At 41.3% G+C, this 72089-nt stretch overlaps 2 protein-coding genes across 3 annotated transcripts in view; one reads left to right on the top strand and one right to left on the bottom strand.

Moving 5' to 3' along the window:
• M1AP (meiosis 1 associated protein) overlaps positions 1-41495 on the bottom strand; it is a 71291-nt gene extending 29796 nt beyond the window's left edge. The window contains exons 1-4 of the mRNA XM_077766224.1: positions 41470-41495; positions 34777-35068; positions 14917-15102; positions 13276-13444 (exon numbers count right to left, since the gene is read on the bottom strand). Coding sequence (XP_077622350.1) covers positions 13276-13444; positions 14917-15102; positions 34777-35016 — 595 coding nt within the window. The 5' untranslated portion in view covers positions 35017-35068; positions 41470-41495. The remainder of the gene's footprint in view (positions 1-13275; positions 13445-14916; positions 15103-34776; positions 35069-41469) is intronic.
• Positions 41496-43891: 2396 nt separating this feature from the next.
• SEMA4F (ssemaphorin 4F) lies at positions 43892-71658 on the top strand. Of its 2 annotated transcripts, XM_077766222.1 has the most exons (14): positions 43892-44135; positions 46419-46570; positions 47209-47268; positions 47502-47600; positions 53074-53167; positions 62092-62211; positions 62309-62460; positions 63075-63253; positions 63495-63642; positions 64769-64991; positions 65134-65243; positions 65365-65525; positions 69027-69085; positions 69314-71658. In XM_077766222.1, exons 1-14 carry the CDS (start codon positions 43991-43993, stop codon positions 69922-69924), a joined length of 2313 nt encoding a protein of 770 aa, XP_077622348.1. In that variant the 5' UTR covers positions 43892-43990; the 3' UTR covers positions 69925-71658. The 2 variants fall into 2 exon arrangements, with proteins under 2 accessions (XP_077622348.1, XP_077622349.1); XM_077766223.1 differs by lacking the exon at positions 47502-47600.
• The last annotated feature ends 431 nt before the right edge of the window (positions 71659-72089 follow it).

The following is a 72089-nucleotide window of genomic DNA, read 5'->3' as shown; positions in this document are numbered from 1 at the left end:
GACCCAAAAAATCATAAAACATATCTAGACAGTGTGGCATTTTTGTGATCCTGCATATATGTATAGATTTTTGTACTGTTGAAGGTGTATCTTCAGGGTATTGTATTTCTAGAAGTGGGGGTGGTGAGTAAATGCACATGCCTCAAAACTAAATAGTCCAATTATAAAGTGGGAAGAAGACATGAATAGACATTATTCCAAAGAAACCATATACATGGCCAACAGACACATGAAAAAATGTTTAATATCACTCATCATCAGGGAAATGCAAATCAAAACTACAATAAGACATCACCTCACCCCTGTCAGAACGGCTAAAATCAACAACACAGGAAACAATAGGTGTTGTTGAGGATGTGGGGAAAGAGGAACCTTCATGCACCATTGGTAGAAATGCAAACTGGTGCAGCCACTCTGGAAAGTAGAATGGAGGTTCCTCAAAAAGTTAAAAATAGAACTAAACCCTATGATCCAGCAATTGTACTATACAAAGAATTCAAAATACTAATTCAAAGGGATACATGTACCCCAATGTTTATAGCAGCATTATCTACAATAGCCAGATTATGGATACAGTCCAAATATCCATTAACTGATGAATGGATAATGAAGATGTGCTATATATATAAAATGGAATATTACTCAGACATCAAAGAGAATGAAATCTTGCCATTTGCAATGATGTGAATGGAGCTAGAGAGTATTATGCTAAGTGGAATAACTCAGTCAGAGAAAGACAAATACCATATGATTTCACTCATATGTGTAATTTAAGAAACAAAACAAGCATAGGGTAAAAAAAGAGAGAGGTAAACCAAGAAACAGACTCTCAACTATAGAGAACAAACTGATGGTTACTGGAGTGGAGATGAATGGGGGGATGGGTTAAATAGGTGATGAGGTTTAAGAGTGCACTTGTGATGAGCAGCAGATGATGTATGAAGTGTTGAATCATTAAATTGTACACCTGAAACTAATATTACACTGTATGTTAACTGGAAATAAAAACTTAAAAAAAGACTAAAATTTAAAATAAACAGTAAACAAATCAACAACAAAAAATGCAAACAAACAAAAGGTAAATGCACATATCATTTGTTAGATATTGCTAAATACCTCTCCAAAAGGGCTGTACCAGTGTGCATTCTACCAGCAATGTATGGGTGGGTAGCCTCCCCAACACAATGTGTTCTCATACTTGTTTTAAATAGATGGGAAGTAGTATGTCAGTGTGATCTTTACTTCCATTTCTCTAACTATGAGTGATGTTGAAAATATTTTCATATGTTTAAGGGCCATTTTAAAATATCTTTTGAATTATCTTCCCCTGTCTTTTGTCCATTTTTCTCTAGGGTTTTTGTCTTGTTTTCCTCTAAGTTTTTAAGTGTTCTTTTTATATCAGAGATATTAATTCTTCCTCTCTATGTCCCCACACCCCCGGATTCAAACTGCAAATACTTTGTCCTAGCTTTTAAGTTGTCTTTTGACTTTACTTATTTGCCATGTCATATTTTTATTTTGCTATATTTTTTAATGTAGTAATTTTTATTAGTTAAACAAAATACTATACCTGGATTTTGAGTCTTAGGTAGAGAAACTTTCCTATTCTAAGATTATAAAAGAATTTACTAATGCTTTCTTTTACTATTCTTTAAATCCGTTCTTTACATTTAGGTCCCTGGTCCACTTGGAATACTTTCTAGGTGGTTAACCAGTTGCTCCGCACCACTTCTGGTATAAGTACATCTTTGCACTCGTAATTTGAGAGGCGACCTTTATCCTATACCAAATTTACATCTGCACTTGGGTCTATTTCTGTCCCCAATCAATCTTTGTATTATGCTAACTAATGCTCCAGTGCTAGGTATATGATGGGGCCCATATCAGGTGGGGAAGTGGCCAGATTGTCCAAGATTGCATGGAAATAAGAAAGACCATTTGCCAAGTAAAGCAGGGATATGTGCATCTGTAAGTGCTAGGGGATGAGAAGGAGAAAGGAGGTGGAGAGATCAGTTGGGATTTAATCAGAATAACTTCTTTTAAGTTATAGTCTCATAAAGACAGAGAGAAATGATGGAGCACTTGAGCTTATTGAAGTGAATGGAAGATAGACGAGGAGGTAAAAAGAAAGAACCAAACTGATCAACAGTGAATAGGGACTTCTAGGCTGGTTGGGTTCTAATACCTTACAAACTGATTTTCTTACAAACAACAGCTATAAACTCTAGATATGGATTTAAATAAAACTAACAGCCAAGGGCTGTGGAGATTGAACAAAAGTAGATTTCAAAGAGGAATTGAAACTTGGGAGTAAGTGACCAGCAAAGAATGAGTTCCCCTGGGGGTGGCCTCAGTTATAACAGTGTTAACTTAGCACAGCAGCTAAAACTTCAATAGAAAGGCTTCTGTCTTTCACTGGCCTTACCAGGGGAAGGAGCCTAGGGCAAACAGAGCCTCCATATAGTGAGGAAAAATCCAACAAGGGAGAGAGCCAGAGAACCCAAAATTGTGTGTATAAAACTCAGTCCAGGCACCTTGCGGACACTTGCACCACACATGTACAGGGCAAACTAAAAGCAGCTCACAGTTGAGTGTTAAAGAATGCAAATGAGACCTGAGTTCCTGACTACTGCAGGCCATAACAGATTGTAGTTAGAATCTAACAAAGTTAATTATCTACCCAAACAAACACTTTCCAGAGTTATATAGTAGAATCCAGAGTCCCTATAACAACATTCACAACATACAACCCAAATGTTTTTGGGATACAAAGAGTTAGAAAATGTGACCCAATCTCAAAGGAAAATACAATCAACAGATGTAAACACTGAGATGAGAAAGCTATCAGATTTATCAAAAACTTTAAAGCAGAATAATTATATAATTACATATATAAATTATAATTATGCAAAATGAGGAGTGGAAAATATGTTCATAATGAATGAAAAGATAGGAAATATCAACAGGGAAATAGAAAATATGAACAAGAATAATGTGAAAATTTTAGAACCAAAAAATACAATATTGAACAAAAAAATTCACTGCCTGGGCTTAATAGCAGAGTGGAGATGAGAGATGAGAGGCTGTGAACTTAAAGATAGGTCAATGGAGATAATCTGAAAAAGAGAAAGAAAAAAGTTCGAACGAAACAAAACCAACCACAGACGCTTGGAAAACTGTAAAACAATTTAAAAATGTTTAACATGCAGGTAACTGGAGTCCCAGAGAAAGAGACAAAGGGGAATGAGATGGAAAACACACCTAAAGAGACGGTGGCAGAACGTTTCCCACATCGAGTCAAGGATATAAATTTATAGGTTGTGATACTGTGACTTATAATAAGAAATATATATTTGGTCTTTGTCCTATTTCTGGCACAGAGCCCCTAAACTCTTTGGAATTTCCTAAGTGACTAGAGTAATGAAGGTATCTTTTGTTATATTGAATGAGGCAACTTTTGGAAAGCACCTAAGGATGGGGTCTAGTTGCCAGAGGAGTCATCATGTGATTAAGGGGTTGGAACTTTCAGTTCCACTCAGCGGCCTCTGGGGAGGGGAAAGGGACCTGGAAGTTGAATCAATTACCAACGGCCAATAATTTAATCAACTGTGCCTATGCAATGAATTCCCCATAAAACCCCCTAAAAGGACGTTGTTCAGATAGCTTCTGGGTTAATGAACAAGAGGAGATTTAGGGAGAGTGGTATACTTACTGGGAGAGGACATGGGAGCTCTAATTCTCTTTTCACACACTTTGTTCTATGCATTTCTTTTATTGGGGGTTCCTGAGTTCTACCCTTTTATAATAAAATGGTAATCTAGGAACTAAAATGTTTCTCTGAGTTCTATGAGCCACTTTAGCAAATTAATCAAATCCAAGGAAGTGGTTGTTGGAACCTCTGATTTATAGCTGATCAGGCAGAGGCATGGGTGACAACCTGGACTTGTGATTGGTATCTGGTGTGTGCATGTGCATGTGTGCACATGTGTGCAAGTGCGAAATTCTTGTGGGATAGAGAAAGCCTTTAATTTGTGGACCCGATGCTATCTCTGGCTAGTGCTAGAATTGAGTTAAGTTGTAGGACATATAGCTGGTGTCGGAGAATTGCTTGTTGTGGGAAATTGCCCCCACAAATTGGAATTGGGCACAGAATGGTTATAGATTCAAGCAGCTCAGTGAACCCTAAATAAGAAATCTGTGCCTGGTCACATCATTTTAAAGCTGCTGGAAAACAAACATAAAGAGAAAGTTCTTGAAAGCTTCCAGATAAATGATCCTTTTTTTTTTTAATATTTTTATTTATTTCTAGGAGAGAGAGAGACAGCATGAGCAGGGGAGGGTCAGAGAGAGAGGGAGATACAGACTCAGAAACAGGCTCCAGGCTCCGAGCTGGCAGTCAGCACAGAGCCCGACGCGGGGCTCGAACCCACGAACCGCGAGATCATGACCTAAGCGAAAGTCGGACGCTTAACCGACTAAGCCACCCAGGCGCCCCAAATGATCCTTTATATACTGGAGAAAGTGATTTAATGACTGAGAGTTTTAATCAGAAACCAGGAAGGCTAAAAGATAGTAGAACAACATTTTTAACGTGCTGAAAGAAAAAATATCCTGTCAACTCATTATTCTATATACAAGAAAATACTCTTCAAGAATAAAGGTGAAATATGCATTTTCAGGTAAATAACAAACAAAGAGAATATGCTACCATCAGAACTAGCTACAAGAAATATTAAGCTTCTTTCACCTGAAGGACATGATATACAAAGGAGACTTGGATCTTCAGGAATGAATGAAGAGCACTGGAAATGGTAAATATAAAAGACTTTTTTCCTCTTAGTTTCTTTAGAATACACATGATTGTTTAAAACATAATTTTTGATACTGTGTTGTGTAATTTATAATGTAGATGTAATATACATGACACCTATAAGATGAAAGACCGTGAGTGTCTCTGTGTTGTGAAGGGGATAAATGGACCTATATGGTTGCAAGGTTTCTGTATTTTACATGAAATGGTACTATATTAATTCTAAGTATGCTGCAGAAAAGTTTAAAAATATCTTTTAATCCCTGTAAGATTTCTACATTTACATTTAATAAAATAAAATGTTTTATTTTATTATTAAATTTTAAAAAATATTTTATTTATTTATTTTAAAAATATTTTATTTATTTTTGAGAGAGAGACAGAGCATGAGCACAGGAGGGACAGAGAGAGAGGGAGACACAGAATCTGAAGGCAGGCTCCAGGCTCTGAGCATAGAGCCCAACACAAGGCTTGAACTCACAAACTGTGAGATCATGACTTGAGACAAAGTCATTCAGTTCATCAATCGAGCCACCCAGCCACCCCTCTTTTATTACTTTTTTAAGTGACCTCTACACCCAACGTGGGGCTAAACTCACAACCTTGAGATCAAGAGTTGCGTGGTCCACTGCCAGAGCCAGTCAGGCACCCCTAAAGTACTGTAATCTTGAGGCTTCTTTATTTTATGTGAAGTCATACTATATTCACTCTATGTAGACTGTGAAAAGTTAAGGATTACAACATAATCCCTAGAGAAGCCACTAATACGTAATGCAAGGAAGTATAGCTAAATGACAATAGATAAAACAGAAGTCTAAATGTATTTAATAATCTAAAAAAAGTGGGAAAGCAGGGGAAAGGTGAATAAAACCCAGAGAAGACAAACAAAAAAATAAAACAGTATACCTAAATGCTACCATATCAATACTTAGGGTAAATGTTAAGGACTATGTAGTCCAAATAAAAGGTGGAGATTAGCAGAATGTATAAAAGCAAGACCCAATTACATGCTGTCTATAAGAGATACACATTAAGTATAAAGACACAAATGGGTTGAAACAAATGGATGAAAAGGGATGAACCATAAACACAGTAAGACCTAAGAAAAATAAAAACATATCCATACAAAGATTTGTTTATGGATATCTGGAACAGCTTTAGTCACAACAGTCAAAAATTGGAAATAGCTGAAACATCCTTTACCAGGTGAATGGTTAAACAAAATGTGGCATATTCGTACAATATACTACTAGTCAGCAATAAAAAGAAACTAACTACTGGTATAAACAACAACATGGATTAGTCTCAAAATATGAAAGAAAAAAGTCAGACACAAAAGAAGTATGTACTGTATGATTCTATTAGTATAGAATGCAAACTAACCTTTAGACAAAAAGCCCATCAGTGGAATATTCTAGGGAATGAGGGAGGAAAGGATAAAGGGGCAAAAGGAATCTTTCAGAGATGATAGAAATGTTCTGTATTTTGATTGGGGTGATGATTTGTGGGCATATAGAACTGTCATAACTCACTGAATTGTGCACTTTGAATGGATACAGTGTACAGTATGTAAATTATTCTTTTATAAGCTTGTTGAGGAAATTTTTTAAATTTCAATTTTCAAATAACTTTAGATTTTCTGCTGAACTCTAAAAAAATTCTTTAATTCAATTTAAAAAAAGGGAGGAACTGACATTTTTCTGAGACCACGGCTTCTGTTAATGAAATAAGCTGATGTCTCTCTGTATTAAAAATCTTTAGGTAATAAATACAACAATGGTTCTAATTTAGCCTTAACACCACAGGGAAATGACTTTAATGTGGTTATCAAAGGCAAACTCGATGAACAGCTGCATTTTCTGGTTCATTTTCCAAGACCCTGAAAGGGGAAAACAATCAATATGTGGAGTTTGACAAGTGCACTGAAGCATGAAGCTTAAGACAGGCTTTTTGTTTTTGTTTTTACTTTTTTCTGGAATCCTTTAGAAAGCAATGAATCTTTATCTTCTGTGTTTGGGTTGTTAACATTTGGTGTTTCCTGAGAACACATATGGATAAAATACCTTTCCCAAAGAGCAGACATTGATCCCCTAGCAAAGTCTAGAGGAAATACTAACCAGATGGTTTGTGAGCACTTAGAAAGGGAACCTGATATCCTTGTGTACAAGGCTGAGAAATGTAGGCTGGCTGACAGCATCATTAGGTTGATTTGTAACTGGCTGAAAGACTAACATACCCAGTAAGTGCACTGCTGTCAATCTTGACAAACGCCCCCCTGGATGCCAAAGTGCATTGATCATACTGGCCATTTTAATTTTGGCATATTTATTACTTAGCCATTCTTTAGAAGGCTGTTATAAAATTTTTATTATATGCAAATGAACACATGCAACACATATTTAAGCTACAAGCATAACAGCAAAAGGAACACTCATGATTCCTTTATTCTACTTAAGATGTAGAACATCAACAATACTACTAAGGTATCTGTATGCTTTTTTCTGATCTCTTCCAAGGGACACCTTGCCACACTGATTTTTGTTTATCATTTCTTTTGTTTTAAAAGTAGTTTTATTTTAGACAAATACTTTATTATTTAATTTTGATTGAGCTTTATAAAGAGGTATCATATTTTATATCCTTGTTATCTGCTTTTTCCCTCAATATTGAGAAGATTCATTCATGTTGTATGTAGCTATGGTTCATTCATTTTCATAACTCTATGATATTCCACTTTGTGAATACCCCTTATAATATTTATTCATTCCTCATTCAATGGACATTTGAGTGGCTTCTAATTTTGGGGCTTTTTGAATAATGTCAATATTCACATTCCTGTATGTGTTTCTGGGTACACATTTGTAGAAACTTTTGGAGATATTATTCTAGGAACAGAATTGCTGGGTTACAGGATATTGTGAATGTTACTTTACAACAGAATGACAAACTGTACCAATTTACACTCTATCAGTGTATGAGAGTTTCTATTTTTTTTTTTAAACTGTTTTATTTATTTCTAGGAGGGAGAGAGAGAGAGACAGCGTGAGCAGGGGAGGCTCAGAGCGAGAGGGAGTCACAGACTCCGAAACAGGCTCCAGGCTCTGGGCTGGCAGTCAGCACAGGGCCCGACGGGGGGCTCGAACCCACGAACCGCGAGATCATGACCTAAGCGAAAGTCGGACGCTTAACCGACTAAGCCACCCAGGCACCCCTATGAGAGTTTCTATTGCTCTGCTATTGTCAACACTATAGTGAGACTTGTTAATTGTTTACAAACCAGTGAGCATAAAATGGTATATCATTATTTCAATTTGTACTTCCCTGCTTACTAATTAGGATAAGAAATTTTCTTATATTAATTTGCTACCAACATTTCTTTTTCTGTGAAATGCCTGTTCAGATCTTTTGCTCACTTCAAATTTGGATTTTTAAAAAAGTTCTTTATTCTGGGGTGCCTGCATGGCTCAGCTGGTTAAGTGTCTGACTTCGGCTCAGGTCATGATCTCACAGTTTGTGGGTTTGAGGTGGGCATCTTGCTCTGTGCTGACAGGCCAGAGCCTGGAGCCTGCTTATGATTCTGTGTCTCTGTCTCTCTCTGTCCCTCCCTGTGCTAGCGCTCTTTCTTTCTCTCTCAAAAATAAATAAACATTAAAAAGAAAGTTTTAAAAAAGTTCTTTATTCTGGATACCAACTCTTTATTGGTCATAAGAGTTAGAAATATAGTTATGATTTATCTTATCACTTTCAACATGGTGTCTTTTGAGATTGGGGGGTTATTTTCTTGTTTCTTTTTCCCTCTCTCCCTCCCTTCTCCTTCCCCTTTCCTTCCTTCCTTCCCTCCCTCCCTTCCTTCTTCCCTCCCTCCCTCCTTTTCTCTCTCCCTCCCTCCCTTCTTCCTTCCTTCCTCCTTTCACTTCTTGAAGAATTTGTATAAGATTGGACTGATCTGTTCCTTGAAAGCTTGATATAACTTAACTGTAAAGCTATCTAAGATTGGTACCATTCCAATGTTTAAAAGNCAAACCGTGAGATCATGACCTGAGCTGAAGTCGGACGCTCAACTGACTGAGCCACCCAGGTGCCCCACCATTCCAATGTTTTATTTGTGAGTCAAATTTGGTATATTTTTAGGAATGTGTCAATTTCTGTGTAAATGTTCGAATTCATAGTTCTATCTCCAGTTATATGCCCTTTTCCGAATCCTAACATAGTTTCTTGTGCCTCCTTCTTTCTCTTTTCCCTTAATTAGAATCACCAGAGGATTCTCTGTTTATCAGTTTTTTCAAAGAGCCAACTTTTGAATTGTTGATTATTTCCATTGCTCTTTTCAACTAAGGCAATAAAGAGAATGCTTTAAGTATGTGAGATTTGGAGTCAGACTGCTTAAACTTGAATCCCTGCTCTATCTCTTAACTAAGAAACCTTGGGAAAGTTAATCTGGACAAGAAACTATGCTTTAGTTTCTTCATCTAAATACATGAGAATTAATAAGATAACATGTGGAAACTATTTAGAACAGAAAGTATTTGGACAGTGTTTAATAAAATGTTGCTACTATTATGATCCATAAACAGAAGTTAGAGTAGGTTAAGAGAATGTGGCTTTTAGTTCATGTATCTTTTCCTTGAGGCTCAGAACTTACTTAAAAATGAGACAAGCTAGCAGCATTATTTCCTCCATTGACAGTTGTTTTATGGGGTTAACTTTGGCTGCTAGAATTGCTAGGCTTTCTTAGATCCTAAATTTATGATCAAGATCCAGTATGAGGGATCTGCTCTAACAAGCAGGGTTGGTTTACATGCAAAGAGGGTATGTAAAGATAAAAAAGTCTGCCACTTCCCCTGTCAGAGGTATACCTCCTCATATCTCTATTTCATAGGTCAACACTTCCTAGTCCTCTTTTGAGAGCAAAAGAGGAACAAAATGGATAAATAACAGAAAAGAAAGGCCACAAAAACTGTTGGAAATGTTTTATGATTTTTTTATATGAAAACAAAATACCAAATACATGAATTATAACAATGTAACCTAGGGACACCTGGCTGGCTTAGTCAGCAAAACATGTGACTCTTGATCTCAGGGTCCTGAGTTTAAGTCCCACACTGGGCCATGGAGCCTACTTAAAAAAAAACAAACACAAAAAAACAATTATGTAATCTAAACATGATTGTGGAAACTGAGAAACAATGTGCAAATATAAAATCAGTGTAATGGGGTAGTGGGATTATGAATGGTTTTAAATTCAAAAATTATTTTATGATCATATATTCTTTTTCAATAAAAAATTATTAGATCTTGAAATGTTCTCAGTTAAAAGGCATATATAAAAAGGTTCTACTATTACTACTATTAATATCAACAGATAACATGTATTTACTGCTAACGTGACAGGCACTGTTCTATGTGCTTTACACACATTGCAAGGTATATTTAATCCTCATATAAGCCCTATGAGGCAGCTACTCTTATTAACCCTATTTTGTAAATGAAAAATTGTGGAATAGAATGTTTAAATAACTTGTTGAAGTCACACAGTTCTTCAGCAAAATGTAAAAATCCAATTGGATGGTTAAATAAATAGTGATTAATTTATGTAGTAAAATGCCTCACAGCTACTAAAAAGGAATATGTACCAATATGGAAAAAATTATTAGATAATTAGTGAAATGAAAAAATAAAAATGCAGACAGAATATAGTTACATTTTTGTGAAAGTATTAATAATGTTACATATATGCCTATGTTCACATATGTGTAAGGAGAATGATTCAGCAGAATGTACCCACACTGCTGATGGTGGTTATCTCTGGAAAGCAGAATTTTGGGTCCTTCTGAACCATCTATATTATACTCCTGCAATGTTTAAATTTGTACAACTTATAACTTAAAAAACATTAAAATGACCAGATAAAAGCTACTACAAAGAGAGCTAGGCTGGATCTTTCAGCTAAATTTTAAAACAAAGAAAAAAGAAACAAGTTAGACCATTCAAGCACAGCTGAAAGGAAGTACCACTCATGTGGTTGCAAGAAAATATATAATTGGCTATACAGTCTGAACATTAAAAAAAAAGTTAACTGATATGAATGTGATTTAAAGTTAATCTCTTCCTTTTAGATTTTGTTAAAACCGTTCTAAAATGTGGCACCTGGGTGGCTCAGTCGGTTAAGCCACCGATTTCAGCTCAAGTCAAGATCTCATGGGTCATGAGTTCGAGCCCCATGTCCAGCTCTGTGCTGACTGACAGCTCAGAGCCCGCAGCCTGCTTCAGAGTCTGTGTCTCCCTCTCTCTGCCTCTTCCCCATTCCCATGCTGTCTCTCTCACTCTCAAAAATGAATAAACAGAGACAGAGCATGAGCGCTGGAGGGCCAGATAGAGGGAAACACAGAATCTAAAACAAACTCTAGGCTCTGAGCTGTCAACACAGAGCCCAAGGTGGAGCTTGAACTCATGAACCCCGAGATCATGACCTGAGCCAAGTCAGATGCTTAACTGACTGAGCCACCCAGGAGCCTCTAAACAATTTTTTTAATAAAATAAAAAAGTTTTATAATGTATAATATATACATTATATAATTATATATTTATTATATTTATATATTTATATATAATTATATAATGTATAATATTTCATTTCTTTTTTTTAATGTTTATTCAGTTTTGAGAGAGAGAGAGAGCACAATCTGGGAGGGGCAGAGAGAGAGGAGGACAGAGGATCTGAAGCAAGTTCCATGCTGACAGCAGAGCTAAATGGGGGTTTGAACTCATGAATCATGATATTATGACCTGAACCAAAGTTGGACACTCGACCAACTGAGCCACCCAGACACCCCTACTTTCTTAATCTCTAAGTTCATTGTTATCTTGACGATTCTGGACCTTGCAGTCTGTGAGTCATCTTTACAATTAGTTTTCAGTGTGCAGGACTGCACTCTTGGAGGCAGAATTTAGACTAATTGAAGGACTTATTCTCATAGTTACTTTTTTAAACAAATCTGCAATATCAACATTTCCCTGTAACCTGTCTCCTTCTCCAAAAGTGGAGTATAGCCACTTTTTATTTAATTGATGATCATGGTTACCAGAGTTAAAAAATGTAAATAGACTTAAGAAATGTTTAATTAATTTATGATATTCATGGGCTACAAAGGGAAGCTCTGAGTGTTTAAGATATGAACCTGACTATTTGAGTTGATGTCAGAGACAGTGACCATCACCTGTTCGAAATCATTTTTCCCCCCATTATTCACTTATTTTTTCAAGAAACATTTATTGAGGATCTTCTATGTGCCAGGCAGAATGATATATGCTGGTGATGGTTAGACATTAGACACAGTCTTATCCTCAAGTACCTTACAGTCTACTTGGGACCCGGCCATTAAAAACAAATCTCAGAAATATTAAACCGCCTACATGCAAACATTTTCAAAACTATTAACAAGATTAGCTAATTTTTACTCAACATTTATTATATACTAAGTAATTAATACACATGATCTCATTTAATCCCCACAGCTACTGCATAGGGAAGGGATTAATAACTAGGGCTTAGACACTAAGTACCTTGCCCAAAGTTACATAGCTAGTAAGTGAGAGAACTGTAATTAAGACTCAGGCAACCTGATTTCAGAGCACTCATCCTTTTGAGAATGAGAGAAGTTGCTTTTCCTAATCTCTCCATAAGGACACCAAGATGAGGCAAACATCAATGGAATAAAAAGAATTAATTATGAGGAAAGTACAGGCAAACTGGGAAGATTTCAAGCTACGAACCATACATACACTTAGCCCACGAAGAGGAATTACAAGCAATTTATGGAATGATGTATTATTTATAAGCAAATAGGAAGTTACTGGAAGAATCAACAGCAGTGACACAAGGCAGAAAAATTCTTGCCTGAATGTCAAATCTCTTCTATACAGCTCTACTCACTAACTATTCTAAATAAAGGCACTATGTAGAGAGTACTCTGAGCTCTGTGCCACTAGAGATATAGTAAATTCTTTCTGGATACAGTCACTTAAGAGAGAAAAGGACATAGTCCATGCCTGCATCCATGGCCAAAGAGACGGAAAAATAGCTTCTTTCTCAGATTCAGTTTGAGAACCTACTAGTGGGACTCTGGTGGCCTAAGGAACTATGATGGCCTGACTATACTCCATCCACACACACAAAATCATGCAGCCAGTAAAAAATAAGACAAATCTATATATACTAACATATATAGCTGTCCAACACACAAAGAAGGTTATAGAGTATTACATATGTCATGATCCCATTAAAATAGTAAATGTGCACTTAATATATATTTTATATATATAGGTCTATATATACACCTAGAAACACCTGTCTGAACTATAGTGAAATCTGTTAGCTTCTTTTCATTGAAGAACAAAAAGACCATGGAAAATAATCTTCTTGACTACTCATTAAAATTCTTTTTACCTTTTCCTTTAATTCTTACCATCGCTGCTAGACTCTTCAACAGGGGATACTGAGTCCGGACACTCTAGGACTCCCTTTGTGATCTCAACCACCTGAAGTCTCCTGACCCGTACAAGGTCTGTATCTTTCAATCCTTCCTCCAGTTGTTTGACCACTTCTTTTCCAGGCTGGGAAGTCAGAACAGTAATCTGGAAATAAATCCAAGAATCAACGTGTCTATTTTCCCTGCTGTACAGAATGAAGAACATAACAGATTACATCTGAAGGATAAACACAGCAGAAGACTTTGGTGGTGGCTTTTGTCTTTAAGGCAAAGAAGAGGGTTTCATGGTAACTTAAGAATCAAATTTCATTTGACAGATTGTGGTGGGAGAGGTCTGGTGGGACAAATCCTCACAGGGCCCTTCCAAACAGGCGGGGCCTACCCCAGAAAGTGACAAGTGAGAAGTCGTCCCTGCTTTAGTTTTTTAAGATTGCTTGAAGCACTGGCAGTGTCTCTCATGCTCAAAATGAATTAATGTTCAAAGGCGACAAAGGAAAGAAAATCTTTGAATTCCACTCACTAAGCGTGTATTAAATATCAGAGAGTCTCAATGCTTCTTTCTCATGGTGGTGCTTCCACATGGACTTCTCTTCTTGTTCAACCTGGATTCAGGTGAACTGTTTTTCTTGCTCTCAACTCTAAAATGTACTCACTTTTGATCAGTATATCTAACCTAAAAGAATATTGAGGTGTTTGTATATAATGTGAATATTTTATTCCACCTGAATGAACATACTATATATTTTCATTAGCAGTTTTGTCTTGAATTTGAAAATCTGGAAAGCAAATATTAAATATATGCAATTCTCTTTTGTACTTGGACTTTTTTTGGTGTGTAGACATTTTTGATTAATGAAGAAGGAGGCAGATAAAAGAAGTTATTTTTTAAACTCATCTGTTTGATGCTTGAGGTTTCTGGAGACTGAATGTGTTTTTAACTCACAGTCACTCACACACCCACTGGAGTATCGAGGCATGGCTTACTTACATATTTTTAAGATTGTCTTAGTTTGTACCATAATTTTAGCAGTCTTTAAATTTGCACATTTGTTAACTCTAAGAAAATTTACTCAATTAGATGCCAAGATTTGATTAAGAACAATTGTAAATCCCCCCCCCTCCCCTTTTTAAAGTAGGCTTCCCACCCAGCAGAGCCCAATGCAGGGCTTGAACTCATGACCTCAGATCAAGACCTGAGCTGAGAGGAAGAGATGGATGCTTAACCCACTGAGCCGCCCAAGTATCCTATCAATTGTAAATTTTTAAGGATGCCCAGTAAATATAGATACTGATATAGCCAGTTTAGCAATTGCTTCATAAGTTCCAACAATCCAGAGGCAGATGGCATATTCAGATTTTATTTTGATTTCAGTTTTCATTATAATTCATGTCAGCCCATATTTTTAGCATCCCTCTCTATGCCTAATTCTGTATTAAGAATTGTACAGGCTATATAGGAAAAATGGAATCATTTCTCTGCCTGCAGGGAGATGAAAATCTAGCCTTGAAAATTACCTTCAAAGTGTACGAAACAGGGAAAAATAATGAGGATGATAAATAATGAAGCATCTAGATGGACTGAAATGGGCATAAAGTCTTAAGGCCAGTATCTCTTACCTCCAGGGAAGTGTAGCTCAGAGCTGCACCTGTGGTCACATGTCTGGTGTACTGTTTGAACTGCTGGAGCCCATCCTCTACTGCCAGCTGCAGAGAAGTGCTGTGTGCTTTGAAACAGCCTTCTTGCTGCAACGTGCGGAGTTCTGAGATGCAAGTCTGCAGCCTAGCAAAGTTCCCTTTCACTTGCTGCAGAGAAAAATGAACCAAAGATGAACATCTTTAGTGACCTAGGTTCCAGATTAATTGGCAGTCTAACTTAATTATCAATTACTCCTCAGGGGTCCCTTCCCTTCCTGAAAACCTGCTTATTTGACCAATATCTACTCCATGCCTACTATGCTCTAGGCACTGCACTAAAGTCTTCCATACACCAGAGGAAAGAAAATTTGTAGCCAAAGGGCTTTGATTATGTGGAGTTATCAGAAATAGGAAAGGAAGTGTTGGAACTCATTCACTCGCCCAAAGGAAAGTTTAGTTGTGACTGGTGAGTTTTACTTTGGGGTGGTCTACAAACTGGAGGCCTAGCAGGGTCACTCTTAAACATTATTTTCATTTCTTAGTCAGTTTAGGCACTGGGAGCCTCTCTACTTCCCAGAAATGAGGATTCTGATGTGGTTGATCATTTCAGAACTGATAAGGTCCTATCCAGTCTGCTCCTCAGGATCACTTTGGTAAAGAAGAGATGCTTGGCTCAGCCTGCAATCAGCTCAAGGAGCCAACAGGTAAACCTCTTGGTTCTCCTCACCCTCCTTTTATAAAAAGTTGCTATCGGGAAGAAACTTAATATAATGTGATTCTAGATCAATGTTACCTCTCCTAAGGATGTATATACATTGTGAATAAATGTGGGATGAAAATTTGTGACACTATTTAAATTCCAAGCATCAATAGCAGGTGGGTGCTGGGTGGAGAAAAATTATTATTATTATATTATTATTTTTAATCCTTACATTNCCTGACTTATTTTGCTCAGCATAACACCCTCAAGTTCCATCCATGTTATTACACATGGCCAGATTTAATTCTTAGGTGGAGAAAAATTATATTTGGCATGACGAAACCTTCCTGAAAAAGAGCAGAACTGGGCAATATTTGCAAAATGCACATAAAATTTATAAGCATGAGCTGCAATACTGCAATACTTAAGCAAAGACTGCTTAAGTCAACCCCTCCTTCACTCAATTCCACAGCTGCTTACTTTGCTATATGTTCCTCTCCCTGAGTTTCTGGGAAAAACACAAGAAATAGGATGTAATGCTTATACAAAAAGAGCTTGCAATTTAAATAGGAAGATAAAAAACCTAGTCAAGAAAGCAAAGAGAACAAATGAGACCATAGGTATAGACTAGGGGCCTTCAAGAATTTCTTTTCATGTACCCCCTAAAAGAATCTGATGAATGATACCCTCATTCATTCATTCATTCATTCATTTCAAGTTTTTACTTAAATTTTAGTTAACATGTAGTGTAATATTAGTTTCAGAGTCGAATTTAGTGATTCATCACTTAATATAACACCCATGCTCATCACAAGTGCCCTCCTTTATCCCCATCACCTGTTTAACTCTCCCAACCCCCCTCCCACCATCCCTCCAGCAACCCTCAGTTTGTTCTTTATGGTTAAAAGTCTCTTTTATGGTTTGCCTCTCTCTTTTTCCCCCACTATGTTTACCTGTTTTGTTTCTTATTTTCCACATATAAGTGAAATCATGGTATTTATCTTTTTCTGACTTAATTTCACTTAGCATAATAATCTCTAGCTCCATCCACACTGTTGCAAATAGCAAGATGTCATTCTTTTTGATGGCTGAGTAATATTCCATTATATATAATATATATACCACATCTTCTCTATCCATTCATCAGTCAATGGACATTTGGGTTCTTTCCATAGTTTGGCTATTGTTGATACTGCTGCTATAAACATAGGGGTGCATGCATCCCTTTAAATCTGCATTTTTGAGTAAATACTTGGTAGAGCTATTGATGGATTGTAGTTCTATTTTTAACTTTTTGAGGAACCTCCATACTGTTTTCCAGATTGGATGCACCAGTTTGCATTACCACCAACAGTGTAAGTGGGTTTCCCTTTCTGGGCATCCTCGCCAACACCTATTGTTTCCTGCGTTATTCATTTTAGCTATTCTGACTGGTGCAAGGTGATATATCATTGTAGTTTTGATTTGTATTTCCATGATGAGTGATGTTGAAAATTTTTTCATGTTATGTAAGCCACCTGTATGTCTTCTTTGGAAAAGTGCTTATTCATGTCTTTTGCCCAATGCTTAACTTCTGCCCATTGTTTTTTGGGTGTTGAGTTTGTTAATAAGTTCATTATAGATTTTGGATACTAACCCTTTACCAGATATGCAATTTGCAAATATCTTCTCCCACTCCAGAGGCTACCTTTTAGTTTTGCTGATTGTTTCCTTTACTGTGCAGAAGGTTTTTATTTTGATGAAGTCCCAGTAGTTTATTTTTCCTTTTGCTTCCCTTGTTTCAGGAGACATATCGAGTAAGAAATTGTTACAGCCAATGTCAAAAAGGTTACTGCCTGTGTTCTCCTCCAGGATTTTGATGGTTCCTTGACTCACATTTAGGTGTTTCATCCATTTTGAATTTATTTTTGTGTATGGTATAAGAGAGTGGTCCAGTTTCATTCTTTTGCATGTTGCTATCCAGTTTTCCCAACACTATTTGTTGAAGAGACTATCTTTTTTCCATTGCATAGTCTTTCCAACTTTGTTGAAGATTAATTGTCCATATAGTTGTGGGTTCATTTATGAGTTTTCTATTCTATTTCATTGATCCATGTGTTTGTTTTTGAGCCAGTACCATACTGTCTTGATCACTACAAGTTTATAATATAACTTGAAGTCTGAAATTGTGATACCTCCAGCTTTTCCTTTCTTTTTAAGATTGCTTTGGCTATTTGGGGTGTTTTGTGGTTCCATAGAATTTTAACACTGCTTGTTTTAGCTCTGTGAAAAATACTAGTGGTATTTTGTTAGGGACTGCATTAAATATGTAGATTGCTTTGGGTAATATAGGCATTTTAACAATATTTGTTCTTCCAATCCATGAGTATATAATGTCTTTCCATTGCTTTCTGTCATCTTTAATTTATTTCATCAGCGGGTTATAGTTTTCAGAGCACAGATCGTTTTATCTCTTTGGTTAGATTTGTTCCTAGGTATCTTATGATTTTTGGTGTAATTAGGATTGATTGCACTTGATTTCAATCAAATGGGATTGATTCCTTGATTTCTCTTTCTGCTGCTTCATTATGTGTATTGAAATGCAACAGATTTTGGTATGTTGAAATTGATATGTGCGATTTTGATACGTTGTATCCTGCAACTTTATTAAATTTGTGTATCAGTTCTGGCAGTATTTTGGTAAGTATTTTGGGTTTTCTATATAGAGTATCATGTCATCTGTAAATAGTGCAAGTTTGATTTCTTCCTTGCCAATTTTTAAGCTTTTTATTTAGTTGTCAAAATGCTGAAGTCAGGACTTCCAGAACTATGTTAAAGAACAGTGGTGAGAGTGGACATCCCTGTCTTGCTTCTGACCATAAAAGAAAAGATCTCAGCTTTTCCCCACTGAGATTATTAGCTGTGGATTTTTCATATATGGCCTTTATTTTTTGAGATGTGTTCCCTCTAGCCCTACTTTGTTGAGGGTTTTTATCATGAATGGATGTTGTACTTTGTCAAATGATTTTTCTGAATCTATTGAAAGGATCATATGATTTTTATTCCTTCTTTTATTAATGTGGTGTATCTTGTTGATTGATTTGCCAATATTGAACCATGCTTCCAGCCCAAGAATAAATCCCACGTGGTCATGGTGAATGATTCTTTTAATGTACTGTTGGATTGAATTTGCTAGTTTTTTATTGTGAATTTTTGCATCCATGTTCATCAGATATTGGCCTGAAGTTCTCTTAAAAAATTTTTTTTTTGGAGGGGGCACCTAGGTGGCTCAGTTGGTTAAGCATCTGACTTCAGCTCAGGTCATAATCTTGTGGTTCCTGAGAGTTCAAGCCCTGTGTTGGGCTCTGTGCTGACATCTTGGAGCTTGGAGTCTGCTTCAGATTCTATATCTCTCTCTCTCTGCCCCTCCCCTCCTCATGCTGTCTCTCAAAAATAAATAAACACTTAAGAATCAAAAAATTTTTTAAATGTTTATTTATTTTTGAGAGACAGAGAGAGTGCATGCAAGCAGATGAGGGGCAGAGAGAGAGGAAGAGAGATAACCCCTAAGCAGGCTCCTTGCTGTCAGCATAGAGCCCAGTGTGCAGCTCAAACTCAGGAACCATGGGATCATGACCTGAGACAAAATCAAGAGTCAGATGCTTAACTGACCGAGCCACCCAGGCACCCCAAATTTTTTAACGTTTATTTATTTATTTTTGAGAGATAGAGAGCAGGGGAGGGGAAGAGAGAGAGGGAGAGAAAGAATCCCAAGCAGGCTCTGTGGCCATGAGCACAGAGCCTGAGGCAGGGCTCAAACCCACAAACCACAAGATTATGTACGACCTAAACTGAAACCAAGAGTCAGGTGCTTAACTGACTGAGTCACCCAGGCACTCTTGCATTTTTATTTTGAAAACTGAAACAAAAAGCTTGTTTCCTATAATTTTTTTTTTTTTTTTTTTTTTTTATGTAGTAGGATGACCTTCTGATACTTCTGCAAGGAGGATACAATAACCTTTAGGGAAAGGATTACAAATTGGAGATGATCTTCCAACAAGATTTGAAAATATTGCCTATTTTGTATTGGAAAATTCTGCCAAATGCAATGGTTTTGGAAATATTGGAAATTAAGCTGTTCTTTTTTACATTCACCAAATAATAGGGGCACTTACTGCTTGAGAACTCTCCTGGTTGATAACTTGGTATAGCAGGAGGCCATGCACCCAATTCATCTAAAAGACAACATCATTTAGACAAGCTAAACAGAAAGTAGGCTAAAACATAACTACGCATTATATCCATATCCCTTGGCCCTACAGGGAGCTGTTAGATAAAGAAGGAGAAAATAGGTGGTAGGAAGATGAGGTCTGGTGCCTTTGAACTAGAGTTGTGCAAATTACCTGCAATTTGTAATCTGAGCAGTCAAATGTTACACCTCCAACTCCCCCTTCCCTGGATGGAAAGTTTGGGATTACCATTGTGGAAGATTCACATTTCCATTGTGGAAGATTTAGGAAGTTGCTGAGCTGAAGTGTGGTCCAGTGAATCAGGTACTGACGTTGCCTACAACATTGTTTGGAGCTATTATCACAAACTCAAGTTCTCTGTCTTAGATGTCTAGGTGGTTTCAAGGTACTGGAGTGGAGACCCTGATTCAGTTGGATGGGCTTTGCACAGAGAGGCGGAAATTGGGATGAATGGGTAAGGACTGATGGATCTTCACTGCATTTCTTTCAGCTTTTTGTGTAGACTAATGGTACAAATGTGCCTAGAGGATGTTCTTTTCCTAGATCTAGTACCAGTGTGTTCTCCTTGCTCTAGGCAGTTTAGGATAACAGACTGATGTCTCATTGGAAATCAGATGAAAAAATTAGAATATGCTTTAGCGTCAGTGATTTTCAAAAATCTTTTTTTTGAAAAAAAATTGTAAAAAATTTTTCATAGAATCTCCATATGCACATTGCATTTTATCAGCACAAACGTAATTTTAATATTTTATTTTTTATTTTCTATATATAATACATGGACCTGGTTCAAAATTTAAGGGTTGTAAAATGATATGTGGAAAAAAATCACTTTTCCACTCTTACCCTTCAGTTAACCAGTGGTTTCCTGGAGGCAATCAATATTGCTACCTTGTTGGGTATCTTCCCAGAGACTTTTTTTTTACATGAAAGAAAATATAAAAGATAAATTTTTTCCTCTTACCAAAATAAAAGAAACTCTGATAGTCTTTTGTATCTTGATTGTGTTCCATAGTGTACTTGGACAATCATTTCATTCAATAGATAAAAATTATCTTAATTTTTAAGCTACAGAGTATTCCCTTAATGGATGGAACATAATTTTATTTAACCAATTCCCTATTGATTGACATTAGACTGCTTTCAATCTTTTGCTACTGCAAACAGTGCTGAAATAATAATACTTAAATCATTTTTTATGTTTAAAAATTTTTTTTTTATTTCTGAGAGAGAGAGAGAGAGACAGTGTGAGCAGGGGGTGGTCAGAGAGAGAGGGAGACACAGAATCCGAAACAGGCTCCAGGCTCTGAGCTAGCTGTCAGCACAGAGCTTGACGTGGGCCTTGAACCCACGAACCGTGAGATCATGACCTGAGCCGAAGCCAGACGTTTAACCGACTGAGCCACCCAGGCACACCAAATCATTTTTTAACATATGAAAATATATCTGTAGGATAAGTTCCTAAAAGCAGGCTTGCTAGGTTAAAGGGTATGATACTGTCATCAAATTGCCCATCAGAGAAATTGTATTAATTTATACATCCATAAATGGCATGTAAGTGTGCCTGTTTCTTTAAAACCTCATGAACAGCAGGTTATTAAACTTAAAAAAATATCTCTGGCAATCATACAGGTGAAAAATAATAGCATCTCAATGTACTTTTAACTTTTTATTTTATAAGTGAGATTGGGCATACTTTGATATGTTGAAGGGTCATTTATATTTCCCTTTCTGAAAACTATCATGTATATCATTTCTCATTTCCTATTGATTACTGGTCTTTACGTTATTGATTATGTAGGGTTTTTTTTCCAAGCATATATTTTCTATTTTTATATAGCTGAATTTATTAATCTTTTATTTTTAGAATTTGGGGTTTTGTGTTATTGTTAGGAAAGCCTTTCTTACTCTGATATTTCCTCCCTTTCCTCTGTAAGCTAATTATCAACATATTGCCTCTCAGATCCAATTCATCCTTCAATATACCTCTGCAATAATGGACAGAATCTCTTTAAACATTTCTCCTTTACAAGGGCCATGATGTTAAACAATTGAGTAGACAGCGCTGGAGGAATGCTGCAGGAGGAAGATGCTTTCCTGCTGAAAGCAATGGGTGTGAGAACATCTGATAGTGCTCCACACATGAGCCCAGAACTTGCAGAATCCTGAAGTTACACACTGAATGTTTATGTTCCCTTAAAATTCATATATTCAAGCCATAACCTGCAATGTGGTGGCCTTTAAAAGTGAGGCCTTTATGGGGGGAGGGGGGGTGGGCATGGAGGAGGACACGTGGGGATGAGCACTGAGTGTTATGTGGAAACTAATTTGACAATAAACTATTAAAAAAAAAAAATAAAAGTGAGGCCTTTAGGAAGTAATTAGGTTTAGATGAGGTCATGAGGATGCAGTCTCCATGATGCGATTACTGCCCTCATAAGAGAGGAAGGACACCAGAGTTCTCTCTTCATGTGCATGCACCCAGGAAAGGCCGTCTGAGCACACAGCAAGAACCTAACTGTCTGCAAGCCAGAAGAGGGCTCTCACCAGAACCTAGCATGCTGGCACCCTGATTTCAGACTTCTAGCCTCCCAGATTTTGAGAAAATCAATGTGTACTGGTTAAGCCATCTAGTCTACATTATTTTGTTATGACAGCCTGAGCTAAGACACTGGTAATCACCTAGTCCTGGCTTGGTGATCACCTTTCTGCGGTTCTCTTGGCATAGACACTGGATGCTTCAGGACTCCTGCCTGCACTGATGCCCCACTCCCTCTGTTCACCTCAGAGATCTGTCTCTTGTAAACCTCCCAGTGATGCTGCTCTTTCCACATGGACACTGTCTGCTCTAAGCATCCTGTCATCTCCACTCTGCACACTTTCGCACCAGTCACTGCTTAAAGCTCATCTATACCTGGAGGATTGCAGTAGCGCTGGACCAGCTCTGGCTTGGGAAAACCAGTGAACTTCTCTGCATCCAGTGAGCTGCAACTATACTCACTCCAACTGGATCTGAACTCCAGCCTTGGGAAAAGAGTCCATTTTCCAAGTTTATCCTTCCTTGAGATCACTCCCTCAGCTCTAAGATACCATAAAAAGTTCTCTTGTATCTTACAGCTGCTTTATTATCATAGTTTAATATGTTAAACTATGTAAAAATTCTCCATATAAACTTCTGTTTAAATCACTTTTGGTTTCTCTCTCCTGACTGGACTCAGACTGGTAGCCTGTTGTTCTATATTTTTACATTTAAATCTATCTGGACTTTATACTGATGGAAGCAGTGAGCATGGATCTAACTCAAGTTTTTCCTACATGGCTATCCAGTTGACACAAGCATTTATTGAATACTTTTTCCAATTAATTTTATTATTTTTATTTTTAAAATTATTTATTTATTATTTTTTAGTAATCTCTACACCCAATGTGGGACTGGAACTCACAACCCCAAGATCAAGAGTCACATATCTTCTGACTGGGTCAGCCAGGCACCCCTTCAATTAATTTTAAATACCATCTTTATTATATACTAAATTTCCACATATATTTGAGTCTATTTCTGGACTTTAGATTATATTCCATTGCTGTATCTTTTCAATCTCCAGTATCACACTGTGAATATATGTTTAATATTGAGAGGAATAGTTCCTAGCTATTTTTTGCTTTTTTTTTCTAATTTGAACTTTATTATCAGGATTTCTAGTTTTCTTATTGGAAATTTTACTGGGAATTCTATTATATTTACAGGTTAATTTAGAGATATTGGAATCATTCTGGTCTGAATCTTCCCCAAGACTAATGATTTTTAATTTGTGCAAGTCTTCTTCTGTGTTTCTCAACAGCATTTTAATTCATATAAGTCTTGCACATATATTATTAATTTCAATACTAAGTATTTGATAATTTTGGTTACTGATGAGATCTTTTCTGCCACTTTAACTTCTAACTTGTTGTTTTGGATATTTTAAAGGTATTATTATCTGTATTACTTTTTGTATCAGACTATTGTCATGAATTATTTCATTGTTTGAAGTAATTTTCTAGTTTATTCTCTTGGACATTATCATTAATTTGCAGATAATAATCATTTCATCTTCTTATTTCCTATTTTTATTACGATTGTTTTTCTTGTGCAATTGCATCAGTGAAAATCTCCAGAATACTTTTAAATTTTTTTAAATGTTTTTTAAAATTTATTTCTAGGAGAGAGAGAGAGAGAGAGACAGCGTGAGCAGGGGAGGGTCAGAGAGAGAGGGAGACACAGAATCTGAAGCAGGCTCCAGGCTCTGAGCTGGCCAGTCAGCACAGAGCCCGAAGCGGGGCTCGAACCCACGAACCGCGAGATCATGACCTAAGCGAAAGTCGGACGCTTAACCGACTAAACCACCCAGGTGCCTCTCCAGAATACTTTTAAATAACAGTGATAATAACACAGAAATACATTTAGTGTCTTTTCATTAAATATGATCTGATTCTTGAGCTGTCATAAGCATATACTGTGCTCAGGGATAGTTACCTGTAACTATTTTATTAAGGTTTTTTTAAAAACAAGATTTGATGTTGCATCTTATTAAATATTTTTTCAGTATTTATGAAGATGAATATGATATTTTTTTCTTATAGCAATATAATAAACTATCTTAATAGATTCCCTAATACTGGACTGTCTTTTATTCCTGTTATATGATCTTTTTAAGTCTTTTTAAAATATGATCTTTTTAAGCTGGATTCCATTGCCAGCACTTTATTTGGGATTTTGAATAGATATTCATAAGTGAGATTGTAGTTTTTCTTTTCGTGCAATTTTTTTTGAGTTTTAGTATCAATACTATGTCATCTTCATAAAAAGGATTTGGAAGATTTTTTTTCCTTCTATGGTTTGAAACAGTTTAAAAACAATAGTAATAATCTATTTTTTATAAGTTTAGTATTATTTCCCTGTAAAACCATTTGGTCCCAATGCTTTTTTGGGGGAGGACAGTAGCTCTTTGACAACTTTATGTTTTATGGGAAATGGTGAATTTAGATTTTTCTCTTTTCTGAATTTAATTTTGATAATTATGCTTTCATAGAGAATTATGATTTCACTCAAATGTATTTGTGGTTATTTTCCTCTGATCTTATTTTGGTATAGGCACCTTCTCCCTCTGCCCTCTTTCTTAAACTAAGTTTGCTAATGGTTTATCTGCTTCCTACCTTCCCCCCAAAGAACAAACTTGGATTTATTAATTAGTTCCACTATTTTCTATTTTCATTTTCACTACTTTTTGTTTTTATCTTTATTATTTCCTTCCTTCAGCTTTCCTTATTTTTCTTTCATTTGTCTTTTCTTTAAGTTGCATGCTTTTTTTTTAGTTTTTCTGATTTACTAATATAATTTAAAAATAAGTTAATATAGTTTAAAGATATGAATTTTCCTTTCAGTATTATCTTTCTCATATCCCATAGGTTCTGTTATGTAGTATTTTATTATTATTATTTTCTACACATACTATAATTTTAGGTTGAATTTCCTCTTTGACTCCAAATTCATTTAACAATTTAAAAATTTCCATGAGGTACAGGGGTGCCAGGGTGGTTCAGTCAGTTAAGCGTCCAGCTTCGGCTCAGGTCATGAACTCGTGTTTCTTGAGTTCGAGCCCTGCATCAGGCTCTGTGCTGACAGCTCAGAGCCTGGAGCCTGCTTTGGGTTCTGTGTCTCCCTCTCTCTATGACCCTCCACTGCTCATGCTCTGTCTCTCAAAAATAAAAATAAAACATTAAAAAAATTTCCATGAGGTAGAGACTTTTTGCTCTTTGGTTTTGTCATTATTTCTAGTCTTATTTCAATGTGCTCATAAAATGTTGACTGAACTATTTGTACTTTTGGAATTCATTATAAAGTTTTGGGTTTATTTGTGCCTCTATATGTGGCTGACTTTTGTGAATATATCATGAGCCCTTAAGGAGGGTTGAGATTTCATACATACATATGATCATATTTCATACATTTTTTAAATGTTTATTTATGTGTGTGTGTGAGAGAGACAGCATGCAAGCAGGGGAGGGGCAGAGATAAAGGGAGACACAGAATCCAAAGGAGGCTTCAGGCTCTGAGCACAGAGCCTGATGTGGAGCTCGAACCCATGAACTGTGAGATCATGACATGAGCCAAAGTCAGACACTCTACTGACTGAGCCGCCCAGGTGCCCCTGATTGTATTTCTCTTAAAAATGTTAATGCTATGTTATTTGGTACATAGGTACTCAGAACTGATATATTTTCTATAGACTCCCCCTCTAAGAAGCCTTGTGTGCTGGGTATCTTTCATATGCTCCTCTTTTTTTAAATGATCTATTTATTTATTTTGATGTGCGGGAGGCACAGGGAAATAGGGAGAGAGGAAATCTCAAGCAGGCTCCACACTGTCAGTGCAGAGCCAGATGTGGGGCTCAAACTCACGAACCGTGAGTGAACTCATGAGGTGAGCCAAAATCAGGAATCAGATGCTTAATGGACCCAGGTACCTCTCCTTCCATATGCTCCTCTTGATAATTCTCTACTCTTCTTTGCTTTGTGCCTAGGATTAAAGTGACATTCTTGTTGTCATTTAGTGCATTTTGCTCCAAATTCAACCCTGTCTGATATTAAAATCATGCTCCTTTTTTTTTTTTTTTTTTTGGTGGGGGGTTCATTTGCCTACTATGCCTTTGCCCTTTCTTTAACTGTCAATCTTTCTTATTAACTTTGTTGCAGGTGTATCTTTTGNGAGATTAAAATTATTTTTTTTTTTTTTTTTTTTTTTTGGTGGGGGGTTCATTTGCCTACTATGCCTTTGCCCTTTCTTTAACTGTCAATCTTTCTTATTAACTTTGTTGCAGGTGTATCTTTTGAACACAGCAGAGTTTTTAATAGGTGTGTTTAGCATGTGTATTTATTGATATGACAGATATATTTGTTTTTATATTAAGATATGCTCTATTTTCATAGCTTTTGAAAAATTATACTGTCTAATTTTTTGTTCTATATAAGCTTTCATTGTCATAATTAGAAATGTTTGCATTTGCTTTAGTGCTTATAACTACATGTTTATACAATTCCCTTAAGTTATTTCTTTAATACTATCTATTAATGAACAATGACAAAAATCTTCATTATAAACAATGACAAAATTTATATATTTCCTTTTCTTATTCTTCCCTTCCCTCTCCTGTAGCACTCAATTATGGTTTATTGTATTATCTTTATTGGACTTTACTTGTATACTGTTTAATGTAATATATCTCTATTACTTGCCACTTTTAAATAATTTCATTTGAATGTCAGCTATGAAGAATGAGGAAATAAAAGCTATAGCCAAATTAGAGCACTATTTGTCCTAAAATTCCACTGTAGATCACACATGATTTAAATAATTCCTTTGTTCTCATGAAAAAATAAAAAGAATTGGTAAGATATTCACTGTAAGGGAATTCTTCTGAAATTCTGCTTTAAGAGGAGATTAATCATTTTTGTCAGATTATTTATATTAAGGGCACAATGGATATAAAAGGAATTCTAATATTTTAATTATGATTCCTCTGTCATCATTCCTTACAAAAAGTTCAGGATTATTTGACTGTACTCAGAAATTAAATATGAGGAGTATATTGAGGTATTCATCTTGGGCAAGATTTCCTACCTGCTATCTTTCACCAATATATTTTAAGCTAACTTTGTAGATAGAAAATATTAGATACTTATATAGGTTAGAGACAGTGGATTTAAGGTAACATTTTTTCTTAAACAAAGATTGGATTGTTCTATACATAGGTAATGATGTTGTTCCAGTAATTTCCTTGACCTTTTATCCAAGGCTGAACTTATTGCTCTTTTGGAAGGATTTTTGCCTTGCAATTTTTCTTGAGTTGCCAGTCAGTGGTTTTTAGACTAGAAAGGTCTGCCTTTCTTAATGGAGTGATGAAGGGATAATAGGATTTATCTAGGGCTAAATGTACTGAGGAGTGCCTGAGGCATATAACATAGTCATCTGAGAAACGGAAAAAGAATTCTTTAACCTTTGGAGCATGAGCTTATCTCCCAAAAAGCCTCCTATGCTGGATATCTTCTATTTGCCCTTCTAGATCACTCTTACTTTTCTCTACCCCTGTTGCCAGACAGAAGTTGGATAAAGCCAAATGGGATCATAGGATAGACATGCACAAGGAAAATGGCACAGCAGAGGAACATACCTGCCACATGGCTGTAACATCACTATCATTTTCACTGTGTCCCCAGTGTGCTAGGAGGAATATAATCACTGGATTTTATAGAGAATTATACATTTTGTTTATCTATTCACCAGTTAATAGATATCCTAACTGTTTCCAGTTTGGGGCTATTAGGAATAATGCTGTCATGAACATTCACGTAAGTGTATTTGTGTGGACATGTTTTCATTTCTGTTGGGTAGATTACTGGGGGTGGAACTATTGGGTTACATGGAAGGTATATATCTAACTTTTTAAGACATTGGTGAACTATTTTCCAAAGTGGTTGTATCATTTTACCTTCCTGTCAGCAATGAATGAGGGTTATAGTTTCTCTCCATTCTCACCAACACTTGGTACTGCCTGTCTTTTTAATGGTAGCCATTCTAGTGAGCATGTAAAATCACCTTTGTTTTTCTTTGGCTTTTTATTTTGAAATAATTATAAATCCACATAAAGTTGCAAAATTGTACAGGGAGGTCCTGTGTACCCTTCCCCCAGTTTCCTCCAGTGGTTACATCTTACATAACTAGAGAGCAATTTTAAAACCAAGAAATTGACCTTGGTACAATGTTTGCATTGAGTTCTATACCATATTATCATACCTGTAGATTCACATCTTGCTAGAGGGTTGTCAATGTTCTTGATCATTTGGAAGAATCAGCTCTTTGTTTCACCAATTTTCTGTTCTCAATTTCATTCATATATGCTCTTTACTACTTCCTACCTTCAGCTTGCTTTAGGCATATTTTGCTACTCCTTTTCTAAGTTTCCTGAGGTGGGATCGATCTTATGTTACAGATTTGAAACTTTTTCTTTTCTAATGTAAGCATTTAATGCTATAAATGTCCCTCTCAGCACTGCTTTAGCTGGATTCTACAAATTTTGAAGTGTATTTAAATTTTCATGTGATTCAATATATTTTAAAAATTTCTTCTTTGATCTATGAGTTACCTAGAAATATGCTGTTTAGTTTCCAAGTCTTTGGAGATTTTACTGGTTTCTGGTTTTTTTTTTTTGTTTTTTGTTTTGTTCTTTTATTTTTGAGAGAGAGAGGGGCAGAGAGAGAGGGAGACAGAGAATCCTAAGTAGGCTGCAGGCTGTCAGCATAGAGCCCTATGTACTGAGCTTGAACTCACAAATCATGATAGCATGGCCTGAGCTGAAATCAAGAATCAGATGCTTAACTGACTGAGCCACCCAAGTGCCCCTGGAGATTTTACTGTTAAGGTTTTGCTATCATCTATCTATCTATCTATCTATCTATCTATCTATCTATCTATCTATCATGAGAGAGAGAGAGTGCATGAGTGAGGGAGATCTATGAGAGAGAGTGCATGAATGAGGGAGAGGGGCAGAGGAAGAGATAGAGAGAATCTTAGGCAGGCTCCTTGCTCAGCACAGAGTTTGAGCTGGGGCTTGATCCCATGACAATGAGGTCATGACCTGAGTGGAAATCAGAATCAGACACTCAACCCACTGAACCACCCAGGCACCCCAGGTTTCTGTTACTGATTTCTATTTTGCTTTCACTGTGGGCAGAGAACAAACTGTGAATAACTTCAATTCTTTCAAATTTGAAGTTTCTTTTATGGCCCAGGATATGGTCTATTTTGATCAACTGTTCTGTGGGTACTTGAAAATGTGTANAGATTTTACTGGTTTCTGGTTTTTTTTTTTTGTTTTTTGTTTTGTTCTTTTATTTTTGAGAGAGAGAGGGGCAGAGAGAGAGGGAGACAGAGAATCCTAAGTAGGCTGCAGGCTGTCAGCATAGAGCCCTATGTACTGAGCTTGAACTCACAAATCATGATAGCATGGCCTGAGCTGAAATCAAGAATCAGATGCTTAACTGACTGAGCCACCCAAGTGCCCCTGGAGATTTTACTGTTAAGGTTTTGCTATCATCTATCTATCTATCTATCTATCTATCTATCTATCTATCTATCTATCTATCTATCTATCTATCTATCATGAGAGAGAGAGAGTGCATGAGTGAGGGAGATCTATGAGAGAGAGTGCATGAATGAGGGAGAGGGGCAGAGGAAGAGATAGAGAGAATCTTAGGCAGGCTCCTTGCTCAGCACAGAGTTTGAGCTGGGGCTTGATCCCATGACAATGAGGTCATGACCTGAGTGGAAATCAGAATCAGACACTCAACCCACTGAACCACCCAGGCACCCCAGGTTTCTGTTACTGATTTCTATTTTGCTTTCACTGTGGGCAGAGAACAAACTGTGAATAACTTCAATTCTTTCAAATTTGTTGAAGTTTCTTTTATGGCCCAGGATATGGTCTATTTTGATCAACTGTTCTGTGGGTACTTGAAAATGTGTATTCTGGTATTGTTGAGTGGAGTACTCTATAAATGTTGGTTAGATCCTATTGGTTAATATTTTTCTATATCCTCATTGATTTTCTTTCTAGTTGTTCTATCAGTTGTCAGAGAAGGACATTCCAAGTTTCCAACTATAATTATGGATTTGTCTATTTCTTATTTCAGTTCTATCAGTTTTTGCTTCACATATTTTACAGCTCTATTGTTCAGTGTGTACACTTTTAGTATTGCTATGTCTTCTTCTTGGTTTGACTCTTTTATTATCACTTAATATTCCTTTCTATACCTGATATTCTTTACTGTGAAGTCTACTTTATTTGATATATTAATACAGCCTTTTCTGCTTTGCTTTGATTAATGCATCAGGGCATATCTTTTTTCATCCTTATACCTTCCACCTACTTTTAAAAAAATTTGTTTTTAGTGTTTATTTTTGAGAGAGAGAGTGCACACGTGTACGCAAGCAGGGGAGGGTCAGAGAGAAAGGGAGACACAGAATCTGAAGCAGGCTGCAGGCTCTGAGCTGTCTGCACAGAGCCTGATGCGGGGCTCGAACTCACAAACTGCAAGATCATGACCTGAGTCGAAGTGGGCTGGTTGCTTAACCGACTGAGCCACCCAGGCACTCCTAAATTTTTTAAATAATTTTTTGGAATTCCATTTTATCTATAGTGCTTGAGTATTTTTGTATACATTTTTAAAGTGGTTTCTCTAAGTATTATATTATATACATACTTTATGTAGAAAGTCTCTTTACCCTGTTTACAATGCAATCATTTTAAATATTTCTTCTATATACATTAACAGCCACATCAGACAAGATTATAAGTTTTTCTTTAACTGTCAAATATAATTTAGAAATCTCAATAGAAAGTCTATTGTACTTATCTATGTTTTATTCTTTCAATTGTTCTTTCTTCCTTCTGGATATTCCAAGATTCTTTTATAATTTCCTTTCTGTTTCAAGAACTTTCTTTAGGCATTCTGTTAAAGTAGGTCTGCTGGTGACTAACTGTCTTAGCTTTCTTTCATTTGAAAATATCTACATTTCTGTTTCATTCCTTAAGGATATTTTCACTGGATACAGAGTTTGGGGTTAATTAACAGTTCTTTTTCTTTTAGCATTTGAAAAATGGGACGCTTCCTCTGGCCTCCTTGGTTTCTGATGAAAAAAGCTACTGTTACTTATTTTTTTCCTTATAAGATGTCAGTGCTCTCCCAAGAGTCTGCCTTTAGTTTTTATAAATTTAAATTATGATGTATCTTAGAACAGATTTATTTCCATTTATCCTGTTTGGGGCTTACCAGCCTCTTGAATCTTTAGGTTTATAACTTTTGCCAAATTTGGGAAATTTTCAGTAATTATTTCTTTGAATATTTTTTTCAGCTCCATCCTTCCTCCTTCCTCTTTCACTATGATGACACAAAAGTTAGATCTTTTGTTACAGTCTCACAAGTCCCTGTGGCTTTGTTCATTTTTTAAAGTCTGTTTTCTCTCTGTTACTCAGATTTCGTAATTTCTATTCTATCGTCATGTTTGCTGATTCTTTTCTCTGTCCTCTCCATTCTGCTGTTGAGCCCATGCATTAAAGATTTTTGTTTTTTAAATTTTGGTTATTGTATTTTTCAGTTCTAAAATATGCATTTGGTTCTTCTTTTTTTATTTTTAAAGTTTATTTATTGTTTGAGGGGAGAGAGCAGCAGAGAGAGAGGGACAGAAAGCGGCCTGGAGAGAATCCTAAGCAGGCTCTGCATTGTCAGCATGGACACTGGACAGGGCTCAAACTCATAAACCATGAGATCATGACCTGAGCCAAAATTAAGAGTTGGACACTTAACCAACTGAGCCTCTGAGGTGCCCCTATTTAGTTCTTTATACTTCTTTTTCTTTGGTGAGACTTTCTATTTTTCCATCTAAGTATGTTCAAAACTCGCTGAAATATTTTTATGATGGCTGCTTCAAAGTCTTTTTCAACATCTGTGTCATCTCAGTGTTGGTGTCTGTTGTATCCTCATTCAAGTTGAGATTTCCCTGGTTCTTGATATAATAAGTGACTTTTTATTGTATTCTTTCTGGACATTTTGGGCATTATAGGACTCTAGATCTTACTTAAATCTTCTGCTTTAGCAGGCCCCTTCCCATCCCTAATACTGTGGTAATGAGGGAAGTGAGGTTTCCATGTAATTACTGCCAGGTTAGGGTGTGACTCTGGCCTCTGACTACAGCCCAGAAGGGAGGGTGCCTTGTTCCTTCTGGGTGGGAGTGGAAGTTCTGGTGTTCTATGACACCTGGGATTGGGGAAGCTGCATTACTGTCAGAAATCCTTGCTTTTCATTAGGTCTTCAGGGACACCACCCTGTCTTGGAGGTTAAAAGGTATTTCATGTAGAGGCCGTTTTGCGGCAACAGGCTTGAGCAATGGAATGTAGAGTAAGGCAAAAGGGCCCACAGTGACCTCAACCCTCTGGCTGAATATAGATGGGCCCATCAGACAACCCACCTAAAAATGTCCATAAAACCTAAATGATCAATAGGCTACTTAGAAGCAAGCACAGTTACCAAAAAGGGGAAAATTCCATAATCCCCATACCTCTGTACCTTCCCACTTTAAATACAGTCTCCACCCACTGCCTCATAGCAGTCTCTCCTTTACTATCCTGCTTGCTGCTCTCTTGCAGTGTACTCAATAAACTTCTATCTCCTTTGTTCTGCCTCTGGTGAATCCTTTAACCGGATTGTCATCCCACATTTGGGAGCCCCATCCGATCAAGAGAGACACCACACCTCACTTCTGCTCCCACATGTCCTTCAGTCTGCCTCCTCAGATACCACCTCAATAGGGAGGGGCAGACATGCTCTGTTAATGTTGGGTAGGACGGTGGGAGTCCAGGCTCTAATGTGGTTTCCATAGACACTAGGGGGAGGAAGTCTTATTCCCTCTAGGTAGGGATAAAAGTTGTGATTTTTCCATTAGGCCTTCTCGGACTTTCCCAGCAGTAAGGCTACCTCAGGAAAAGGGATGGACTAGAACCTGTGAAGTCTTTTCCATCCCAGTAATTCTGAACTTTATATAGGGGAGAGGTGAAGATGTGCATTTCTTTGAGGAGGAGGAGACACAGTTGTCTATGTATGAGAAAGCTTCATAAAACCATTGCCCCTGGCCCAGCATTTGCCTTCTGAAATTTCAGGGGGGTTTTCAGCAGAGTCCTATGGGGAACTGCAGAGAAAATATTTTCATGTTTCTTCACAGTTAGGCTTTCTGAGCAAAGAAAGCTGGAACCTTTGTTAAAGAACAAGTCTCGGAAATTAAAGGGTGATTTACTAGCCAGAGACCTCTGAAGACATTTAGACTTGTTTCCCTGTGTTTACATTTCAAAGGGGGATAAAATGGGTCATTGCTTAAATTTCAAAGGACTGTAAATGCCAAGGTTTCTCTCCCATCTCTTGAATGGAGGAGGGCAAGATGTGGCCTATTTACACTCTCAGGTTAGTAATTTTGGAGTTCTTCTTCTGTGGTATAAACTGTGGCTTCTCTCTCAATTGGATGGGGACCCCCAAATGTGGGCTGATGGTAGAGTGGAAGCCAGTGGCGCAGGAGGTGAAAGGATTCACTGGAGGCAGAAGTTTACTACAAGGGAGCAGCAGGCAGGACAGCAAAGGAGAGACTGTCTGCAATGAGGCAGTGGGTGGGGCTTTATGTAAAAGGGAATGGTAAGGAGGTATGAGAACATATGGAATTTTCCCTTTTTTGGTAATTGTGTCTGGTTCTTTTTTTAAAAATTTTTAAAAAATTAATTAATGTATTTTTGAGAGAGAGAGAGCACAAATGGGTAAGGGGCAAAAAGAGAGGGAGACACAAAATATGAAGCAGGTTCTAAGCTCTGAGCTGTTAGAGACAGCCTGACACAGGGCTCAAACCAAAGAACTGCGAGATCATGACCTGAGCTGAAGTTGGATGCTTAACAGACTGAGGCACCCAGGTGCCGCATTAAAAAAATTTTTTTAAATTAATTTTTATTTTTTTCTGGTTCTAAGTAGTCTATTGATCAGTTAAGGCTTATGGCTATTTTGAGGTGGGTTGCCTGATGGGCCTGTACACTGTATTCAGCCTTGTGGTTGCTGTGGGCCCTTTTGCCTTGATCAAGTTTCCATTGCTCAAAGCTGTTGTCTAAAAGTGGCCTCTACATGAACCCCTTATTTGCAGGATGACATCTGGCTCTCCTTGTGTTGCCTGTGGCATACTGTGTGTGAGGAATGGGCAGTTATCGCTATAAGTAATAATAACTGTGATCTCTGTTCCAGAAACCTCATATGTGTTTTTAGGATAAAATGATCAAATATAGATATACTCACCACAAAGGGAAGGATACATTCGTGCTGATTTTGTACCATGTATAAGCTGAAGAGGGACATGCGGCTGGGGCCCATCAAGCTGCAGGCTAGAGAGAAAAAGTTCTGCAGAGCCTCACAGAGGTTGGAGCAGACACCAGCCCAGGATGGTAGAGCAATATGCACAATGAGAAGCCTTGGAGGTTGCTGGTAAATCTGCGTGGGAGTGGAGGGCGCTTTACCAGTACTTCGTCCATGATACATGCTAACCAGACCAGAGGTAGAACTGGAGTCACTACCTGGATATTCTCTGTACCTATAGAGAAGCAAAGAGAAATCACTGGCTTTCATAAAACTGAATTATATGCTTGGTTGAAATGATGAACACAGTCCCAGAGGACTAAATCCAGAAAGGAGTCAGACTGGGGACTAAGTCAAGTTTCTCTAGACTATCCCATCTTAACTTCCAAGGGATCTAGATGTTTTACCTATAATGTAAGACTGAGATTGCTTACAGATGCTGAGAGGAACTAAACAAAAAGTAACACAAAGCCAAATTTCAGTCTTAAAGCAAGCTATCTGCCCTCATACATTTTTTTTTATTGGCATTTATTGTACTGTCTTTTACAATTTGTTTCTATGACTGCCTTTCCCAATACATTGTGAGCTTCCCAAGGGTGGAGAACCGGACTTGCCAAATTTATCTATCAGTGTTTAGCACAGTGTTTATTTGGTACATAGTAATTCTCTCTCTCTCTCTCTTTTTAATGTTTGTTTATTTTTGAGAGAGACAGAGAGAGAGAGAGAGAAAGAGAGAGAGAGCAAGCACAAGCTGGGGAGAGGGAGAGACAGAGGGAGACACAGAATCTGAAGCAGGCTCCAGGCTTTAAGCTGTCAGCACAGAGCCTGATGCCAGGTTTGAACTCACAAGCCTTGAGATCATGACCTGAGTGGAAGTCAGACGCTTAACCAACTGAGCCACCCAGGCGCGAACCAAATATCATCCTTAATCGTGATGTTGAAAGCCTCTACCCAAGACAAGGAGACTGCTATCATTACTTCTATTTAACGCTGTAGTGAAGGCAGTAATAAGGCAAGATAAAAAAATATGCATTGCAGTGGAAGAAATAAAACTGTTATTATTTGTAAATGATATGATTGTGTATATGGAAAATCTAAAAGAGTTGATAATTTTATAATTTTTCCCAAAAGTTCTCATCTTTTGTTAATTTTATTCTTAGAGATCTTATTTTTTAGTGTTAATTTACATGACATCCTTTTAAATTTTTTTTAGTTTGTTGCTAATATATAGAAATAAAGCTGATTTTTGTACATTGATTTTGTATTTAACAACCCTGCTGCACTCTCTAATTATAATTTATTTGTAAATCCTTTTGGATTCTTTGTCCACAATCATATAATCTGTGATAATGACAGGTACCAGGCACATGAACAAAGTCAGATCTTAACAGCAAAAGGCTATTTGTAACAGTTTTGCTCATAATTGCTGCAAACTGCAAACAGCACAAATGTCAATAAATGTTGGAATGGATAAATTCTAGTATAATCACACATGTAGCAATGAAAATGAATTAGTTACACACAACAGGGATGATTCCAAGAAACGAAATATAAGAAGCAAGACAGAATACATATAGTACAATTCTGCCTACATAGATTTTATTTTTTATTTTATTTTATCTTAGTTTAGTTTTGAGAGAGAGGCATGAAAGCACATAAAAGCAGGGGAGGGTCAGAGAGGGNTGGGTCATAGGGGAGTTCTATTGTTAATGTTTTGAGGAATCTCCACACTGTTTTCCAGAGGGGCTATACCAGCTTATATTCCCACCAACAGTGTAGGAGGTGCCCGTGTCTCCACATCCTCGCCAGCATCTCAAGTTCTCTGATTTGCTCATTTTAGCCACTCTGACTGGCGTGAGGTGGTATCTCAGTGTGGTTTTGATCTGTATTTCCCTGATGAGGAGGGATGCTAAGCATCGTTTCATGTGTCTATTGGCCATCAGGATGTCCTCTTTGGAGATGTGTCTGTTCATATCTTCTGCCCATTTCTTTACTGGGTTGTTTGTTTTTCGGGTGTGGAGTTTGGTGAGTTCCTTATAGATTTTGGATATTAACCCTTTATCTGATATGTCATTTGCCACTATCTTTTCCCATTGCGTTGGTTGCCTATTAGTTTTGTGGGTTGTTTCAAATGTTTATTTACTTTTGAGAGAGAGAGGGAGAGAGAACGAGAACACAAGTGGGAAAGGGGCACAGAGAGAAGGAGACACAGAATCTGAAGCAGGTTCCAGGCTCTGAGCTATCAGCATAGAGCCTAACAGGGGCTCAAACTCACAGACTGCAAGATCATGCCCTGAGCTGATCTTGGGAGCTTAACCGACTAAGCCACCCAGGCACCCCTAATTTTTATTTTTTAATCGTTTTTTCATTCACCACTGAATTCTTTCCCCACTGTTTTTTTAAAATATAAATTTTAGTTAGTTAACATATAGTGCAATATTGGTTTCAGGAGTAAAATTCAATGCTTCATCACTTACATACAACACCCAGTACTCATCACAAGTGCCCTCCTTAGTACCCATCACCATCTAGCCCATCTCTTACTCACCTCCCTCCATCAACCCATAGTTTGTTCTCTATCCTTACGAGTGAGAGAGAGAATCTTAAACAGGCTCTTTGGCCATCATGGAGCCCGATGGGGGGCTTGATTTCACGACTGTGAGATCACAACTGAGCTGATATTAAGAGTTAGACAACTGAGTCACCCAGGCACCCGTACACAGATTTTAAAAATAAGCACAAATAGCTATATTGTTTAGGCATGTGTACATAATGGTTAAACTATTTTTAAAAATCAAGGAAATGACTATCATTAAATTAGGGTAGTGATTTTCTCTAGAAAGGAAGGGGGGGCATTATGATTAGAAGGGACAAAAAGAGGAGGTTTGGGGGTATTGGCAATGTTCTATTTCCTCACCTTTGTTGTGGTTACATGGGTGCTCACTTTATAATTATTAAGCTGTATGTGCATGTTTTATGAAATGTTCTCTCTATGTTATATTTAATAATAAAAATATTTCAAAAAGATTAGGAAAATCATAAAAGAAAATATTTTTATATAAAAAAATGTTCCCATCTTGGTGAGCTAAAGTAATTCTATATAATTGTTAGCTAAAGAATGCAGGGAAAATAAAAACTTCTTTGATTTCCCCAGGTCCAAGAGAAATATCATATTATTTATGATAATTTTCAGAAACACTTTGGAATTTATGATCTTTAAAAATGATCTAAGAGTACATAGATAAATGTGTTCCCCAAAATCAATCTGTGAAGTTATTCCTCTTCAAACTTTTCTTTTCCGTTAGTGGAACTTGGTATTTGTTCAACAATTTTTTGTTGAGCTCCAATTATGTGCTGGGAACAGCTGAACAAATAAGTGAATGAATATGCTAATCTATTAAAAGTAATCTCGAACTAGAACTCCAAATCAATGACTAATGTATTCAGCAAGAAAGCAAATACCGTAATAAATTTTAACTGTATTTTTAAATTAAATTCATGGGACCAATGTAATGCTGAATTTGGGACTAACACACATTCATATAGACAGGCACCCAGACAGAGGCCTTATTTAATGCAGAAAGAGCATCTACTCCCTTTTTCCATCCTCCTTCACTTCTGAAACTCTTGTCATTTTAGAGCATGGGCAGTTCTAAGTTTAGATAGTTCCAATATATACAAATCTCTTACTAGAGTTTAGTTCATCATCACCAGTCCCTCATTAACACAGTTCAACTTTCAGTTACTGTAGAATATTAACTGTGAGTAATCACATAAAATATAAATCACAGCTTGCTCTGCAGTCCACAAATCACTACATAAAAGATGCTCATCATGTTCAGTGACCAAGCATGTCACTTCTTTCAAGGTTTGTCAGTGACATGTCACTGCAAATTACTTGTTCAGTTTAAGCACAGATAACAAATCATGTTATTTTACTTCTGCTAGTGATAAACCCATGTAACATTCTACCCATGGATAAGTGAAAGAGAGAATTGGCCGAAATTGGCCATTTCAAGATGAAAGTGTAGTGAAGAAACGATATCTGGTAATGCTAAAAAGTGAAAGTTGAATAGAACATAAATGGACTTCTAGAAGAAAAAGCTGTAACAATGCTGACAATGACACCATTTGACAGACTCTAGATAAGCAGCTAAATGGTCTTAGCAAAGGTGAAGCTAACTAGCTAACTAGAGTGCCACTAGCAAAAACTTCATATTAAAGGATCTCTTGGAGATCCTTTGAAAGACCAAAGGATATAATGTTGGAAGTTGATCCAAACATAGAAAGGAGTATGACAATTAGCTAAGGCATAGAGAAGGGCCGCCTGGGTGGCTTAGTCGGTTAAGCGTCCGACTTTCGCTTAGGTCATGATCTCACGGTTCGTGGGTTCGAGCCCCGTGTCGGGCTCTGTGCTGACTGCCAGCTCAGAGCCTGGAGCCTGTTTCAGAGTCTGTGACTCCCTCTCTCTCTGACCCTCTCCTGCTCACGCTGTCTCTCTCTCTCCTAGAAATAAATAAAACATTAAAAAAAAAAAAGCTAAGGCATAGAGAAGATGCACGTTTGATCGTAAGTTATACCATGAGAAGACAAGCACAAGTACTGTTCAAACTATTCTTGATTAAGTTTTTTACAAAGAAATAGAAGACTCTGATATTTCTTTGGGTTTCTAATGTTTTAAATTACAGTGTGCTAAATAGATATCAGCTTTACTATTTTTCATTTCCCATTTAGAGCTGATGGTAAGAGACATTTTAACATTCCGACAACTTTGAGAGGTCCTGGAACTAATTTAATTTTTTCCTATTGATGATTAAGATTACTTTGAATGGTTTCAGCTTGCACAGTCATTTTTTTGCAATTCCAAGACTGTACTTTACATGAGGTAAGAGGCAGCTCTCGTCTCTATATTTTCAAACATGATCAATGCATCTGGGCATAGTTCTAAGCAGGATCTGACCATTTTTGATGGTCCTATACTCTCTTTTGTCAAAACACCTACTTATCGGGGTCTCCCTGCAAACTGGTTTAACCTGGAACTCGGCCTTGAACCATCAAAAGCACCAAATTACTCCCTTACTAAAACTCTTCAATGGCTTCCAATTACATTTAGAACAAAATCCCAAATCCTTATCCCGGCCCGGAAGTTCTGCATGTAACTCCTTCCCAATTCTCCATCCTCCCGCCACGCTATCCTCTGCCCAACCCCCTCCCACCCTACTCTGTCTCCGAGGCGACTTTTCGGTCCACAAACGCTTGGGCCTTTCATTGTGGCTCCTGTGGCTGCTGAACGTTCTTTTCCATTACTACCCTCCTTAACTTTGCTCATTCTTTAGGTCTCAGGCTTTAGATCTTAATATGTTAGGGCCTCTTTACGTGCCTTCACAAAAGCACGATACCATGTCTTTGTAGCCCTTGGAACACTGTGCGTGATAAACGACTTAATGGTTCTTCCTCCCGCAAGGCTGCATTAAAAATTTCATGGATCCTAAGCACTTTTGCCTTCGTGAGCCCCTTCCTCATTAAAAAAAAGAAAATAAAAATCAGGGGCGCCTGGTTTAAGCATCCGACTTTGGCTCAGGTCATGATCTCGGGGTTCGTGGGTTCGAGCCCCGCGACGGGCTCTGTGCTGACAGCTCAGAGCGTGGAGCCTACTTCAGATTCTGCATCTTCCTGTCTCTCTGACCCTCCCCTGCTCACGCTGTCTCTCTCTCTCTCTCTCAGCAATAAATAAAACATTAAAAATTAAAAAAAAAGTTGGGGCGCCTGGGTGGATTAGTCGGTTAAGCGTCCGACTTTCGCTTGGGTGATGATCTCGCGGTTCGTGGGTTTGAGCCCCGTGTCGGGCTCTGTGCTGACTGCCAGCTCAGAGCCCTGAGCCTGTTTCGGATTCTGTGACTCCCTCTCTCTCTGACCCTCCCCTGCTCACGCTGTCTCTCTCTCTCTCTCCTGGAAATAAATAAAAAAAACATTAAAAATTTTTAAAAAAAAATTAAAAAAAAGAAAAATCAAAACATGTTCTTTGACCCTAAGAGGACATTGGTTTTTTTTTTTTTCATTCTCCAAGAAGTTAGAACACCATCGCAGGCCCCCTCAAAGCGTTGAGGGCCCTAGGCACCGCACAGTGTCTGGAGGACTGACGGCCCAGCGGCTGGGCCGGGAGAGGCCGCCGAGGACACGCGGCGTCAGGGTCCTCAGACACGTGCGCAGAGGGACGGGGCCGGGAGAGGCCGCCGAGGACACGCGGCGTCAGGGTCCTCAGACACGTGCGCAGAGGGACGGGCCCGGGAGAGGCCGCCGAGGACACGCGGCGTCAGGGTCCTCAGACACGTGCGCAGAGGGACGGGCCCGGGAGAGGCCGCCGAGGACACGCGGCGTCAGGGTCCTCAGACACGTGCGCAGAGGGACGAGGAGCCGCGGTGACTGAGGACCTGTGGGCGTGTTGCCCAGGCATGGTCCGCCAACACCGACCTGAGGGCGGCCCGAGTTCGGCCCAAGCCCACCCTGTGAGGCGCTGCAGGCCGTGCTGCCTCGGGGCCGTCCTCCAGCTGAGGCCCTCAGCCCTCCACCTGCCCGGAGGCCTGGAGAAAGTGCGGGTGTTCCCCCATTTCTTTGGGAACGCAAAGAATCCATTACCTGCTCGTTTATGCTCTCCGAGTGCGCTTGCGCCGCCGAAGGCGCCCGCGTCCCTCAGAAGGCGGCTGCGCGGGATTCCTCGCTGCGGCTGCGCGCGCAGCTTCAGGGGCCGTTTCTGGGTCTACCTCAGGGCCACGATCTCCTGAGTCCCTGGGCACCAGGGAAATGGCCCTACTTTGGCCCTGAGGTAGAGTTTTGGAGCTCTCTTGAGAATATCATGCTAAACGTACCACTTCTTCGGTAGCTAACCGCCACCCGCAATTAAACATTCCAATAATACCCCCTCATGAAACATTCCGGGGAGGCACCCCCCATTGTGTCCCTTAGCTTTAACCTTTCTCTTCTACATCATTCAGTTGGTCACTCTTTTATTCAATAAATATTTGTTGAGGGCACATTCTATGCCAGGCACTGTGCTAGGATTGGGGTACATTGGCTACACAATGGTCCCTGCCCTCATGGAAGTTCGTTTAGTCTACCTTCAACAAGTTCTTTCAAGTCTTCAAACCTCTATATTCCAAAAGGGTCTGCCCGCCCCTCTTTACTCATGCTCATTCCCATTTGCTTGCTGATGATTCATATAGTCACTTTGACAAAATCCAGTTGAGATAGGATCATTTGGCTTGTCCAGGTCTTCAACCCTGGTTGAAGGGTAATTCTCTAAATTAGCCCACAGGAGAGGAAAAACTAATGCTAGTACCAAATCAGAAATGAACAAGCGCTTTCTCCTGTTTCTCTTTAGTATTGTCATCTCCCCCCACCTCTCGCTCAGTTCATTGCCTGCTACGTAGGTTTGGGGGGGGGAAATCACTTTACCAATGAGTGATTCAGGACAAGTTAGAACCAATAGAAAAAGAGCCACCTGCCTATGTTTTAGCACTACAACACCAATTATTGCTCCCCTCATCTGTTCCTCAGAGTAAAACCAGAAATACTTAATCCAGGCTCCCAGGTGTAATCTGATCAACAGACTTCCTGTATTTCAATATAAAGTGTAGCTTCTCAACATGTCCTCTTTCTCACATACTCCAAATTAGTCTCCCTGTCTTTAACTTCCAGATTATTCCATACACTGATGCTATAATTATCCTAGTAAAAATATATTTGATCACACCATTCTTTGACTTAAAATTGTTTTGTTTTTGTTTCTGTTTTGTTTGTCTTGTTTTGGTCACAAAGGCTGTTATGACTGACCCACTTGCCTTATCAGGCTCAATTCACCTTGCCCTAATTGCAAATCACATCACCTGTTGCTCCTAGCTACAATAAATTTCTCTGTTTCTCTATAAACTGTTTTATCTATCTGGTGTAGCATTTATTGGATAATGTGCCAAAGACTGCATTAGACCTGGGGGAATATGACGTGATTTCCCCAAGATCCTACTAAAGTCTGAGGGTGACAAACTGCCAAGAAAGCAACCTGCATATTTCAAACTACAGGGAGGGCAACTGATGAAAGTCATCAAATACTGCCTTAGAAATCCACTGCCAAATTTGTGAAGACCACAAGCTGTTCTAGCCAATGACTGTGGTGGGGGTACTAAGGCCGACTTGATCCTGGGAGACATAGGATGTTTCATTCCCTCTCTTCTTCACTTAGGGTCAGACTTGAATCACATCTGACTGCTCTTGAAGCCTTTCCCAGCCCTTTCCTTTTTCCCTCACAGGTGTTTCCCCTGCTAAATTCCTTGTACATTTATTTTTTATTTATTTATTTATTTTAAATGTTTTATTTATTTCTAGGAGAGAGAGAGAGACAGCGTGAGCAGGGGAGGGTCAGAGAGAGAGGGAGTCACAGACTCTGAAACAGGCTCCAGGCTCTGAGCTGGCAGTCAGCACAGAGCCCGACGCGGGGCCCGAACCCACGAACCGCGAGATCATGACCTAAGCGAAAGTCGGACGCTTAAGCCACCCAGGCGCCCCACCCTACTACTTATCCTTGACCACTCAGTTCAAACGTCATTTCTGCGAAACCTCATTGATTTGCTCAGGCAAAACAACTTTTCTGAGCATTTATTGCACATTTTTACAGCAAACAGAAGTCACGTTGCCTTGCAATGATCTATTTTCAGTTATTTGTTAAATGCTTGCTAAAACAATAATTTTGAGAAATTTGGTGTATTTACCCATTTAGACACATATTTTCCCTGGTAGTACAGATGGGGGCATATAAGCTTTTGGAGCCCACTAAGCAAACCAGCCATTGGAGGACCTGGAGCCACACCTCCAGCCCGGTTCCGAAGTAGCACTCCCACCTAGACCTAGGTCTAGCTCCTCCTGTACCTGGGTTGGGCTTCTCCTCTCCTTAGCTCCGCCTCCACCCAACCCCGATTGGCTGGAGGAGGAAATCGGCTCGACCATTAGTCCCTTCTTGAAGAGGCGGAGCTGGGTTGCGTTCTTGTCTCGCCGACGCAGGCCGAACCGGACCGAGGAGATCCGAGTAGGGCCGAGGCCGGTGGCACCGCGGCCCAAAGCTGAGGTGGCAGGGCGCGCCCCACCCAGCGGCCAGGCGGAGCCTAAGATGCTGGCTTCTGCCAGGCGGCCCCGCCCGGGCCCCCAGCCGCCTCCGGCCTCGCCCTTCCCGCTGCTGCTGCTGGCGGTGCTGAGCGGCCCGGTATTCGGCCGCGTCCCCCGCTCGGTTCCCAGGACCTCGCTTCCTATCTCCGGTAAGGCGTGGGTGCCCTCGCCCTCAGCCCTTCGCGCCGCGCCCGGGTCCCACCTGCAGGTGCCGGCCCCCACCTGCCCTTCTCTACCAACGTGGGCAGGCGCTCTGGGGTCCCTCCGCGCGGCGCACCGAGCCCCGCGCCGCCCACGCCCCTCCAGGACCCACGCGGGACCCCGCACGCGGTGCTGTTCCGCTGCATCGCTTTCCGGCCTCGCGCTTCGGCTCCCACGACACGCCCAGGCGGCTCTTGCTGCCCCTTACTGGCAGAACCGCGAGAGAGTTAAGCCCCCCATCGTGCAGAAGCGAGCACTGAGGCCCAGGGAGGGGATGGAGGTTTCCGAGGTCGTCCATTTCGGGGTTCCCTCTCCCTTCTCCCCCTCTTCCCGAACATACACCTGTGTCCCTTACGCCAGCTTGATGCCCATTCTGCTTCCAGACTCATTGGTCTTTCATTCTACTCCAGCCACCCATTCTTCTGATGACCAGCTCCGCATTTCCAATCTGCCCGCTCCTCAAATCCATTCTCTTATCATTTCTACCTCCCTGCAGGCTTTTTGCCCTTCTTAAAGCCCTCGTCTCCCGCACCCACTTCCCAGGCCTCTCACAGCTCTAACACCAACTCCCGTTCCCCGATACACAATCCATGGGTCCATCTTAACCCTCTTAACCCCTCAGCATTCCGTGCTTTCTTTACCCATTCCCTATATTGAAGGTTGGGAAACCATTAAGTGAGTTGATTTAAAGTTCTGTTTAAATGCTTTCTAAAGTCTTCAGAAGGAAAAAAAAGAAAAGGAGGAAGGAGATTTGGTCCTTTGAAATGATGTGGAAGAAGGGATGCCAAGGGATGCCACTAGATTAAAAATGGTCATTGGAATGATTCACACTTTAAAGGCTCTCTGCTGAGGTGGGCATGGGCATGGCTGTGCATCTCGTTTTCTTCTCAGTGGGCACTGAGTGTTAGCACTTTGTAAAGACAGACCAATGAAGCTGAGAGGACAACCTGTTGGCAAAACCTCAGAACAGGGTAATAGTAATTTAGAGTCTAAACTTTAGCCTAGTGACATAGTGTTACTTTGAATCCAAAGGACGAAGTTGTGGTCAGAGCCTCGGGTTTGTTTGTGCTGGAGCAATAGCCACAAAACAGAACTGAAGTTGCAAGGTGGGTTGGTAACCAGAAATTTAAAGAAGTCTCGATAGCAAGGTAAAACAAAGTTTGGGATACAAGTGGAGGTTGGGTGTTCCAGCGCTTATAATGAGCGTGAGAGAGTAGGCAGGTCCAGCACAGATTTGCGTATGGGTGTGGGAGGATGGGGTGGGTGGGCCTCCATACATCAGCACATCCGGGAATGAATGGCTGGTAGCCATTCTGTCAAGTCTTGAGGGTAGCTGAGCAGATGAAGCAGGTAGAGCAGAGCTGTATTGGTGCAAGGATAAGGACTTCAGAGTGAGCTAAGGAAGGTAAATTCATGCTAACTTATTGGTTGTAATCTTTAAATGGAGTTTTGAATGATGATATTGAAGTTTAGACTTGGCCCAAATGGAGCACATGCCTAAGGAAGGAAGAGAGGAACCGTTTGTGAAACATGCAGTATATGTCAGTTGCTTCCACATATGTTATAACATTTAATTGTCAACAAGCCTGACTGGTGGTGTTTATAGATGAGGAAGGTGATTCTCAGGGCAAATCACTTACTCAAGATCGTACAGCCGGTAAGTGAAAGAGCCACATTTAAACTGGGGCTGATCCTTCTCCAAAACACATACTCATGCCCACTCTTTACCTCTTTGGGTGGAAATGGGGTGGGGTTGGGGAGGACAAGAGCAGTGGGAAGACAGGAGATAGTCTCCTTAAGTGCTGGTGAAGGAGTGAATCGTTGCCTTTCTAAGTGAAAAGAAGTTACTAATAAGTAATAATAATAAAAAAAAGGAAATTTAGAGAAGAAGGTACTTGTACCTCCTATAGGTAAATTGTGTATCATGTTGCTGTGGATAGAAAGTACAGACTTAATATTTATGCTGTTATTTTAATAAAGTATTCTATTTTTATAGAAAAAAAACATACTTGACTCCATTGTGTGCTAAATATTCTGGCCTCATCAGTTATCTGTCTTTGGGGAGATTAGATGGTTGGCCTGTCAAAGCTCTGTTTTTACCCCTTATGGCTGCTAAATAAATGACACCTGGAAGAAACAGAAATTGAGCCCTTTGGCTTTGCCCTTGTGGACCTAACCCTTATGAGCAATGGCTGATATCACTCTTCCCTCTCACCCTCTCTTCCTGCCAGAGGCTGACTCCTATCTCACCCGGTTCACCGTCCCTCAGACATACAATTACTCTGTCCTCCTTGTGGATCCTGCTTCCCATACACTTTATGTCGGCGCCCGGGACACCGTCTTCGCTTTATCCCTGCCCTTCTCAGGGGAGAGGCCCCGCAGGGTGAGAAATGAAAGTGGGGAGGACCCCAGACCCCAGAGCATGTGGTTAGATCCACAGTTTTATGAGATGGGTTGTGTGTTCATAATTACTAAATATGTAACAGTGTTGGTGGTGGCAGGGGGATGTTGGTGAAAATGAATATAGGAAGAATATTGACTTCATTATGTCAGCTACGGGTGATGGAGGGGGGTCATGGTGACTGGGGATGTTATGAGGGAGGTTAATGAGGGAGGAGGCCACAGTGACCAGGTTTCAGGTGACAGTGGGCAGAGGAATCATTAGAATTGCACTTCTTTAGGGCAATAGCCTTCAAACTTCTTTTGACCATCCCTAAGTGAGAAATATATGGTACATTTTGACCCAGTGCAGGAAGTGTGTATTTAAAGAACACATTCTTGAAACAGTATCTAGTCTCCTATATGTGATACATTCTATGTCATTAAAAATAAAAACAATTGATTTCATTACTCATTAATGGGTGGAGACCTCCAGTTTGAAAAATGATGCTCTGACTAAAGGGGCGAGGGTTGTCTCTGAAGTTCTCAGATTGATGGAGGTCAGGGAACTGTTTCACCTACTCTGACTTGGGAAGAGTTTGGGGGAGAATCTGGGAGAAACAGTCACTCCTCCTTTCTCAGATTGACTGGATGGTGCCTGAGGCCCACAGACAGAACTGTAGGAAGAAAGGCAAGAAGGAGGTAGGTGTGAACCCTGGCCCTGTCCCGAGGGTCCCACTGAGACCTGGTTCCAGCCCTGGCTCTGTGTCTGTCCCCTGCAGTGCTCCCATCGCAGTGGGCCCAGGCAGGGGCTCTCACACCATGTCATCACCTGTCATCTCTGATCCCAGAGCTCCATCTAACTGTCCTGACACTACCCTGCCTTTCCTTGTACCTGCTGCTTCTGATTCTCTCTAATCATCTCTGACCCCCAGGACGAATGTCACAATTTTGTCCAGATACTCGCCATTGCCAATGCCTCTCACCTCCTCACTTGTGGCACCTTCGCTTTTGATCCGAAGTGCGGGGTTATTGTGAGTGATGGGTGGGAGGATGGGAAGGGTCTTCTGTGAGTGACCATGACAGGGGGCATGCTTAAAGTAACACTTGTGCATGAAAAGCATTGGGGGTGAGGGATGTCTTTGCAGGGTGGAGACTTTGTCTGTCGCGAAAGGGGCATAGGAGAGGGAGGTGGAGGGAGGTTGTCTGCAGAAGGTGAGGTACATAGAGTGTGAGGAGAGAAGAGGGACGGTGAAGGAAATTAGGAATGCTAGCTAGGCTACAGAGAGGATAAATTCAGGAGAGACTTCAGAGGCCAGTATCTCATATTTCCTTTGCCCTGAGTATGCTTTGTCCCAGCAGCCTAGATCCATTTCTTAATCAGCACAATCCTTGGCTGCTCCTTCCTCCCAAGGCGTGTGACTCTCGCTTACCACCTTCTCCCACCCCCACTGCCGACTTCATCCTGTGCAGGCTGTGACCCTCTGCTCTCATGGCTTCAGAGGTCGCTGCCCACTAATGTAGTACTTGCAGGCCCTGTAGTCTGGATCTTGCCTTCAAAGCGGGCACTTTGTCATTTGTCAGCCGTCTTTTCTTCTAGGTCCTGTTCATTGCTGCCGGAGCCTTGGGCATCTCCACTCTCACACTCAGGCAGGCTTGGTACATGTACACCCCTAATCATATCTAGCTAAACATGGCTTCTAAAGTTACTGGAACTGGTGGCATCTCAGGAAGGTCTTAATGCTTTTGAATCCTCGGCTTTTCCCATCAGTTATCCAATAGTCAGTTATTGGTCCTCTGCCAGCACACACTTGTGACAACAGCCTGGGATGAGTCAGAAACCTCCCCTGTTCTTTGTGTTCAGTGGCTTTCCTCTCTGCTCCAAGAAGCAAAAGAAGGGAGTACAATGACTCTCTCTCTCTCTCTCTCCTGACCCTGATCCTTAGCTGCAGATTTTGACTTGACCCTTCTGCAAACTGTGGTATTCCTTGCTACTTGGATCTTATCCGTGTGCAACTCCAAACCTCTTCTTGCTGAAGAGTCTGGTTTCCAGTACTATGACTGTATATGCTTGATTGCCCCAGTCAGTCCCTCTGGGCTAGCCCTGAGGTTAGTTGGGCTTATTGTGAGTCCTTCTCATAAAGTAGATGAAAGACTTTCCAGCCAGGGTGTGCATAGCTTCCTCATCTTGGGAAGGTTTCCAGGTCAGGGTGGTATTGAGAATCTCTATATCCCATCAAGTAATGTTGAGGGCATAGCTTCCCTACAGTTCTCACAAAGCTCAGAAAGTAGTGTGGAACTGCCATTGTCATATTTGTCTTTTTCTAGTCTACACACACTTGGAGAACCCAAGGGTATGAATACCAGCACCATGCCTTATAGGCCATATGATCACTCCAGGTTAGTTTCCCGGGGCCTTCTGTTCTTCCTCGGCTCTCTGAGGGGACCCCAATGGTTGTTAGAATCTAAGAATCTAGACATAAAATGTTCTGTACGTCCTGTCAGGATTGGTGTGACTTGGACTCCTATCTACTCCTGAGAAAATCAGTAACCAGAGTAAAGCCAGGGTTCTGTGTCCTGCACTCCCATGACTTTCAGCTCCTTCTCTGAATGCCCCCATCTAGCAGGCATATGAAATGAAGGAGCACCCTTTGGTCAAGACTTGTTTTTGGAGAATATAGGACACAAGCCTCCTACCCCCAGAAGTCAGCTGTGTTAACTCTTCAAGCCATATACTAAGACTGCCCTCTAGACTTCCTGAAAGTTCTCTTCTGCTTTTAATGTCTTATCCTGCTACCTGGCAACTCCTGCCTGTGTAAGCAAGTTCTTGCCTCAGTCCTTAGTGCTAAAGCTCTCACGTCCCAGACTGATGACTTTGAGACTATGTATAACTATTATGTGCGAGCTTTGACTAACTGATCCAGACACAGCAATGCACTCAGAGTTGATTGCTCAGAGAAATGAAGGTTCTTACAAAGGAAGTCCAAGCACTGGACCTACCAGCTCTAGCCAAAAGTGGAGGCTGCCATTCAGTGACAGCTCATCAGACATTGGAGGAAAATATCATGAGCGGGGCAGGGGCACAGAGAGAGGGACACAGAGGATCTGAAGTGGGCTCTGCCCTGAGAGTGGAGAGCCCGATGCAGGGTTTGAACCCATGAACCATGAGATTATGACCCAAGCCAAGTCAGATGCCTAACTGACTGAGCCACCTAAGCACCCCTGGAGGAAAATATTTTAGTTTGCTTCGTTGAGAGAATTCCAGAAGTTAACAGAGAAAAATGCTAGACTTAATAATAGCAATGGCAAGACTTCTCACTCACTTGAGTATGTACTCTGTCCCAGGCTGGTGTTAGGTACTTTACATTCAAGATTGAGTTTAGTTCTTATCACCACACTCTATGATATTTAGGTATTATTTATTTCCATTTTACAAGCAAGGAAATTTCCAAAAAGTTAGGTACCGTGTCTAGTATTATGTTAGTAGCAGTGGCAGAGCCAGGATTTAAATCCAGGTGTGTCTGGTTCTGCCCCATCACTCTGTCCCTCTAGTCCAGCCTGCAGCACAGAAGACCTTATCTGGTTTCAGTATCTTGTGACATTTGACCTGTTTCACGTAACAGGGGCCATCTTTTCTTTTGTTTTCCCTCTAACCANCCCTCTAGTCCAGCCTGCAGCACAGAAGACCTTATCTGGTTTCAGTATCTTGTGACATTTGACCTGTTTCACGTAACGGGCCATCTTTTCTTTTGTTTTCCCTCTAACCGCCTGGAGAGGGTCCTTCATATGTCTCACATCCTTCTTGGCCAAAGACAAAGGCTGGGTTTCAACCCTACAGCTGGGTGAGAGCCTCCCTACCTAGCTGTCTTTCAGCCAGCGAGACTTGCATCGGTCACAACTGATGGTACAGTGAGGAATCTCAACACTCAGAGACTGTGGTGGAGTGGTCTTGCCCCCTTCAGACCCTGATTAAATGTCACTTTGATAAGACAGTAAACATAACCTATCTAGTTAATAGGAGCCTCACTTGCTGAAAGATTACAAACCCAGATAACACAATGATGCCATCTGGGGAAACTGGAGAGGCGTCATTTCATACTTCAGTAAAACATACCGAGTTAAGGGGGCTGATAGACCATCTCTGTGAGGAAGTCCAGCAGTCAAGTGCCAACACAAACTAGAGATTGGAAGGCATCAGACTTTCAGAGAATTTGGGCAATAATTTGCATAGAAAGTCTAGCTGGAAATGTAAGAATGAGTGAGGTCATTGAAATATATGTGACAAAGATGAAGGATAGATCCTTATGATACACAGTTAAGGACTAGAAAGGAAAGTAGAAACTACCAAAGGAGATAGAGAAACAACAATTAGATAGGAGAAGGATGGTAGACTTCCAAGAGAATCAAAACAGAATATTTGAAGGAGGGGCGCCTGGGTGGCTCAGTCGGTTAGGCGTCTGACTTCGGCTCGGGTCACGATCTCACGGTTCGTGGGTTCGAGCCCCATGTGGGGCTCTGTGCTGACAGCCAGCTCAGAGCCTGGAGCCTGTTTCAGATTCTGTGTGTGTGTGTGTGTGTGTGTCTCTCTCTCTCTGACCTTCCCTTGCTCATGCTGGCTGTCTCTCTTTCTCTCAGAAATGAATAAAACATTAAAAAAAAAAATGGGGCGCCTGGGTGGCTTAGTCGGTTGAGCGTCCGACTTTCGCTTGGGTCATGATCTCGCGGTTCGTGGGTTCGAGCCCCGCGTTGGGCCCTGTGCTGACTGCCAGCTCAGAGCCTGGAGCCTGCTTCAGAATCTGTGTCTCCCTCTCTCTGACCCTCCCCTGCTCGCGCTGTCTCTCTCCCTCTCTCTCCCCTAGAAATAAAAAAAACATTAAAAAAAAAAAAGAATATTTGAAGGAGGGAGTGAGTCAAAAATATCAAATGCAGCCTAAAGATGAGGAGGGTGAGCACTGAGAAAAGGAGTCCTTGGTGAAATGTAGAGAGTAATTTTCAGCATAAGGATGAGAAAACAATTTGTGTTCTAGGAATAACAAGTGACCCAGGTTTGGCTAAAAGAAAGTGTTCATTTTGAGAGGTATTAGAAAGTAAGTAATTTCGGCTAAAGAGTTTGTACTCTAGGCGCTGGTGAGCCATTTTGTCACTCCCTTGCTCAAAAACTTATCAAGGCAGTTACTGCTTTTCTAGGAATATTGATCTTGGTATGTAGAGTAAATTGGGGGGCAAGGCTAGGCAGTGTGGAGTGGAGGTTACTGCTGTAGTTTAGGTGAGAGGTAGGATGGGCCACAGAGGCATGTATTAACCTTTGTCCAAAATACCCAGACATCTTGGTAATCTCTCACTGTCATCCATCATTTTTCTCAGGCGAGGCTGCTACTACTGCCTCACATGTGAGATGCTTGTGCCCTTGTGGGGTCCCTCACTGCAGAAGACTCTCTTGACCCAGTGGTCCCTTTTTGGAGATCTCAGATCACATCTGGTTTTAACAGGCCTTCTTCAAGGCTCTCCCAGTAAAGTAAAACCTTGTTGGCTAACTGTAGCAAATAGATGAGCGTCAGAACAGGCCAGTAGTATACTTACAATCAGGGGATATAGATCTACATTCCTTCTCCAACTACCATCAGTGTAGTTAGGCTCTAGCAGCACCGTATGCCCTCTCTAGTGAACTAGCGGTATTGTGTCTGGCTTTTCAATCCCATAACTTTGATGCCTAAGCAGCCACAGTTAACTTCCCTGCCAGTCTTAGGTTGAAGTCATCCCTGATTTTCATTTTTAGATGTTATCTTCAAGGCTTTCTTAGTGCTGGATGCTCAGCTGAGGTACCCTCTGGCTTCCTCATGGTGGAACTCTTCCATCTCTCGCCCCTGTCTAGATCAGTCCTGCTCTATTCCTGGATGAAGAAGGCAGTTACTTGCCAAATCCTCAAGTTCTGACCTGAGTTTCAGGTCTTTACTGACTTCTCAGATTCCCTTCCCCCTTTCTATGTTTCCTTGACTCTGGTCTTGTCTTTTATCCTTCTGTAGGAGTAGGGGGAGGATGGCCCTTCTCTCTGAGCCCCTGCTTCAGATGGTCTTATATCAGCCTACACTATTCTTAACCCTTCCTAAAAGCTCCAGCCCTCAGGACACCTGCTATCTTCCCTTAGTGCCTCTTGTCCAGTCACATATTTTCCAGCCAGTTGCAAATCCTAGTATTTCAGAGGAAAGATCTGCCCCTCAGCCTCTTAGCATCTTCTAGGGCCATCTGTGGTGTTCTTTTATCAGGGCATGTGGGTGTTAGAGCTAGGGGAATGGAGGGAAGAGGAGCAAATGGATGAAAAGAGGGATGGCAGAGATGGGAAATGCCAGAGTGGGTGGGGGGATCAGGAATAGATTGGGAGTATGGGGATAGTAGTCGATGGATGGGAGATGAATGGAAATTGAACTTTTCCTTCATCTGACCATCTTTGTAATTCTCACCATGAACCCCCTCATGACCCTAAACCAATTGCCCCCTTCTGGTCTGTAGGATGTGTCCAGTTTCCAGCAGGTTGAAAGACTTGAGAGTGGCCGAGGGAAATGTCCTTTTGAGCCAGCTCAGCGGTCAGCAGCTGTAATGGCTGGTGAGTGGGGAGAGCCCAGAATCCCCAGAATCCCTGTGGTTCCTTGCTGTAACTGCCTCCTTCCCCACCCCTGCTGTTGGAATTTCTGTGCCCTTTCTTTCCTTTCCTTGCAATGTCTGTTATTCCCATGTCTCTTTCTAGCCTTTCCTGTTCTTTCCACAGTGCCTGTGTCCTCTGCTTTCCCCCAGATTTTTATTCCCTGGGTTTTCTCTAGAGAATGTGTCCTCTGCACCTCTAGTGTGTTTGCTTTGTTAACCTCATTTTCTTTTCTCATGGTGTTCCCCCCCGTGTTTCTAAGAGGAATCCACTACAAATGAATATTGTAATAAATTTGGAAAAAGTGTAAGGAAGAACATAAGAAATCTTGTAGAACAGCACTGTGCAAAAGAACTTAGTGTGACAATAGAAATGTTCTGTGTCTGTGCTGTTTAAAATGGTAGCCACTAGTTACATGTGGCTCTTGAGCCCTTGAACAATGTGACTAGTTTGACAAAAGGAAGGAATTTTAAATTTTATTTAATTTTACTCTAATGGAAATAGCCACATGTGTCTAGTGTCCACCATCTTGGCACAATTCTAGAATATCAGAAAACCGCTGCTAATATTATGTGGTATTTCTTTCTAGCTTTCAAAATGTTTGTGTGCACATGCATATGCACTCATGCACATATATTTTGCTGGCCAGTCCTTTGTTGCTCAGAGGGACCAGTAATTGGTAAAGACTGTTAATTCCTGCTCTTACTTCCTTTGACCCAGCTCTATATAGTTGTTCAAGTGTGGAATGGTTCAATTACAGTTTATGCCCAAATGTTTTCTGGAGAATGCCTAATCCTTTAGCAGCTACAAAGTGAATTGTTTGTGTGCCACATAGCCTGTATTTTAGGTCAGATCACCCCATGTACACCCTTCAAATTTAGTGAGAATCTGGCCATATTCTCACAATAGTATAAAACAAGGTTAATAGACATTTTATGAGTGTGTGTATTATAACATTTAAAAAAACCCTTTATTTATTTATTTTTTTAATGTTTTTATTTATTTCTAGGAGAGAGAGAGACACACAGCGTGAGGAGGGGAGGGTCAGAGAGAGAGGGAGTCACAGACTGAAACAGGCTCCAGGCTCCGAGCTGGCAGTCAGCACAGAGCCCGACGCGGGGCTCGAATCCATGAACCGCGAGATCATGACCTAAGCGAAAGTCGGATGCTTAACCGACTAAGCCACCCAGGCGCCCCAAACTTTATTTATTTTTAAAGAGAGAGAGAGGGAGAGAGAGAGAGAGAGAATGAGCATGTGTGCAGGGGAAGGGCAGAGAGAGGGGGAGAGAGAAAGAATCCCAAGCAGGCCCTGTGCTGTCAGTCAACGTGGAGCTAGGCACGGGACTTGAACACACAAACCGTGAGACCATGACTTGAGCTGAAATCAGGAGTTGGATGCTTACCTAATTGAGCCATTTTAGGAGCCCCTATTGTAAAACTTTTAAATGTCATACTACATGGATTTAATTTTGAATTTTGTCATGTAATTTTTTTTTAAATATTTTTTTTTATTTATTTCTAGGAGAGAGAGAGAGAGACAGCGAGAGCAAGGGAGGGTCAGAGAGAGAGGGAGACACAGACTCTGAAATAGGCTCCAGGCTCTGAGCTGGCAGTCAGCACAGAGCCCGACGCGGGGCTCGAACCCACGAACCGCGAGATCATGACCTAAGCGAAAGTCGGACGCTTAACCGACTAAGCCATCCAGGCGCCCTGTGAATTTTGTCATGTAATTTTATATAATAGTCATTTCTATACAATTTAATTTTTTTTGTGAAGAGAATTATTAATAACGTGATACTAATTCTTTGAGCATACCACAGTTTAATTAAGCAAGCCTAAAACCATTATGTAAGTTTATTTAATTTCCAAGTTTATTTAGTTTACCTCAGTACTATTCCCCATAACATTATAATAAACATTTTTATGCATAAATTTTTATCCTCATTTTAGATTGTCTCAAGATTCCTGGGAATGGATTACTATTTCAAAGGGTGTGAACGTTTTATGGCTCATTATTTGTTGCTAATTGAGTTTTTAGAAAGAGTGTACCAATTTACACCCTAAATCAGCAGGAATGAAAGTGTTTGTTTTTTCTCACATAAATTTAGCTAGAATTGTATTGTCATTTTGAAATAACTTTGCTAATTGAGGCTAAAACTGGCACCTTGTCTTAATTTGTATTTCTTCGAATATTAGTGAAGTTAAACATGTTTCATGTTTTAGTACTTATTTTTATTTCTTCTTCGGTAAATACTCTGCTTGTGTTCTTGGGCCAATTACTAGGTAGGATGTGTGTTCCAATCTATATCTTTTCTCTTGTGATTACATTTTTAAGTTAAATCCTTTTCCAGTTAGCAGATAAAGTTTTTTCTTCTTACAGGTTCATTTAACTCTTATTTCTATTTGGAACTTACTTTGATGAATGGCATGAGATGGAGTCTAAATTAATTTTTCCCATTTCGTTGATCACTTGACTCAACATTATTCATTATACTGCTTTTCTTTTCTCTTCACTGACTTACCTTTGCTGTGAACTTTATTGTAAAATTAATTTTTACCTACTGTTTTGGACTCCATTCTATGAAAAACAAAAATTGGGATACAAGATCTAACAATGACCTTTTTTTCCTTATGCATGACTTTATAGGAAAAGACTTAAAAGCTAAATTTTAAACAGATTGAATCACTCTTAGACAGTTAATGACTTCCCTTTTCTGAAAAGTAATAAAATAATAAGTGTTTGAAACCTAGTACATACATATAAGATTTGTCATTTTTGTCTTTCATCTGCGATTGAAATTGACAAGACCTTGTTTATAGTCATACATGTTTGCATAAAACAGTTTACTCAATAGTTTTCTTGGCTCTTTATCAAGCATCTTTGGCAAAACTCTTAGCCAGTCATTGGCTCATTAAGAAAGATTTATCAGTTTTAGCAGTTGTGAATATCCCTTGATTCTACATAATTTTTTTTATCAACAGTATGAGTTCTCAATTACAACAATATAAGGCAATTGATTAACATACTTTCGTTGTTGCAAGCAGTAATCTTTATATTCAACCTTCTGCATTGTAGGTAATTGAGAAAATATAGAAACATAAAGAAGGAAGTGAAAATTTAGTTGTAATTAAGTCATCACTAGATATCCACTATTGTTATTTGTATTTTCTTCAACTGTGTCTGTGTGTATATTTATAACATATTGAAATTATCATGCATATTTTGCTTAGTATTGTATACTGAAAATTTTATAATAGTATTAATTACCGAAAATATGAGCTTTATTTTATTTATTTATTTTAAATCTTTTATTTATTTCTGAGAGAGAGAGAGAAAGAGCATGAGCAGGAGAGGGTCAGAAAGAGAGGGAGGTACAGAATCTGAAACTGGCTCCAGGCGCTGAGCTAGCCGTCAGCACAGAGCCTGATGCAGGGCTTGAACCCACGAACTGTGTGATCATGACCTGAGCCGAAGTCGGATGCTTAACCGACTGAGATACCCAAGTGCCCCCAAATTATTAGTTTTAGTAATTACACACTCTTCTCTTACTTGAATGTAGCCCAATCTATTCCCCTATAATTATGCATTGAAAATTTAAAATAAATTATTGCTTTTATAAATAATGCTGCAGAAGAAATCTTTTCACATAAATGTTTATGTAAATCCTTTACATGAATCTAATTAATTGCATATGAGTCAATCCAGAAAATAGAATTGCTGGGCCAAAGGGTATAAAGGTTTTTGTGGTACTTGGTGGGTTTGGCCAAATTGCTTTCCAGTTTGTCCTGCCAGCATTGACAAGAGGACCTCTTCCATTACAGCCTTGTCAGTCCCAAGTAATATAGTTAATAAACATACAGTGTCCTCCTCCAGAGCTCAATTTTATAGGTTTTGCTTGCATCTCCATTAGTGAGGTTGAACAACTTTTCATGTGTTTATTGGTACTTGTATTTATTTAAGAAAAAGCCTCAGAAATCTTGCTCTTCAAAAATGACATTTATTTGTATTGCACTTAGATCAAATTAACAAAATTATCTCAGTGTCTCTATTTGCACTGGAAAAATGCAAGTATTTTGACAATAATGTTCACATTAGCTTAACAACACTGGCGTTTCCTTCTGTCTCCTTTGGGGGGGTCTTTGTCTTCCTCTCATTCTTTCAATATTGGGGTTCCTTGGACCCCCACTCAAGGTCCTGTTCTCTTCTCATTTGCCATGGTTGTGATTTCAACCAGCTGCATAGAGTCTGCTTCCACTGCATTCTGATGCCCCCCAGACATTATCTGGAGCTACAGATCACATATCTAATTGTCTTCCAGACATCTCCACGTAGATGTCCCAGAGAAATCTGAAAATCATCATATCCCAAACTGAGCTCATCATTCTCACGCATCTCCCCCAACCCGGCTCCACCACCATTGTCCTCTCCTCTGAGTGCATAGTGCCATTGCCTTCCCTCCCCCACCCCTGCCCCAAGTACCCAAGATGGAGACAACAGTCCGTTATCTTTGGTTCTCCCTGTCACATCCTATAATAAATAGGGTTTTTATCAAGAAAAGCAGGAGGGAGATTTTGTTCTTTCTCTTTCAGAATCTGCCCTATGTTTTATCATCTCTGTTTAATCTCATTGCATCTTGCGATTACAGCATCTGCCAAGAAGCATTGCAAATGTTTCAGATGCACTGGGTGCTGCCAGCATTTTGGGGTCAAGCCTCCCTCTTAAATTTGGGTGTATTTGCCCCAAGACTAGCTAGCATTCACACACTGAAACAAGATACTTAGAAATCCTAGGTGACCAACAGAGGAAAAGGTAGAATAAACATTGCATCTCCAACTATCTAATTATGTCCTCATTATAGGCTGTTATAAAAAAAAAAAAAGATCCACCTGGCCTAATCCTTAGATAAGGAAAGGGAGAATATTAGGGTAGCAGCTATCTGCCCTGCAAAGCTCTGACAATGAGAAGAGAAGGGAGTGGAGGAAGGAAGGCCAGAGCATGTTTAAAATCCTTTTTTTAAAAGTTAATGAATGATTATTCCTATTGTAAATCTTCTTTAGAAGTGGCCATTTTGATACCGGAGTGAAAATTTGAACCCCCAGGGTGTAGGGAGACGCTGCCATGGCGACATTCTAGGCTGTCAGTGGTTGGTTGCTAGCACGCCTGGGAGGCCGATGTCACAGGCTTTATGCTTGGGCAAATAGGGATCTGTTTCCACACACGACTGTGATGTTTCTTTGGCTGTGATTCTTTTTTTGGAGCTTCACCCCCACTATTTCCAAAATGAAAATATCTAATTTTTTGAGTTATAAAAGTAAAAGATGTTAACTACAAAAAATATTGAGTGAATAGAAAAAAGTGGAGAGGAGAAAATAAAAATCAATGTAATTCCATTGGTCAGAAATAAATATCATTAACACTGTAGAGTTATGGCTCCTTCCAATCTTGCCTATATCTGCAGGCATATATATACATATATATACACACACACACACACACATATATATACATACATATATATTTTTTTAATAGGGTCATATGATACCTGGTGTTTATTTTCTGACCAGCTTGCTCACCAAATTCAGCACTATGGGCATCACTCAAATGTATGTTTTAATGTTTACTGAATTGATTCATTCAGTACTAACTTGCCACAATTGCATGTATAGGGATATTTAGCAGTCCAAAAGAATATTTGAAATTGAGACTGTCCTGGAGAATCTGGGGCATGAGCTGTGTCCTCCTGTGGACTCCTGTCCTTATGACTGGTGGCTGCTGTTCCTTCTCCTCAGGGTGTGTGTTTGTGTATGTGTGTGTAAGACTGTGTTTCAAGCCCCTTGATATTCCTAGAACACCTGGAACCCTCCTACTTCCATCCAAAGTGTCTGATCCCTCCTGCTGTCCCTTAGTGTCAGTAACCTTCTGCTCTTTCTCTCTGAGTGAATGTGCTCTTCTGCAATTCTAGGCTCCAGAGTTGCTGAATGCCCCTCTTGATCCCTTAGGAACTTTGGCCTTTTACCTCCATCTACGGCTGAGTCCCTGCAAATCATTTATGATTGTTGCTACCCCCACCATACCAAATCGTGCTCCTAAATTCTCTTAACTGTCTCTTCCACACATCTCCCTCAATTCTCAGGACATCCATAACACAGCTTCTGCCAACGTTTTGGTTTTAGAGTGTTTTATGTACAATGCTCCTAGGGAGATTTTTCACTGTAACTCTGGCTTCTGTATCAACTCCCGCCCGCCCCCCCCGCCCACCTTGGAAGTGCAGAAAATTGGCTCATTTTCCCCTCCAACTGCTGCCAGACTATGTCCCTAACCTGTTTTTCTCCTTCCTGAAATGCTCTGGGAGGGAATGGGGTGCCATTTAGTAGCCCACATAAGGAGCCACAGCTCACACATACTGAATGCTGGCTACATGCCAGGCCTATGTGTGGCTCTGTTTGTGTCGCATTTTACCCTCAGCACCACTGAGTGGAGGGCCGTATCATCTCCATGCTATGTTTGAGGTACCTAAAGCTAATTTGCCCAAGATCATACTAATAAGTATTTAGGGTCCTGAGCCAAGCCTTTTTCACAGTCTCAAGCGCTAGAATAGTCTCCACTCCCCACCCCACAAGGGGATTTCTAACCCTCTGCTGCTGCCCTCAGAAGGTTTCCAACCCTTTATTGCTTTGTATAAAGTATTTTTGAAAATAGGGTTATTTTTCCAATGCCTGAGACATTCAACTTTGCTCAAGCACCAGTGACCCTAGGATGATTGTGCTTCCCCCCGAGTGGCCCTACTCGCAACTGCTTCCTTCAAGGTGCATGAGCCCCCATAGCTCTTGCTGGGCGTTCCATGCACTGGTGTCCAGCACACCAGCCTCACTTGCTTCTCTAGCCCCTCTCTGACTTGATTGTTCTGGTTGTCTTCATGTAGCTTCTCCCCTTAAATGGTGGTATTCCCAGGGATCTCTTCTCACTTTCACTTCCTCCTTGGCCATCACATTCATGGCATGGCCTCAGCCCGATTCGACTGGCCCTGTGGCCTAGACCCTTCTGTTTGATCCCCTTCCAGGATCTTTGATCAGATGTCCTGAGGGGACTGCAACCTTAGCACATTTCTACATCGGAAGTCGCTTCCTCTCCAACTACCTCCTTTATGGGCCTTCTCCTATCATTTTCTGGCTTTGCTCATAGTATCACCCTGTGCTGTCATCCATCTTAGAAGCTGGAGACCTTAAAGACATTATTTTGTTCCATTCTTCCACATCTCATATTCAATTGATTTTTAAATCTTGTTAATGGATTCTGCCTCAGAAATATCTCCCAGTCCAGCCCTTTAATCCACCCTCAGCTACTACCTTAGTACTGGCCCTGCACTCTTGCCTGGATTGTGTGAATGGCCTTTTAACTAGCACTGTCGTCTTAAAACCCAAAACTGATTATGTCACTCTCTTCATCAAGAAAACCTGCAGCTGTACTCTGCCCTAGAGGATAAAGTCCATGTTGCCTGGCATGGCAGACCAGATTCTTACAATTAGGTGCTCAGCTTTTCACCTGCAGCTTCATCTCTGCTCACTAGGCTAGCCATCCCCTGGGCCCCGCCAGAGCTGCAGCCACAGGGCGTGCCCACATTCCTTAATATGGCTTCTCTTGTCCTCACCTGCCCGTCTTTCCCCCTGAAGTCCCTCCACCTGGCAGGTTGCTCATTCCTCAGTCCCAGCTCAGAGTCACCTCTTGGATGCTGTTCCCCTAGTTAGATGTGGCTGGGTTCTCCTCTGTGTTCCCCTCCACATTTGTTAGTCATGCCTCCTGGAATCTGATCACATGTTTGTCTTCCAGACTCAAATGGGGGCTCTTGGGGGCAGCGACATGCTTAGTACCTGGCACAGTGGCTCCTATGTAGTAGGTTGTGAAGGAAAATGCCACTCTGTCCCATCCAAAGTTCCTGTGATACTCGAAACTCCTCCAGGGGGTCATGACCTTCTACTACCCAGAGCAATTTTCTCTTAGTCTGTCTGAGCCTTCTCTGTGTTACAGGGTGACTATGGCTGTTTCACATTCCGCCCACAGAGCTGCACCTCCCTGTCCTGCAGAGTGTCTGTGATTTCTCTCCTCTCCAGCCCCTACTAGCTGTAGGGCGCCTCTGCCCCTGCACTGTACCAGGAGAGAGGAGCCGATTCCTCATTGCTCCCTCTGGCTGGCTGCACAGCATTCATTAATCCCCCAGGCTGCTGTTTCTCCAAGTGAGGTTCTCCAAGTGAGGTTACATATTAGGGTAACTTCAACTGCTTGTTTGGAGTTTAGTTCTTGGGCCATCTCCTAACTCTACTGAGTAGGATTGCTGGGCGCAGGGCCCAGGAATCTGTGTTTTGATCAATTCCCGAAGTGATGCTGGTATACATACCCTAAAGCTGTGATTTATTCCAGAGCAGTGTTCACCCCCCAGTCAGAAAGAACACTAGTTCCGTCAGACATTTACCAGAGTGGAAGAGCGGAAGTAAGACTGGGCATGCTGCAAAGCAAACCTCGTTCCTGGAGAGTCACGTATAATTAGTACATTATGGGATAGAAGCATCCCGAAAACAGTGATGACAGCAACAAACAGACAGACAAAAAAAGCCTGATTTGCACAAAGGCAGCCTTTATTCTGCTTCCTGCACATTAACATTCCAACAGGTTTCCCTTAACGCTGGTTGCCTTTACTGCCCCAGAGCACTTTATGTCTATGTGCATTTTAATTGAGATATTGCCTGTCAGGTGCTTAGCAGTGTGCCTGCCATGTCAGGGGCACTAAGCTCCTGAGGGTTTCTGCCCCTGCTTTATCCCCTGTGCTTCCTACAACCCCTTTTGCTTCCCTCATTCATCTCTGACAGCTCATCTCCTCCCTGTCGCCCTGCAGGGGGGGTCCTCTATGCTGCTACTGTGAAAAACTACCTGGGGACGGAGCCGATTATCTCCCGGGCTGTGGGTCGTGCTGAGGACTGGATTCGGACAGAGACCTTGCCATCCTGGCTTAACGGTGGGGAGAGGGGGTGGGGTGCACTGGGGACAGAGCTGGCTGAGGCCGGGAGGCCCCAGGCTGTGTCTGTGGTATCTGAAGCCACTGGTCTCCCCAGCCCCAGCCTTTGTTGCAGCCGTGGCCTTGAGCCCAGCCGAGTGGGGGGATGAAGATGGAGATGATGAGATCTACTTCTTCTTTACGGAGACTTCCCGAGCATTGGACTCATATGAGCGCATTAAGGTCCCACGGGTGGCCCGTGTATGTGCGGTAAGACCACCATCCTGACTGTCTGTCTTTTATCGTCTGCTCTGTCCTTTTGTCTTTTCCTTTCTGGGCCTCTGTCTTTGCATCTCTCCTCTGTTTCCTTTTTTCCCTCTGCTTTGGCTTCTTTTCTGGGAGTTGGGGGGTGTGGGGAAAGGGCTCTGACTTTTCACCCCCATACTTACCATTGTGACACACTGTCCCCAGGAGGTGGACTAGTGGAGGGGTTAATGAGTTCAAGTCCTAGCTCCACCAGTTCCTGCCTCTGTGACTCTAGGCAGGTTCATTAGCATCTTTGAACCTCTCTGTAAGATAGAGTATTAATGACCTCTAGCTATAAGGGTTGTTTTGAGGACCAAATGAGGTAACTTATGTAAAGCATGTAGGACGCTATTTCAAAAGTGCACAATGAATTTAGCATCATTGTTATTGTGACCTTTTCCACTCCATATCTCATTATCCCCTGGAGTGCTCTGTATCTTCATCCTTGCATTTCTGTGCATCTGCCTTCCCATCTGTCTGTGTCTGCCCTGAAGACAGGAGAAACCTATATTGGTGTCCACATGCCTCCCTCAATGTTGGTCTTCTAAGGGGAACTTCCCATGTACTTGTCACCTCAGGGGGACCTTGGGGGCCGGAAGACCCTCCAGCACAGATGGACGACATTTCTGAAAGCTGACCTGCTATGTCCAGGGCCTGAGCATGGCCGGGCCTCCAGTGTCCTGCAGGACGTGGCCATTCTTCGACCTGAGCATGGATCGGGAGCCCTCATCTTTTATGGCATCTTTTCCTCCCAGTGGTGAGGGGGTCCTGGTGTGGAGGAGACCTACAGGGTGGGAGAGATATGAGGATGGGTGCAGCATCAGTGCTGTCTGCTCCAGAGTGGGTGGGCTCTCCCTGAAGCCCTGTTCCCTCTGACCTGGAGCAGGCTGCATGGCTCCCTGGGTCACTGTCCCTGAATTTCTCATGGGTCATCTTGGGATGAATTGCTGATCCCTAGTTCCCTATAGATATGTGGTTCCAACCTGTGGCTCTTACAGGGAGGGGGCTGCCATCTCTGCTCTCTGTGCCTTCCTACCACAAGACATTCGGACAGTGCTGAATGGTCCCTTCAGAGAGCTGAAACATGACTGCAACAGGGGGATGCCTGTCATGGACAATGACGTACCCCAGCCCAGACCTGGAGAGGTGAGGGGACTGGGGCATCTCTTCCCTTCACACCTGAATTGCTGCATGAGAGAAAGGGCCCAACTAAGCACCATGGACATTTCCTGGCCCCTGGGAAGCTGTCACCCATCCTGTGTTTCCTCCAGTGCATTGCCAACAACATGAAGCTCCAGCAGTTTGGGTCATCACTCTCCCTGCCTGACCGTGTGCTCACCTTCATCCGGGACCACCCACTNGCACAATGAATTTAGCATCATTGTTATTGTGACCTTTTCCACTCCATATCTCATTATCCCCTGGAGTGCTCTGTATCTTCATCCTTGCATTTCTGTGCATCTGCCTTCCCATCTGTCTGTGTCTGCCCTGAAGACAGGAGAAACCTATATTGGTGTCCACATGCCTCCCTCAATGTTGGTCTTCTAAGGAGAACTTCCCATGTACTTGTCACCTCAGGGGGACCTTGGGGGCCGGAAGACCCTCCAGCACAGATGGACGACATTTCTGAAAGCTGACCTGCTATGTCCAGGGCCTGAGCATGGCCGGGCCTCCAGTGTCCTGCAGGACGTGGCCATTCTTCGACCTGAGCATGGATCGGGAGCCCTCATCTTTTATGGCATCTTTTCCTCCCAGTGGTGAGGGGGTCCTGGTGTGGAGGAGACCTACAGGGTGGGAGAGATATGAGGATGGGTGCAGCATCAGTGCTGTCTGCTCCAGAGTGGGTGGGCTCTCCCTGGAGCCCTGTTCCCTCTGACCTGGAGCAGGCTGCATGGTTCCCTGGGTCACTGTCCCTGAATTTTCTCATGGGTCATCTTGGGATGAATTGCTGATCCCTAGTTCCCTATAGATATGTGGTTCCAACCTGTGGCTCTTACAGGGAGGGGGCTGCCATCTCTGCTCTCTGTGCCTTCCTACCACAAGACATTCGGACAGTGCTGAATGGTCCCTTCAGAGAGCTGAAACATGACTGCAACAGGGGGATGCCTGTCATGGACAATGACGTACCCCAGCCCAGACCTGGAGAGGTGAGGGGACTGGGGCATCTCTTCCCTTCACACCTGAATTGCTGCATGAGAGAAAGGGCCCAACTAAGCACCATGGACATTTCCTGGCCCCTGGGAAGCTGTCACCCATCCTGTGTTTCCTCCAGTGCATTGCCAACAACATGAAGCTCCAGCAGTTTGGGTCATCACTCTCCCTGCCTGACCGTGTGCTCACCTTCATCCGGGACCACCCACTCATGGACAGGCCGGTATTTCCCACTGATGGGCATCCCCTGCTCGTCACTACAGATACAGCCTATCTCAGAATTGTGGCCCACAGGGTGACCAGCCTCTCAGGGAAAGAGTACGATGTGCTCTACCTGGGGACAGGTATGTTTCATAGTCAGGCGAGTTGCCCATCTGGTGCACACACATGCTTCTGTCACAGAGAGAGCCCCTTACATAAAGGTATCAGAGTCCCAGGCACAGGTGTAGCTCTGTCATTGTGTCTTGCCCTTTGCCTGCTTCCTAGAGGATGGACACCTCCACCGAGCAGTGCAGATTGGACCCCAGCTCAGCGTCCTGGAGGATCTGGCCTTATTCCCTGAGCCACAGCCAATTGAGAGCATGAAATTGTACAAAGTGAGTTGTAGATTTTGGGGAGTTTGCTGGGGGGAGGGGGAGCATCTGAGCCCAGAGCCAGTTTGCTACCCTGAGGTCTGGGAGATCAGGCATGTTCTTCTTCCTCCCTCCTTTTGTGTAGAACTGGCTCCTGGTGGGCTCCCATACTGAGGTGACACAAGTGAACACAACCAACTGTGGCCGTCTCCAGAGCTGCTCAGAGTGCATCCTGGCCCAAGACCCTGTCTGTGCCTGGAGCTTCCGGCTGGATGCGTGTGTGGCCCATGCTGGGGAGCACGGAGGGTGAGTGTCGCTGCACAAGTCTCCTGCCTGCTCTCCTAGAGCACTGGGCCATCCACATGTTTATGTCTGTTTCTTATCTGTTAATGCTGCCTCACCTGCGAGTGCGCACGCGTGTGTGTTCTGTTTGTGTCATTTGTGTGTCCATGTGTCAGTCCATACTGATTCATGCATCCGTCCATCTTGGTGCTGTCTCATCAATGTTCTTGCCTCTTGCCCTGACCTTGATTGACCTCCAGATTGCCACACACTTCTCAGTTTTCATTTTACAAGAGCTCTCAGAAGTGTTTCCGCAGTTGACTGCTCCTTCTTTCATTCCGTATGCTACTCGAACCTTGTGCCTTCTATGACTCTGCAGTTTCCTGGGCTTCCTCCCTCTCCTACCATCTATCTCCCTTACTGATTTCTTTTCTATTCCACTCCTGAATGTTGGTATTCCTCAGGGTTCAGTCCTTCTCTTTACACTTCCACACTCTTTCTAGGTGATTTCATTCCCATTATCTTCAACACTGCCTGAGTGCCAGTGACAACCACGGATGTGTCTTTAGTTGAGCTACAGAACTCCCTATCTAACCGCCTACTTGATCTTCCTTTTGGATACTTCACAAGCAACTCAAGCTTAGCAAGTCTTAGCATGCACTGTTGTTTCCCCTTTCCTTCACATGCTGCTTCTGTGGTTTTCCTCATCTTGAGAATGGGACCTCCATCCATCCAGTTGCTCCAGTCAAACTGTATTGCAATTTATACTCTAGCTCCACCTGTGATTTCCTTGGTCCATACTCACTTCTCTCCATCTCTGCCACTAACACCCTAGTCTAAGCCATCATCACTTCTTGACTGGATTATTCTAATAACCCCTTGATTGATCTCCTTTTGACCATTGGAGCATCCTACCATCTATTTCCCCCTTAGCAGTTAGCTTAAAATCACATGGCACATTGAAGCAAATCCCTGACATCATATTCATAAAATATTTCAATATGTATTTCTACCAGATAAGGACTCTCTTAAAAACATTTTACTATTGGGAATTTCAAACATTCAAAAATAGAATAACATCATGAATTCCCATCATCCATTGCTCAGCTTCCACAGCTATCCATTCTTTGGGCAATCTTGCTTCATCAATACCCTCACTCACTCCCAGTTATTTTACAGCAAATCTCATATATAATGTCACTTTATCTGTGTATCTTACAGAATATGTCTTTAACACAGAAGGAATTAAAAAAATAAGCATATTATCATTATAATACCATAAACTTAATGTCATGAAACATCTCATCAATGTTCCAATTTTCTCAAGTAGGTATACTTAAAAATAATTGCTTAAGATCCAAATACCATCCATCAATTGCAATTGATTGAGGTGTTTCTCTTTGCATTAATGCTTATTTATTTTTGAGAGAGAGAATGCCTGTGTGGGAGGAGCAGAGAGAGAGGGAGACAGAGAATCCTAAGCAGATTCCATGCTGTCAGCACAGAGCCCAACATGGGGCTGGATCCACAAACTGTGAGATTATGACCTAGGCTGAAATCAAGAGTTGGGCTCTTAACTGACTGAGGCACCAAGTGTCCCAATTGATGTGTTCCATGAGACTTTTACTTTTCTTTAATGTTTATTTATACTTTTAGAGAAAGACAGAGCACAAGCAGGGGAGGGGCAGAGAGAGAGGGCAACACAGAATCCAAAGGAGGCTCCAGCCTCTGAGTTGTCAGTACAGAGCCCAACATGGGGCTTGAACTCACAAACTCTGAGATCATGACCTGAGCTGAAGTCGGAGGCTTAACCGACTGAGCCATCCAAAGACCTAATTTTTAAATGACGTTCCCTTTAATGAAACATATTTAATTGATAGCTTGTAAAGTATTTTTTCCAAACCGACTTTGAGATTTCCTGTTTTGAAGCCCAGTTAATCTATACTATATTTGTACATATTACTGAACCATAGGTTACCAGTATTTTAGAAGTAAAAGTTCTTGTTTTGGGGATGTTTTTTTCATTAAGAACTTTGATCTGGTAGTTTCTCCAGATCCTACCAAAGGACTTTTAAATGTCTAAGACAAGGCAAGTGCTTTATTGTTTTAATATCCATTAAAATGAGAATTTCATTGTTTTGGGGTACACTGTGTACTTGAGCCTCAGGGTCCCCTTAAGATATAACGTGGGTGTGTGTGTGGTATGTGTATACGCTAGTATATTTCTTGGTGCTATAAGAAATTACCAAGTTGGTGCTTGTATGCACTTTATGCTCCAAACCTCAACTTCTAAAAGCGAGAAAGACTATGAAGTTCCTGTAGCTGCAGTCCACATATGGCCTCCCATGTTCCCCACTCTCAGCCAGACCAAGTGACCTTGACTTTATCTAGAAGGCTGTAATGTATTCATACCAGTCTTGGAGCTCTTTTCAGGCACCTTAATTCATTTTGAAGTTCATACTCATGTGTGTTCATACTCAAATGGAGCCTGTCTTTGGTTGAGGCTTTTGTGTGTTCAGATAGAACTTGATCTCCACTGATAGGTTGATAGAGGGTCTCCCTCTGGGGAGTGGTGACAGGGTTTTCAGAGTGAGCAGTCTGTTCTGCTGTCCCTCTGTCAGACACAGTTCACCCACATCCTGGAAGTGCCAGGCTTGTGTTGTTTGAAACAGATCCATTAGAGGCTAATAGATGTCAACAGCTGTTGGAGAAAGAATGATCCTACGTAGAGATAAGCAGCTTTTATGAAACAAAGTCATCTCACTGACCCTCACAGAATTTTTAAATGTTTATTTTTGAGGGGAGGTGGTGCTGGCAGAGAGAGAGGGAGACACAGAATCTGAAGCAGACTCCAGGCTCTGAGTTGTGCAAAGAGCCCAACTCGGAGCTTGAACTCACAAACCATGTCCCTCGCAGAATTTTGATTAACTTTTATAGAAAAGAAGTTTTCTGTCTTAACAGAAAAAAAGTTAACTGTCGTTTTTATGGATTTTCCCCCCAGAGAAATCTTGTAGTTGTGGATACCCAGATACATTTCTTAGAGGTTCCTATGTGTTTTTTTAAAGCACCCTCCAAACACTTTTCCAGCACACCTAGTGCAAATTTAATTCTCTGTGGTCTGTTGGAAATATGTGTCGAATTGGATGTGGCAAGCATCATGAGTAAAAGGGGTATCGGGGAAAATTTTATTAATGAAGAGGATGTTGATTGATAGTTTCAGGAGTGATTTATGAGATGGTGGGAGCCATAATGTTCGGTNACCCTCCAAACACTTTTCCAGCACACCTAGTGCAAATTTAATTCTCTGTGGTCTGTTGGAAATATGTGTCGAATTGGATGTGGCAAGCATCATGAGTAAAAGGGGTATCGGGGAAAATTTTATTAATGAAGAGGATGTTGATAGTTTGAGGAGTGATTTATGAGATGGTGGGAGCCATAATGTTCGGTAATTGAATGTTCAGTGGTACTGAAGAAGGTAGAAGGAGGTGTTGACACTGGATTTACCAAGTATTCTCTTCTATACAGGCTGGTTCAAGACATAGAGTCAGCAGATGTCTCTTCTTTGTGTCCCAAAGAGCCTGGAGGTCTGTATGACTTAGGGTAATGTGGGTGGAGTGGGTGAAAATGGGCTAGAATGTCGTCCATTTTGGACCCACGTTAAAAATTGGAAGATTTGGCAGCCGGTGACCCATGGCCCTACTTTTTATCTTTCTCCCCATGGTCCCTTATATCTGATATCATGCCACATTTCTCTGCATTACATTCCAGCTGGTAGCAAAACCACCTTTTGTGCCTTTGCTGTCTCTCTGCAGAACGCCCAGTAGTGTTTGAAGTTCCTGTGGCTACAGCTGCGCATGTGGTCTTACCATGTTCCCCAAGTTCAGCATGGGCATCCTGTGTGTGGCACCAGCCCAGTGGAGTGACTGCACTTACCCCCCGGCGGGATGGGCTGGAGGTGGTGGTAACCCCAGGAGCCATGGGGGCTTATGCCTGCGAATGTCAGGAGGGTGGGGCAGCCCGTGTGGTGGCTGCGTACAGCCTGGTATGGGGCAGCCAGCGAGGCCCCCCAAGTCAGGCCCACACAGTAGGGGCGGGACTGGCTGGCTTTGTCCTGGGGGTTCTTGCAGCATCCCTGACTCTCCTTCTGATTGGTCGGCGTCAGCAGCGACAGCGACAGAGGGAACTTCTGGCCAGAGACAAGGTGGGCTTGGACCTAGGGGCCCCACCATCTGGGACCACGAGCTACAGCCAGGACCCTCCCTCTCCTTCTCCTGAAGATGAGCGGCTGCCCCTGGCCCTGGCCAAGAGGGGCAGTGGCTTTGGCGGCTTCCCTCCACCCTTCTTGCTTGATCCTTGCCCAAGCCCAGCCCACATCCGGCTCACCGGGGCTCCTCTAGCTACATGTGATGAAACATCCATCTAGGGCAAATGATGGCTAGCGCACAGGTGGCCCCTGCAGGGGAATGACCATTAAGATGTTGGGGGTGGTGGGCCTGGAAGACCATCATGGCCTCTGAGCTCTCTTTTGGTCTTTGTGTAATCACTTAGACTTTGTGTCTGCCCACTCTGGGCCTGGCTGGGCTCTGGTCCAAGCCTGTGCTTGATTTCCTGATTGCCATGCGAGATCAGAGCTGCAGTCTCCACCGAATTAGGACTTTTCCCACGCCTGCCCTCTGAACTGCTGCGACCCCTTCAGCCTTGGCCCCCCATCTTTGGCCCACTAGTTTGGGGATGAGGAACAGAACATGGCTATGACTTTGCCTTCTGGTGGGCCCTGGCCTGAAGGAAGACCCCCTAGAGGTGGTGTGGGGCTAGTGTGCATTAAGTGTTTTTGTTCATTCTCTTTAGTTTATCAGATTCTCTGTGGGGAGTGCATGATCCCCGTGTCGCAACATGAAATATCTGCCCTGAGATGTCCCCTAACCCAGTTTTCCTTATTCTGTAAAAGAGTGTGTGTAAATACACAGGTGTTCGTTGGAGGCCTGGCCACATGTGCATGAATGACTGGGCCAGTGCTCAGGTGTGCTCATGAAGGGTCAGGAGGGGGAAGGTGGGAATGGAGGCACTGCCTGCCGAACTTCAGACCCTGCAGCCAGTGAAGGAATGGCTTTCCTTTCTAAAAGGAAATAAACCACCACCCTGTTCCTATCACCTCCTACAACCCTTCTCTTGAGTAGAGAAAAGCTCCCCAAGTGACCTTCTGGGTGGGAAGGACAGCGGTACATGTGACCCCATCTTTCTCTTTGTTTTTGCCTCCTGGCTGCCACCACTGCCACACACAGCTCTTCTTTCTCTGGCTGGAGTACAGGCTGGACCCCCTTCTTTAGCTCTCATTAAAAAAATTTCACAGCATTCTAAGTGTTAAGGGACAACAAAAGGGGAATTTTCATAGGAAATAGAAGTTGCAGAAAAATAAGTGTGTATCAGTGACTTTACTCAGGTTGACACCCTTGCCCTAAATCAGAAGTTCTCCACCTGGGGTCTGTGGACTCCCTGAAATCGTATGCAAAATGTTGTCTGTACCTGTGAGTCTGTGTTTTTATGGGGATGGGGGGTTATGGCTTTCATCAGATTCTCAAGGCCTTAACAAAGTTAAAGGACCACACCTCGAGGTCGCCACACATTGGCCAAGCTGCGGGGGTGCCACACAGTGGCAGCTCTTCCTGCCCCACCATCCCTTCCCTGTGGCCAGCCCCTGGACTTGGAGCCACAGGACGCCCTCCTGTTCTCCCGTCCCTGGAAGCTGGGCTCTTGTGTGTATTTGAAGATACTGTCACCTCCTACCAAACATGAAGACCTCTTCCTGCTTCACAGCTCCCAGATGCTCTAGGCTTCTCCTGCTCAGTCCTGGTCTTGGCCTGTGTATGTGCCTCGTTCATCCCTGGTGGGGGACCCCCTTGAGCTCCAGTGAATGATCCAGCCCTTACCAGTTGAAGTTTCAACTCTACTTTCCTTGGCAGCAGCCTGTGAACTACTCAAAAGAGTCCCCTTGGGTTTGGGATTATCAGTGGCTTTGCCACTAATAAGTATGATTTTCAGCAAGTAATCTAATGTAGGAACATTGGTTTACTCATGTGTAAAGTGGGGATAATAATACCTACCTCAGGGTTGCTGCAAGGATTAAATGGGAAAACATGTAAACAATAAAGCACTATCTATGCCAGTAGGTGTTGTTATTATAAATGTTGACCAATCATGCCATAATCATATAGCTTACCCATATGATAACCATGACACATGCCGCCACTTTAAGCTCCATTCTATGGAAGAAGGATCATTGCCTTACACAGACCTCTTGTCCTGGATCATCTCAGGCCAGGTCTTAGATGCTGGTGTCCAGGTTTTGGGAGCCAGGACCTGTAGTTTTTATAATCAGATGTGCCTGAGCTTAGTGACCTTATTAGTCCTATATGAGAATGGAAGAAGTTTTTGTGTTCTTGGGTTTATTCTCTTGAGGTTATAAGCTTATTCTATTTTGGGGGGAGGAGGAAAGGTGAGGAGATGTCAGAAGGGCCTGGGGTCTCTGGGAGGACGAGGGGGATCAGATCACAATGGATTTGGGGCATTTGGTCCTTGGACAGTGCCTGT

This window comes from Crocuta crocuta, unplaced genomic scaffold (assembly GCF_008692635.1).
Source record: "Crocuta crocuta isolate KB4526 unplaced genomic scaffold, BGI_CrCroc_1.0 scaffold113, whole genome shotgun sequence".
Taxonomy (NCBI): domain Eukaryota; kingdom Metazoa; phylum Chordata; class Mammalia; order Carnivora; family Hyaenidae; genus Crocuta; species Crocuta crocuta.
Note: the sequence above shows the minus strand (reverse complement) of the source record. Positions and strands in the feature narration are given on the sequence as shown.

What these genes read in the sequence shown, in the direction of transcription:
- SEMA4F (XM_077766222.1), top strand. Translation starts at nt 43,991, where the DNA reads ATGCTGGCTTCTGCCAGGCGGCCCCGCCCGGGCCCCCAGCCGCCTCCG. An exon ending in GGAAGAAAGGCAAGAAGGAG is followed by an intron (nt 47,269 to 47,501) that starts GTAGGTGTGAAC and finishes TCTGACCCCCAG; the next exon opens with GACGAATGTCACAATTTTGT. An exon ending in GGCATCTTTTCCTCCCAGTG is followed by an intron (nt 63,254 to 63,494) that starts GTGAGGGGGTCC and finishes TGGCTCTTACAG; the next exon opens with GGAGGGGGCTGCCATCTCTG.